The sequence below is a fragment of the Lemur catta genome, chromosome 7, assembly GCF_020740605.2.
Source record: "Lemur catta isolate mLemCat1 chromosome 7, mLemCat1.pri, whole genome shotgun sequence".
Taxonomy (NCBI): Eukaryota; Metazoa; Chordata; class Mammalia; order Primates; family Lemuridae; genus Lemur; species Lemur catta.
In genome coordinates, this window is record NC_059134.1 from 61,611,644 (window position 1) to 61,678,103 (window position 66,460).

Genomic DNA, 66,460 nt, shown 5'->3' on the forward strand with positions numbered 1-66,460 from the left:
TATAAAAGAAATAAGATATTGTTGACTATTGTGATAATTGTGTTCCATTCATTGCCTCATTTGATCCTTACCTTGACCTTATGCAGTATAAAAATAATTTTCTTAATTTAACAGATAATAACAGTTATGATATACAAAGTTAAAAATAAAAATTTTAACTATTAGCTATTAGTGATGGAAACAGAATTTCAAATTGACTTTTCTGTCCTCAGAATCTTACCTCCTAAATATCTGATATTGTCACTCAAAATATACTCATTGAATAAATGGACAAAACGCATGATTACTGTACAAAAGAAAGAGCACAACTATTTTCTATATAATTACATACAAAAGTTAATAAAACATATTCAATAAATCAACAATAAGACTAAGGCTGTAGGAAACAAATATGAAAAGCTAAAGTTTTAAGGAGTTAATTCATTTCAGAACACAAAAATGTCCAATCCTTGATAGAGCTGGAGCCCATTCATTCTACTCAGTGGAGTATCACAAGAATGGAAAAATAAGCACCACATGTATGCACCATCAAATTGGTATTAATCGATCAATGCTTACGTGCACATATAGTAGTAACATTCATCAGGTGTCAGGCAGGTTGGTGGAGGGGGATGGATATATTCACATCTAACGGGTGTGGTGTGCACCGTCGGGGGGATGGACACACTTGAAGCTCTGACTTGGGTGCAGCAAAAGCAATATAGTAACCTAAACATTTGTACCCCAGTAATATGCTGAAATAAAAAAAAACCATAAAATAAATAAATAAAAAGTATTTGAAAATATATAACATTAAAAAAAATCAATAATTTCCAACTCAAAGACTCCTCACCCAATAAAAACGATCTAAAAGTTAAAGCATGCTTTAAACAGCATTTATGGATATACTCAAAGACAGTTTCTATGCTCCATGTAAAATAAAATTAAGGTTATTAATTAAGAAGTAAATTTTTTATATTTTAGCACTTAATAAACATGGTCAAAAATTATTATTTACTGAAGATAGAGAAAAGGAAAGTAAATGTGGATAAGTAGAATTTTGAGATTCTTCAAGTTTTATTCAGGTTTGAAAGCATAGTCTTAATGTTACCACACTGCAGTGATTGGACATTAGCAAAATAGGAGTACTAATCCTCGTTTGGGGTTCTGTCAAAATATTGTAATAGAATTTATTAAGTACAGGGAGTGAGGAGGACTCCAGAAATCTACCCCACTATCTAGAATAAAAAGAGCAGACATAGAAGAATAAGCTATAAAATTATCAAGAGGAATGAGCTTTCTCATTCATAAAATAACTAAAAAGCTCAAGACTTCTGTATGGGAAATAATAGTGAGTAGAGGTTAATAGCATGCATTTTGAACCCAGATTCCTTGGGTTCAAATTCTGCATTGCCACGCTGTAGATGAGTTACCTTGTACAACTTACATAACGTCTCTGTGCCTCAATATCCTAATTTGTACAACGAGAATGATAATAACACCAACTTCACAGTATATAATTTTGTGGACTAAAGAAGTGAATACATATAAGGGGCTTAGTAAACAACAAAACACACAGTGATCATTATTTCAGTGTTATGCCATTATTATTACCACTACAATCTATAAAAAACAGATTGAAAATAATGATTTTTAATTCAGACCTTTCCATCAGGATGTGCAGAGTTCAAATTGGGAAAAATATATATTATTAATTGCAGAGTCCAATATATTGAGAAGTTTTAAATTTTTACAGTAATTAGCCTGGTCATTTTACATTTTTGAATTTAACAAAATATTCTTGATAATATGGAACATAAAATAATAATAATTATAATAATTGCTAATATTTATTGAAAACATCCCACAAAAGGCATTCCATTATTTGTAAAAGAATGAAAGAATAAACATAAAAAATAAAAGAAATAGACAAGTAATGCACAACATCAAAAATCCCTGCTACAAAGCATAGTTAAATTGAGAAATAACTTTTTCCGAACAAGGTGGTAACATTACTAACACACCACGACTACATGAGCCAGATTCTGCCAAAATGAATTTGAATTTAAATGTTTTACTCTCTAGAAATTTTCTTATTCAAGAAAAAAAGACTCACCACTCGGTCACGAATCTGCTTGATCTTGACACCATACACCAGGGGATTGACCGTGGGGGGCACTAGAAGGTACAAACTTGCAAAAATTATGTGGATGCTTGGAGGTACCTTCTTGCCAATGCGGTGAGTTAGGAAGCTAAACAGTGCAGGGGTGTAGGAGACAAGGATAGTGCAGACATGGGCAGCACAGGTGCCCAGTGCTTTAGAGCGGGCATTCTGGGAAGAGAGGCGGAAGACAGCCTGGAGGATTTTGACATAGGATGTGGCTATAAGTCCAAGGTCCAATATCATCACTGAAAGGGCCACAGAGATTCCATATGCTCTGTTAATGAGGGTGTTGGCACTGGCCAACTTCACCACTGCCATATGCTCACAATAGGCATGATTGATGACATATTTAGTGTAATATGATAGCCTGTTAATGAGAAGAGGACAGGGCAAAACCATAAGGATGGCTCGCATTGCACCAACTAAAAACATTTGAATGACCATTTGTGTTGTCAGGATGGTTGTATAACGCAGGGGGATGCAAATAGCCACATAGCGGTCAAAAGCCATGGCAACTAGAAGGGCAGACTCAATAATGCAAAATGTGTGGATGAAATACAATTGTGCTAGGCAGACATTAAAGTCAATCCAATGTGCATCAAACCAGAAGATGCCAAGCATCTTGGGTGCTGTGGAAGAGACAAGAGCCATGTCATTCATTGCCAGCATGCAAAGGAAGAAATACATAGGCTGGTGGAGGCTTGGCTCTAGCTTGATAGTACCAATGATTACACTGTTCCCCAGCAAGGTCAGGGCAAACAGGAGGCAGACAAGGATGCCAATCCAGTGGTGAAAATCTCGCAAACCAGGAATACCAACCAGGAAGAAAGATGAGATGTGGTAATATGTTGCATTGTCTCCCATGTTAAAACTTGAGAGGTTGCATGTTTAGCACAAAGTAGCCAGGAAAAGCAGCATTACAAGGTAACTCTTCCATGATCCTGCCTGTGGCGGATCCAGACACAATGTATAGTAGCCTACGTGAAGAGCCGACTCTTTTCCTACACTTTTGTAAATTATCCAGTAAACCACTTCACCATTCCAAGCTCCAGCATCCTCGACTGCGAATGAGAAGTTTAAGTTCATTTTCTGAGTTTTGCTATTTTATTCAATTCCACTACATAGTTCTTATTTCTTATAAGAGGAGCAGTTAGTAATAAAATAACCTCATCTTTATGCCAAAGCCAGTGTCTGTGGTATAAACAGTCCTAGAAGAAATGATAATTTGCTTTTATCAAAATACAGCAGTAAAATATGGAGAAACAAACACATATCCCCAAAATAAGAGAGGTATTTAAACATGTAATAATTTTTTAAGAATACTGTTTTCCTTAGGCAGCAAACTTAATCAGGATTTCAGAATAAGATCCCTAAGTGCTAAACCATAAGTATAAAGCATATCAAAATAAAGACAATAAAATGCTTTATTATCAGTCATAGGTAAATTTATGCTGATTTTAGATTAGAAGATTTGAAGATGGACAGAGTAACACAGCCACATAAAAATAATGAAAATTTTATTTCTTTGTGCTGTCAAATAATTTAAAATACCTATTAAATACATACAATAACATTAGTTGTTAATAAATTCAATTTATTTTTTGTGAAGCCATGGTTCCATCTGTAGACTCAGCCCTGCCTGTGGCTCTCATATCCATCTGCATAATTAAGATAAAGAGGAAAGCAACTACAATTCAGTGTTTTGGATCTCAGCATAAGAGTAGCTGCTATGACCACATCCTTTAATTCTGACAAAAGCTCTCTATCCTTCTTCCCAGAATTCAGTTTCTCCCTCATACCAAATTTTTGACATATTCATTCCATTCTTCATAACATGATTTTTATTTATAATTACTCCCAGTTTATTAATTTCTGGTTCTGAATCCCACTGATGTGAAATAGCAATGCTTCCTTGTCTGGATGTCCAAACAGTGCCTTTGTGGAAAATACTATTTCTGGTTATGGTATCTACATTCTATTAATACATGTGCTAATCCGGGCCAATATAAGTGAGCATATGAGGTGTTTCCTAGTCATGAATTGAAAAAAGTCAATGGGTCATAACATATTTCAGAAAAATTCAGAACTTAAACTTTCACCAGAACATAGAAACTTAGAGTAGTGGAAGTTACTACTTAAGAGATGAAGCCTATCACTCAAAAGAGAGATAAGAACTTAACACAAAATCAACAAATATTGAACTTTCAAGGGAAGAATTTTTTAAAGTATTTATTAAGCTTTGTCTGTTTGTAAATCTTAAATGACTGCTTTTCATTTGGAAACTTGGTTTTCCAAGTTCCATCCGTATATTTGTTTCTGGGAGAATCAAACACATAAGAGGCTAATGGAAAATGACAGGTTGTAATTAAGCAAAGAGTTGTGATACAAGAAGCAACTTAACCCACCTAGAGATATATTAGCCAAGAATCATTGCCTAGGTTTACAAACAAGCATACTTGTTCTGATAAATTAATATGAATATTTTAAAATCATTCTCTTATAGTTTCCAATAAATTTGCTTATAAGATGGCAGCATGTCAAATCTATACCAAGACAAAAGAACTGAAGTGACTTCCACTTAAATAAGAGAAGCTTCCTGTCAGGGCCCTAGAAGCAAAACACAGAGAAATTCGCAGAGAACACCCTCACATGATAATCTGCATGTACAGTCACCCCTCCCTTCTAGGAAGTCTTCTCTAGCTTCTCTCAGCATGGTTTTGAATGAAACTTTGGAGACATCAATTTATTTCTATAAGCTCATGCTTAATATTATCTTCAGTAGACAGTCTGCCAGGACAGTTGTAATATCTGCCCAGACCACTCTATCACTCTGACTCTTCTGTTGACACTATTATTCCATCTGTTTCTGAACCAAATAAATACCTTATTCCTTCTGACAACCTGGGCTTTGATAATTTGCTTGTTTCTAGGTCAATCAACAAAGCCCCTTGCCTGAAATCTGCCACTTCAGAGGAGATGACTGTATCAGAATACAGAATACTGTATTTTCTATACAGCTTTTTTGAATGTACTACATATTTGATATTAATGTATTACAATAACAATGCAATACCCAAAACTAAATTAAGTTCTTCCATTCTTTTTCATCTGACAGTATTTTATTTGGTGGCAACAACATCCATCCAGCCATTAAAGTTAGAAATCTCCCACTACCCTTGCCCCCTCCCTCCATTCAATTCTAATACTTCAAGCAAGCACTCACTAAGCCACATATTTATGTTAGAGCTCTTACCATAGTCTTTGCGTTTGTTTATTGTCATGTCAGCCTCCTTCATAAGACAGAAATCACCAGAAGGAATGTACTGAATTCTAGTAAACTCACAATAAATTTCAGGGGATATCCAATGCTTCTGCATATCTTCTATAGTCTTTTGAGAATTTCAAAGATTTTTAATCTTGTTACTGAAGCTTCTGACCCTTCAGTGGTGGTCTGTCTATTCATAGTTATTGTCTACTCTCTGTTCATTTCCACTGCCTTTTTAGAATATGTACTTTCAAAATTGTTTTTAGCAAGAGTTGCATAACTAGAGATCAACCTTTAGCAGAGATTTACAAGCTTCTTCCATATAAAGTAATATATTGAATATATATATATACACACACACACAACTTGTATGTGTGTGTATCTATCCTCTAGAGTTGTCTCGTTCCTTTTTCCACTACTAAATCACATTATTCAAATGCTCATGTCTCTTATTAATGTATAGCATCATTTATAGGTTTGTAAATCTTCCTTTCCTATTTACTTCCACCAAATTTATCTTGAATACCATCTTACAGCCTACTATGTATTGCAGATGGTAATAAAAATAGCTGCTTGTTTTCAAATAATCATTTGAAAATGATTATTTTCAACTCCAGTATCTCCATCCATGACCATGTATAGGAATGGTTATAAAATATGATAGTGTTTGTAATTGAAGAAGTGAAGTATCTGTTTCAAATAGACAGTTATGTTGCTTTGTAATAGGCTATTCCAATGCTCAGGAGGCATCTCAGATCTGGAAGGCTGATGGCTCCCTTTGGACCCTTACAATATAAGGGAAAAGAGGACTGGGCCAGGACTAAAAACAAAGTAGTAGAAATGTCCCTCTGGAACAGCCATGCTAACACTGCAAACTCCCCAGAGTGTATATGTACTTAGTATTCATGTGTTTCTCCTCTGGAGACCATAGCCTTAGGAAGCTGTCCCATGGTGCCCAGTCAAAAAATGAGATGCCTGAGATGCCAATCAAATCTGTAGTTCACTGGAGAAATCTATAAGGAAACTTCAAAGAGCAAACCAATTTAGTGTGAGCAAGCTATCTGAAAATCAAGAGATGGACATTGCAAACTCTAATTCCAGAATGACTATCATTGAATTCTCACTTTTGCTTCAGGAGAAGATTCAGGTCTTCTGAAAGAGTAACAGAGCATAGAATATTTCACAATGTCCATTCTGTTTTGCTTTTTCTCTTATACAATTTTACTGAGACACAATTTTCATACATTCAGTCACTCTATGTTTCTTCTCCCCATATTAACATATGCTCACATGCACTTATAGGTTCATATGTCTTCTGTTTTTCAGAGGAAATAAGTCAATAGGTTTCTCTTTGCTGTGGCTAAATCTATTGTCCCTTCAGCTCTATATAACTGATCATATTTCTTTATTTCCTTATATTCCTAGAAATTTTTAGCTTTCTATTTTTTTCTGATGTAATATGGGGGCTTAAATTGTATTTCAGTGCTGTTCTAATTTGTACTCCCCTCATTACCATAGAGTTTGAACATCTATTCATGTGTTGGACAGTCCTTTGGCTACTTTTCTCTCCTGCAAATTGGTTGTTTTTACTCTTTTATTTTCTATTGAAAATTGTACATTTTTCTTGTTGATTTGCAAATGTTTTTTGGATATTCCTACTCAAATCTTGGTAGTCAAAGACATTGCAAACATTTTCTCCACTTTATCGGTTATCTTTATGATGTTCTTAGTTCTATAGAAATCCTCAAATTTGATTTAAAGTTATTAAAATTTTACAGTATATTTTTGTACTGTTGGAATTTTCTTGTAAATCTTTCCCCATATTTTATGTCTCAGTTATTTTCCTGAATTATCTTCTGCTAACTGAACATCTTTGTTTAAAAAAAAACTTACAAATTAAATTGTATTTAGTTGTAGGGTATATTATGAAGGCCATCTGGAAATTTCACCCCAAACTATGATTCCTTGCTACAAAGAGTAATTTAAGTTAATGGCCCCTAGAGATCAACAGGTATTGGAAGCAGCTTTCCCTCTTTCTTGATAAAAATCCAGACCCAGCAGAAAGAATAATCAACTTCCCTTTCCCTCCCTGGTATCTCAATATGTTATTGCAGGAAAGAGGAGCAAGGATACAACCAGACCTGGCCCGAATAATTTTAAATACAATACCTGTCTCTCAGGTTAATTTAAATTCCAAAGAGAGTCATTTACAATTCAATCTATTTTTCCCCATCCATTCATTCTCCCAAGTATCTATTCATCCTCCCTAGCAAGGGTTTATTGCTCCTAAACAGAATTACCTATATTCCTCATCTCCTCCTCCCCTCTAAAATGAGGGTATACAAATTTCTGGACTGCACTAGAATATTGAGTAATTGCTGTGTGACTCTCCCCATGTGCATGGTAAATAAACCTCTTTCTCTTATTAATCTGCTTTATTGTGAGTGGATCTTTCAGCAAATTTTGGGGGAAAGGGGAAGTTTCCCCTCACCCCTATGCAACAAACTTTGTAGAAAAAAGAAAATGACTTATCTTGTGAGAAATCCAAGCAAGACAGATGAACTCTGAATAGATTTACAGAAATTTCTAATTTGAATTATATCATTACCTGTGTATTTATGGCACAAAACAGGATTGGGGACACAGAGTGGAAATTGTACAGGTATATTTCACGCACTTCTTTTTCTTCTTTTCTCTGTGTTCTACTTTTATTTTATTTTAACCCTTTTTTGTGTATGCCCCCTTTTCTGATTTTTTTCACTTGCTCTTGAAAAATTCCCCTCTTAAACACATCCAAGCTGATATGGAGCAACAGTTTCCTTATGCTTAGAGTTAGCATTGCCCATTCCAAAAGTGCTGGTATTCACCACATGTGCTCTGTTGGTCTAAAGAGAAACTGGACTCATTGGGAAAGAACTTATAGGCCACAATTAAAAGTGAGAATGGAGATTTGGTTGGAGGAAAATTGATATCACTCTCATCTTCAAGATATAATAATAATAATTAATAGTGAAGAACAGGAATTGATAGTAGGAAAATGTGTGTGTGTGATGAATTGTTTAAAAAAAAATGTGTGCTGTCTTTGATTCTAACTGATGCTATTTGCTTCTGTGACTGTGTTTGCTTTCAGTTGTTTGATAAATATAGTTAATCAGAATGAAAAACAGGTATAAAAGCAAGGGTAACTCCATGATAGGCTAGGCTTCCTGGATGTGAGAAGCTAACAGCCTAGTTCTGCTTCTGTATATATTGTGTGTCTGCTTAAGCTTAGGTAAAGCCATGACAGGCTTGGGGAGATAAAGAAAGATAAGACCCCAGAGAGTAAAACTGCAAGTCACTTCCTGATGTATTGGGCCCCCCGACTGCACGAGGCATCATGGGTTAAAACAAAATGCAAGGAAAAAGTACTGAGGAAAAGCGCTGAGTCCAGGACCCGGAAAAAGGGGGAACCAATCAGGGGCAGGGTGAAATATAATGCCGGGGGCGGGGGCCGGGAACGGAACTGGGCGCGCTGCCAGAGTATAAAAAACATGCACCCCTGCTGCGCACGGGGTCCCTGCCCATGGAAAGAGACCACTGCATTGGTGCTTGGGGCTTGGACCCTAGCTTGAGCTAGTCAATAAAACTCCTTTGCCTTTTTGCAGCCTCAGTGACTCCGTCTCTCTGTTCCTGGGGCCAAGGGGAGCCAGCTCTAACAATAGTAGTAGTAATAAAATCATTCATTCAGTTGTTTACTCCAGAAACTATTCTAAACATTTTATATGCACTAACTCCTTTAATCCTTGCAATAGCCGTAAATAAAGTCCTATTGGTATCCAAGTTTGATAGATCAAAATAATGATGCACATTAGCAGCTATGAATACACCCAAAGACAGATGACCAGCAAGTAATGGTGCCTGATTTTAGATATGACATGTAGATAGAGACTATCTATACTTCTCTTCACCACTGTGTTATGCTCCTTCTGTCTGGGTGTACCTATCTCTCCTGGCAATAATGTGAATGTACTCTAAAATTAAATGCATGTGTCTCAAGGCCCTTCTATTATTTGATTGTAAATAACTATAATTACCTAATTTTATGCACATGACCCTAACATTATTTTGAATAAGTAATGTGGAAGTGTTAGTTTTTGACAGGAATTAAGATATTTTGTGGCAATTATCACATTAATTGAAAGAAATTATTTTTGATTATTATTAAATCCTGAGTTTGGTTTTACATAAGACAACATGTAATTATGTTGTGAGCCACAGAGAGCTTATATTTATGAAATTTAGACTAGAATCAGCTTACTACATTTAGCTTACATAGATATGTTTTAGCAAATGAAAGCAAGGATTAAAATTTGCATCAAGAGGAATACTAGTTAACCAGGTCCAAATATTCTGTGATTACCATAACAGGTAATATTATTTCAATTTTAAAAGCTATTCCTTTGTTCAGGGATCATTCTGCCACAAAGAAAATTTTGTATATCTTAGAGATCACATAAAAATATCGTGGCCTTCTTGCTACAAATTATTTCCTGAAAGTCAAGTTATGTTTATTTCCTTGAGAAATCCTGTTGAAAATGAATAAGTGAAAAGCAGAGTTTTAAATCTTAAATTAATTCAGCTTCGATTGAGAGATTTTTGGAAATGTTTCTGTAACTTACTAAGTCATGTACTGATTTATTTTTCTTGTTACATTCTTTATCAGGGAAATATAGAATATGTTTAAAACAAAATAAATAAATAATAAAGTATATTTAATTCAAACATCTGAAGATTTGGGGGAACAATTTTAAGCAAGCTACTGCTGAATGTCTCTTCAAATCACAGCTTTTAAAGTAAAATTTTCATCTTAAAAAGCTGGAGTCCTAAGTGGTAGTCTTTACTTTTTCCTCCACTGCTTTTATTTCTATTATAATTTATAACTACGTATGCATCAATACAATTAAACATCAGAGTTTAAAACAGCATAAAAGCAAAACAAAAAAATTTTAAATTAATCATTTATTTACTGATTTCTGATTTAACAAATGTTACCCAAATTTCGATCATGTTTCAAAAATTGCACTGGAAGCAAAATATATAATAGTCAGCAAAATGACACTGCCCTCTATGGGAAACATAGATGAATACAGAAACATAACAAGCAAGTCCTATATAACTTAATAGATACTATAATACGATCAACACTTACTTGCACATATGGAAGTAACATTCATCAGAAATTAGCAGGTGGGAAGGGGATTGAGGGGATGGGTAAATTCACATCTAACAAGTACAGTGCACACTATCTGGGGGATGGGCACACTTATAACTTTGACTTAAACAGTACAAAAGCAATTTATGTAACAAACGTTTGTACCCCTGTGAAATTCTGAAATTTTAAAATAAATAGATAAGTACTATAATGCTAGAATTATAGTTAAATGATAAGATAATGCAGATAGAGATTCTAACATAGACTTGGAATAAGGACAGGTTAAGAAAAGTTTCTGGGAAATACTAATACTTAGGATGAAAACTAAAATCTTTTTCTAGTTGTTAGAAGATTTCCTATCATTCGGAGGCTATGAGAAGCCATGAAACATTTTTATTACTGCAATGAAATAAGTAAATAATAACTAACAAACCCCAAAAGCATCATAATAGCATTTGTTTTAACAATTCCCCATCTAACCTAAATGAGGGATTTCAGAGTTAGTATGTGTGATGATTTAATATTTGGGTAGCATTGACATACTTACCTCCAAAAATCTTTTGCTAATTTACATTCATATTAAAAAGCATATAAGAGTCTCTGTAGAATCTTACATCCTCAGCAACACTGGATATTGATAATCATATTAACTGTGCCAATTGTGTACACAATATGAAATTTTATTTGCCTCATTTAAAAAAATTTTTGGTTATTTAATATTAAATGAGGTTGAGCCTCTTTTAATATTTATCAAACATTTGGATTTCTTATGCGAACAATTTAAATTCTATCTTGTTTCTATGGGTTTTTTTTTTTTGTCTTCTGCCATATTAATTTGTAAGAATGCTTTGTCTAGGTAAACTAATTGATGGCACGTATTGAATTGCAAGCATTTATAGTTATACACTCAATATTATTTGTGTATGTATGTAGTCAATGTACTGATCCTCAGTTTATGAACTCTCATTTCCTGCACTCACTTAAAAGGACAGTTTATGCAAAAACCATATTTTAAAGGAGAGTTTTTCCTTAATTTTATAGTTTAATTGTTATAAATATAATATTTTCCTAGCTACAAATTATTTCAGAATATTGGAATATTTGTATTCAATTTAAGAAATTAAGTGTAGATTTAGCTTTAAATTTTCCCATATGGCTATTAAATAATCCATATTTTCCCAAATGATATAAAATGTCACTAAATATTCATTAAATTAATTCACCATTTTTTTGTGTATCTATTGTTATTTCTGTACTTAATATTCTGTTATGCTGAAGTGTTTGGATAGTCTCTATACACATATCCTGCAGTATAAGATAATGTTGCTTTATGTTTTATTAATCTTAAAATCTAGTCGAAGGTATTAGTTGAAAAGACCTTTTAATTTTTTTAAAATTTTCCTGTTTGTCTGAATTTTAACCTCACCTAGGAAGCTATAACCATTTAACATTAAGTTAAAAATTTTGTCATTTGCTTAATTACAGTATAACTGTAGAATTATTTTATGAAGGCAAATAGAGTGAGGAATGTATTTCTGTGTGTTCCTCAAGTGTATGCACCTACAAGCCCATATCAGAGTGACAGTGATTTCTACATGTGTTCATGCACACTTATATATACACTTACTGTATTTTTGAACAAATTATGTCATTCTATTTTACTTTCTGATGGTATTTATGAATGTAAAATAAGACTTTTTTTACATGTAATACTTGCAGAATGCTTACAATTTTAACAAATTGTTAGAAAAAATTTTTCAATTTATATGTTTACATAGTAACTTCAAAATAAGTAATTTTACATTTATTTCTTCCATTACATTCTTCCATCACATATGGCTATCTTAATTTCTTAACTCATTTCATTGACTAATAAATAAGTACAATATTACATTATCATGATACAATGAGAATTTTTTGCTTTTTCCTACTTAAAGGGAATTATGACAGCAATCTATGAAAAACCCATTTTTATGTGAAAAACAATCATTACTGTTTTGAACTCCATCTCTTTGGTTATAAATTAGATGGGGCAAAAACTATTTACCTAATTAGATTCTGGTTGATGTTTACATATGATATCTTGTGACATCATGTTGCATACTTTAAATATACAGAATACAATTTATTTTAAAAAAGGATAATGATAAAAATTTCTCTAAGAAACAAAACCAAAGTTGTCTATTGACAGATTAGTGAGAAGAGAAAAGTGATGATGTTTTGGAATGGCTCATGAGTGAACTATTAACCAGTCTGATGACATCCATTTGAAGATGGTAACCAATTGTTGCTTCTGTCCTGATAAAGACAACCATATTAAATAGTGATTAAATTGTGTCTCCTTTCATAGATATACTTAAAGAGTGAGAGAGGACATGGGTTTAGATGACTTCCTTATGGAAATTTCTTGCAAGACAAACATTTATGGACAATTAAAATGTTATTTTTTTCTTGGACAGAAATGATAGGGACATATGATGAATAACTTTACTATCAAAACTTTCAACATTATACATGAATTAAAAAGCATGGGTATTAGAACTATTCTTGATACTTATAAATCATTCAACTAATGTTATGTTGTATAAAGTCTTAATGCTGAATTGCTTGATTTTTACCTTCCTTCAATAAACTTATTTGTTCTCCCTCCCTGCTATAGTTTTCTGCATCTAAGACACTTACCCCTATTTGATTTAAAGTGTTTTACTTTCTCTTCATGGAGAACCACTTCTGAATCCTGCCTCGGATCTGTTGGGTCTTCACAGTATAGATGATGGGGTTCATTAGAGGTGGGAAGATGATGTAGATGTTGCCCATGAGGACATGGACCACAGGAGAGAGGTGCTTTCCAAAGCGGTGCACCATGGTCAGACCAATGATTGGGATGTAGAAAACCAGGACTGCACAGATGTGGGAGACACAGGTCTGCAAGGACTTGATCCTCTCCTCCCGGGATGCAATGGCCAAAACAGAATGCAAGATCAGAATGTAGGATATAAGAATTAGCACAGAATCAAACAAAAGTGTACAAATCACCAGAGCCAAGGCATAGAAACTGTTGAAGCGGATGTCAGAGCAGGCTAGTCTCAGCAGGTCTTGGTGTAGGCAGAAAGAGTGAGAGAGGATGTGGGAATGGCAGTAATGAAAAAACTTTAGGCAGACTATGGGAGGAATGATGAGTATAAAACTTCTAACTAAAATCCCCAGCCCGATTTTGATGATCCTGGCACTGGTGAGTATAGACATATATCTCAGAGGATTGCAGATTGCTGTGAAACGATCAAAAGCCATGGCGAGGAGGACTCCAGACTCCATGCCTGATAAACCATGAACAAAGAAGGTTTGACCAATGCAGGCATCCAGACTGATCTCCTGGCTGAGACCCCATAGGATCCCCAACACCGTGTGTACTGTGGACAGCCCCATGCACAGGTCGGTGAGAGCCAGCATAGCCAGGAAGTAGAACATGGGTTCATGCAGGCTTGGCTCCATGTGGATCACATGCAGCACCAGGCAGTTCCCTGAGAGTACCGTCACATAGATACAGGAGAAAGGGATGGAGAGCCAGGGATATTCCTGTTCCAGGCCAGGGAAGCCTGTTAGGAGAAAGGCTGAGGAATTGCTGTGAGGAGCAAGAAAAGCAGGCATTTATAATGTCAGATGTTTTGTCTGTGAGTCAGAAGTTATTTCCGTTTGGTAGATAACTTTCATATAACTGTTATTCTTCATATGGACAGATTTGAGCTAAGGTGTGGAATCATGTATTATGAAGTTCTTTTGGTTAGATTGGAAAGTCACACATACTGTTGTGTGACTATCTAAGTACCTCTCGCCACTGAGAATCTTATTCTATTTCTACCTGGTAAAACATTGAAGGCAAGGAAAGAGAAAAGTGATTTAAATAGTTTTGTCTTTTCTTAAGTAATTCAAATAGTGTAATAGGATTTTATTTCTAAAATATATATTAATCTTTTAGTGTCATTGTGAAAAATAGTCACCCATCAGCTTTTCATATATGCTGAAATTCAGGCTGTCTCTTCTATCCAGCAACCCCTGCTCAAATCTCAACTGTAGAAACTCAAGGATATGTTTGCTTCTCAGTTTCTACAAAAGTAGGTTATATATTTTTAAGTCCTTGCATCACAAGAGAGCTGTAGGGCTGTGAGTTACATCATCAGAGAGAAGACTGCTGGGAATAAGTTGAGATTAATGAGTATAAGTTGACTTCATGTCCTCAGGGACAATCTGCTCTTATTTTAAAGAGAATTACAAAAATAACTATTGCCTTGCAGCAATCAAAAATTATCCACAGACAGTGCATTTGTATTATTTAACAAACACCTACTCCATTAGATGTGCCATGTACTAGCCCAGGTATTTAAAAAATCTTAGATAATTTAATCCTCACACCAACACTAAGCAATAACTGCTATTATGAGTTGTGTTTTACAGAGAGTGAATTGAGCTAAGACGGTTATTAGCTTGCCAGCATTATGCAGCTAGTAAATGGTCAATATTTGAACCCAGGAAGTCTGACTTCAGTGTCCATGTTCTCACCCACTCTGCTCTGTCTTAAGTTTTTGTCTTCACTGACACTCCTTTGGCTCACATTTATTCTCACATATTGAGCTGCAAACTTTTCCAATATTCATTTGAAAGTATTTTCCTTCCCTGTGCCTCCAACACATTCTATCACTTGTGTGGTAGGCATAACAGTTGTGGGTAAGGGAACATGGGTAAACAATTATTATAGACTAAAGAATGCTATAAACAAGTTAAGTATTCACCTTCTACAGAGAATTATTACTAGATCTGTCTTACACCAGTTACCAAAACTAGTATGTTTCCAACATGCAAGAGATTGGGATAATTGTTTTTCTGCTTGATTTGTCTATAGTTATATCACCATCAAAAGATGCCTACGTCATCAAAAGGATTGAATATAATCTTATTTGCAAAAAAAAATGAAATACGTAGCCCAAATCCAATTATAACCTGCCACCTCCTTTATTCCATACTCATAAAAACACTAAATAAACATTAACAATTACAATTGCATAATAGTACCACTTTTATTATCATTAAAGAGTAATACAATTTTAGCAACATATCATATTTCAAATTCTGCTCTCAAAAAAGTTTCATAATTTTGTCACACAATATTCTTTTCAGAATATAATAAGAAGGACAAGAATAGTAATAATCAGAAGAAAATAACATTTATACTTTATTAAATCATAAGTTCAATACTCTCCTAAGTTTGCATTATGTAAAATTGAATGAGATATTACCTCAATGTTTAATAACCAACAAATTCGTAAATAGCATCAGTAAATCTGAGTATGAATTTGTTTTATGTACGAGTGAGTAACAGAGATAGCAATTGGTTTGTGCCAATTACTACTATTTATAATAACAAAAGTAGATATTTTGATTTAATTTTATTTGCCAGGAATAATTTTAAGCACTTAAAATTTATAAACGACAGTATAAAAATAATTTAAAACTCTCCTATACAACAGCTTCAGATTCAGATACAGTTTATCTGGAGTAAGCAGTCCCCTTTTATCTGAGGTGCGTACCTTCTAAGATGCCCAGTGGATACCTGAAACTGGTAATAGTACCTAGCCCTGTGTATAATACATTTTTTCCTATGCATAGATACCTATGTTAAAATTTCATTTATACTTTGGCACAGAAAGATATTAGTTACAATAGCTAATAATAAAATAAAACACAATAACATAATGTAATAAAAGTTACACTAAAATAGAATCTGATGTCTCTCTCTCTCTCTCAGAATATTTATTGTACTCTACTCACCTATTTTTCCACCATAGTTGACCATGGTTAACTGAAATCACAAAAAGTAAAACATTGGATAGAAGGAAACTACCATGTATGCTCACCTTTTGCTACCCTGCAAATGACCTATTATATAATTACATTTTCTCCCTATTGATTCATTCTCAGTGGAAAAAAAAAGTTCAAAGTAATAAAATCAGAAAATAATCCAAAATGTGCATCATTGTATTAACACTTTATTTTTATTTTAGTTAGGACTGTACTTTACAAATCAACGTCTTAGAAAAAACAAGCATGTAACTAAACAAGCAAACATCTATGGATTTATTTAATGAATGACATAAGACATCTACACTGAAAACTACAACATATTAAGAGAAATTAAAGACCTAAATAAATGATAGAATATATCGCACTCATGATTGAATTTGAAGACTCAATATTGTAAATAATATAATTCTCCTTATAAAGATGTTTAGATTCAATGCAGACTCAACCAAAATATCTGAAAGTCATTTTTGGCAGAGCTCAGGTGGTGATGCCACAGATGGAGACGGGCTATAAATGCAGGTGACGCTTCCCTCACTCACCAGCCGCTCACCTCCTGCGGTGTCCCCTACCCATCCCGCCACTTCCTAAATATCACTGAAGACAATTTTCCCACAGACCCGGCGTGGGGGGCCTGGGGGATGCCTGAGCTCTGGCCTGGTCCCTAACAGGTCATGTATCGGTACTGGTGGCGGCCCGCGTGTTGGGGACCGCAGTACTAAAGGCAAACATATGGATATCGTATAATCTGGCAGTTTTAATCCTATACATACACTCTTCCAATTACAAGAATATATTACGAATACTATGTAAAATAATGCCCATAATAGCACTATTATAAATAGCAAAACATTTGGTATATCTCGCTCTCCACAAAACGAGCATAGAATAATTTGTGGCATATTCTCGTAATTAAATATTATAACACAATAGGAAAGAACAGGCTATTTTTGTGGGCAAAAATATAGATGAATTTCACAAGCATAAAGTTGCACCAGACATAAATGAGTATTTTCTGTAATATTTCACTCATGTACATTTCAGAACAAGCCAAACTTATCTTTGGTATGAGAAATCAGGATAGCAGTTACCCACGGTGGGTAGAGACAAGGAGGAAAGTGAAGGGAATTTTTGGTTTACTGGCCATGTTATCTTGCATGACCTGGATGCCTTTTTGCTCATTAAATGAAAATTCATCAAGGTATAAAAGTGTACTTTTAATATTGTTACATTTTTCTAATTGTATGGTATACTTCAATGAAAAGTTTAAACATAATAATTTGAAATAAGTTAAAGAAAAGAAGAGATAAAAGATGTGGAGAAATAAAAAGCCAACAATAGATGGAGGATTTATCTAAGATGTAATGTATTCAATTCTCTAATTAAAAGCCAAAAAATTCAGAGTAGGTCAAGCCCAGTGCCTCATGTCTATAATCCTAGCACTTTGGAAGGCTAAGGTGGGAGGATTGGCTGAGGCCGGCAGTTTGAGACCAGCCTGAGCAACATAACTCTTAAAAAAATAATTGCACAGGAGTGGAGGCACATGCCTGTAGTTCCAGCTACTCCAGAGGCTGAGGTGGGAGAATCACTTGAGTCCAAGAGTTCGAGGCTGCAGTGAGCTATGATGACACCACTGCACTGTAGTCTGGGAGTTAGAGCAAAATCCTGTATCTTTAAATAAAATAAATAAATTCAGAGTGGATAACCAACAACTCACACATATATACTGCTTCAAAGAGAAGCACAAAAATGGAACTGTTAAAGTAAAATAGAAATTTAAATGTTAAAAAATAGAAATAAAATAGAAAGTTTGGTTAAAAAAAAGAGAAAAAAGGAAGAAAAGAAGGAAGGATATGGAAACATAAAACAGAACAGCCTATCCTATATTAGCTATGTGTAATACATTAATATACTAGTATAGCTATATAATGACATAGCTATATTAACTTAAGAAGAAGATTTGAAAGTAAAAATTAAATATCTAGTAATTAAAAGGATATTTTCTAAGGTAAACATTTCAGCTTAATTAGGGAAAATATCAACTCCAAGATGTCATACTTAATACCATAGACTTAAAATATGGACAACTAGAATTGAAAGTGATCAAATGCAATATTATATGAATCTACAATTACCATTGGAAATATTTACTTACTTCTTCATAGTCTTGATTCAATAATGTGCTGTTTCTCTTTCTGGACCTTCACAGTAACTGTTAATTTGAAGAAGTAATTCAGCTGTTTAAACATTATCTTTCTCTCTGTGTGTCTAATTGGTTGATCATTTTTAACATAAAGTGTGCCATGGTAAAAATTTTAGAAGCCTCCAAATTCTGTTTTGGATAATTACTTTATTTATAATATCAGTTTTCCTTTTAATCATCTAATCTTACTGTTTATTACAGCACAAATCTGTACTGCTTTTTCATTTACTTCTTAATCTCAAAACAACATACAAGGTTGTAAAAGTAAATGACTTTTGCATATGGGGTAAAATTCCCTAGAAACTTACTATAGAGGTTTAATGTAGAATCTAGGGAAACAGAAACAAGAAACTGATTCTAATGTTAAAAGGAAAATATGAAGAATTTATTATTCTTAAAAATGCACTATGAAAACTAATTAAGCAGAAGCCCAGGGCTGTGGCCTAAGTATATCAAACAACTGAATTTGGCATGAAAAACTTATTTGTTTTATTATTCTGGACACTGAGCACGGCAAATGAAAGATGGCTAGTTGAATAATGGGTTTAGATAGGAGAAATCTCTGAATCACAGCTTGCAGGTTACAAAGTGCTTTCACTTATCTACCTCTTCTGGTAGCATCTATTTGCACTGGTCAAGTGGTGGGTATTTGTGGAAAGCAAACAGAAAGGAAAGGTATAATTTCTATTTTAAGAAAAGAAATGACTCAGGGAAGTGAATTATCCAAATTCTGATAAGCAAATGATGATTTTATTCCAAGTCAGTCATTCTTGTGTGATGTGGAGAAAAATAGGGTCGAATTATGATGGTGGAGGGACATGATTATAGAAAATGTGTAAAAGGGAGGATAGGTTTTTCTTAAGAGAAGTTTATTGGAGCAAATTTTATTAAAGTGGTCTAATATGATTTAAATTTAGTAGTTTATTAGTCCCTGAAAATGCCTATAAACATTAACAAGAGCTAACGACACATCCTAGGGTGTACCAGTTTATATTAATCTGTCTTATTTAATTTTTTAATTTTTCTTCAGGAGAAATTTTGGAAAAATAAGCTATTGATAAATAAACAATTTTGTTTGGCCCCAGAATAATTATCTATAATTTAAAAATGTCAAAAATGATGGCATACTTGCTGTTTATTACTTCAAAATAGTCTATGAACTTTTAATAATTAAACAAGTAAAGCACAGTGACCAGAGCAGTCAGAAAATAAAAACAAGAATAAACATACAAAGCTCTGGTAACACATTAAGTGATAAAACTAGCATAACATGGAAAAATAATACATTGTTTAATATGTTTTATTTAGCAAAAAATAAGCTGCATAATTCACTTTTTGCACAAAAACAAAATTGAATATGAATTAGAAATAACTCAAAATAAAACCATGTGATTTTAAATGATGAAATTATTGACTCATAATTTTTAATTTTTCCTTTTAAAATTTGATAATATAACATGGAAAAACAGGTACTTGAATTTTTTTTGTCTATGGAAGTTTGAACTAGTGAAATTATCTTAGATGAAGTGACAATATCTACCAAAAATTAACAGGAACAACCCTTTTATACTACAATTTTATCTCTATTAATATAGCCAGCAAGAAATGCTCAGACAGCTATGAATATATATGTGTGTGTGTTTGTATATGTATGTGTGTATGTGTATATATTCCTTAATTTATTGATCAATCATGATGATACCCAAAAAGCATTCTGAATTTACAGATTACATAGGTCTGACAGATGAACCATTCCATTTATAGAAAGAACTATTTCAATCAAATGTCAAGCCTGGTGTTTGGAACAGAACATTTTTACTACCTTATCTTGAATGTGCTTGGTCTTTACGCCATAGACAAAGGGGTTGAGGAATGGTGGGACCAGTAGGTAAAGGTTGGACAAGATGATGTGAATATATGATGGGATATAAGATCCAGATCTGTGAGTAAAAAATGAGAAAAAAGCCAGGACATAGAATTGGAAGAAGACACAAATATGGGGAATACATGTATTAAATGCCTTAAGTCGTGCCTCTTTCTGGGGCAGGTGGAAGACGGTGATAAATATTTGTGTATAGGAGAGAGTGATGAAAATGAAGTCAAGTCCACCAACAATAAAAGCTCCAAGGAGACCATAGAACTTATTGATGTAAACATCTCCAGCCGCAAGCTTCACAAGGGCCATGTGTTCGCAGTAAGTGTGGGATATTAACTTGGTTCGGTAAAGTTTCAGGCGACACTTTATGAGCAATAGGCATGGAATTACCACAATAGCAGGCCGCAATGTCACTCCAACTCCAATGCGGGTGACTAGCTGTCGCGTGAATATGGTGGCATGCCTGAGAGGATAACAGATAGCTACGTAGCGGTCCAGAGCCATGGCCAGCAGGACTCCTGATTCAATACCCTGAAATGTGTGGATGAGCCACATCTGAAAGAGGCAAGCATCAAAATAGATCTCTGGCAAGTGGAACCAAAAAATTCCAAGCATCTTAGGCACAATGATGGTGCTAAGTGTAATGTCTGTGGCTCCCAACATGGCCAGGAAGATATACATGGGCTCATGGAGGCTGGGCTCATATTTGATAATGATCAAAAGTAGAGAATTTCCAATCAAAGCTATGATGTACATAACACAGAACGGAATCCCAATCCAACACTGTACAGGTTCCAGACCAGGGATCCCAGTAAGTGTCAGCACAGAGGGCATGAACACGGTGTCATTTGTAATAGGCATAGCAGTTCAGGGATCTTTTTGGAAAGGGACTAGAGCTTTCCCAACTGTGATTCTCTGTACTTTTATATATCCTATGCCTACCCAGCCACAAAGTTAACAGAACTAGGAGAATCAACTTTATCAGCTTATTTACCACAGTTTTAAATGAAGGAAAAATGCCAATAGAGAGAGTCTTAGAAAGATTCACCAGTATGCACTTTAGCAAAATCATCCACCCACACACAGCGATATCCACGGTGTGAAAATTGAGTATTTGGACATCATTCCTGTGACGGGGCCAAGATGACCAGCCTGCTTAGTGCTGTTCTCCTTCCTCCCCAACTCCATCTTCTCTTTCGTCTTCTAATCTGTTCATGGAAAGCAGAAAATAATACACACACACATTTGGAGGGATAATTTAGACAGAAAAACACCAAAATTTATCTTTATTCCCAAGTTTTCAAACATGATATTGCTGCAAGACCCAGACTCCACCCAGTAGACAATGGCAGAAACATAATTTTGGTACATTATCATAGCAATTCTGACTCAGGAGACAAGTCTTTCACAAAAATTATTCAGTTAAGTACCCCAAGCCCCATGTACCATGCTCTTTTCCGCACATTGGAGGCTAAGGACCTTAAAATTATTATTTAATAAAATTAAGGGGATTTAAGAATCCCTGTATAGGAGAAGAGTTATATTGGGTGGTGGTATCACCAGGACATCCATGAAGATGATGTTGAAGTGGTTAGAGGTAAGAAGTGAATGAGCTTGGAAGCCTACCTTGGAAGCTAGGTTTCCATATGAATGCAATGTTGGTAGACATAACGCTTTTATAGAAATCAGGCTACTTACTGCTGAAGGGAAGTAGAAAATTCTATTTTTTTTTATTTTCTGAGAAAGTTCAAACAAGAAAAATATGAGGGGGTAGGCATCTCTGAGGATTGTCAAAGACATTCCATAGAGAATAATTGACAAAGAGATAGGTACATTCAGGTGGAACTGCTTTGGGAGCAGCAGAGATAGAAAAGAAGCCTCCAAAACAAAATTCCCATTGCAGTGTAGAGGCTGTGGCTGGGGACAGGTCACACTTTCCATTAACTATATACCAGCAAAGAACTACAGTTCAATTGTAGAGCTGATAACAGAATGCATTCATGATTTTTTTTAAGTGAGAGCGAAGAGATTCCCGAATTGATTAGTTGTCTAAATCAAAGTGATCTATAAATGTTGTGTTATTGTCCTAAGCATTTCTAAATATTTCTCCATAATTCAAGTCATCACATCCAAATATTCTAGTTCTTCCTTGCCCCCTCCCATTATGACCATAATAATCACAGATGTTAAACCTGGAGTGTTTTGGAGATTATTCTATTGTTGGGGCTCAGAAAAATGATGCCCCTAAATATCGTGCCTTGACTTGTTGAACTAAAGAAGCAGGCTCAAAGTCTCTCTGACGTCCCCTTACCCCTTCCTGTCTTTCAGTTCTCTGTGTTTCCCAAAACACAGGATGAGGCTATTCTCTGAATTTCTCTTATCTACCTAGAAACTGGACACACAAAGAACACAATTGACTCCAATTCCCTTCCCTGAAATTTAATTAACCAGAGAAAATTAAAACTCATATCACAGAGGAAGAGACTGAGAATTAAACACCACACCCAGAATCCAGATGAACTTGACACTATTGTTTGTTCTCAGGTCACATTCAATCTCCCCTCCCCGCTATGATGAAGGTACGTAGGAATATTCACCTCATCTGGTCATTGTTTAATCATACTCTTCTGATTTCCCATGCTTATGCATGTTAATAAAGTTGCATGCCTTTTTTCCTGTTAATTTGCCTATTGTCAATTCATCTAAACAGACTTAGACTCCAATCTTCACAGGGAAAGTTTGAACTTCCCTACACTCATTGTCCTCCTTTCTTTTAGGAAAACATTCGCAAGTTTTAAAATCCTTCTCCAATGACATGATGCTAACTATCCTTAACATCTCATTCTCATTCTTCCAAAGAAGATTCTCCAATGTATCATTATTGTTCTTGAATTGTAGTTCATAGAACTTCAAATTCAAACTCTATGAAAAATATATTTATACTCTTCACTTTTATGATTTGGATTTTTTCTGGAGTCTACATTAATTGGCTGTACTTGTGTTTGTACTTCAAGATATATCATTTAACTGCCGCCTGACCTTGTACACATCCCTAACTGCAACTTACTCAGTATCCAGAAGCAGCAGTAGGAAGTTACTGGCGCAGGGGGAAGGTTGCTCTTTGATGGTCCCAGCTGCGGAAAATTTTTGTTTTGTAGCATAATTTTCCCTGATGACCAAACTTTTATCAGCCTGTGTCAAGTCCTGAGAGACACTGTTTACTCCCTAAGGATAAGGTGGAGGTTCAGGGCCAGAGGAACAGGTGCTATTTCTCAGGGCTATCTTCTTGCTGAATTCTCAGGGGAGCGGGCATATCTAGTGTGGCCAGGAGATGGCAGTGTTAAAACATCTTCCTTTTGTCAAACAGTAGGGTAGTGTTTCTCACAGCATGAGAGATTGGGATTTATCTTGTTCTTTGTGTGACAGAGAAAAGGGACAACAAAATGGGGGAGTACTTGGATTGAGACTCCATTTCTTGCCTGAGAAAAATTGGAAAACTTGATCCTATGCTTTGTTAAGGAAAGGGAATTGAAACCAAAACTAATACTGCCTCTTATATTTACTCTTGACTATGCCATGGAGATTACCAGGACTTCCAGAAGGCACTTCAGTAATCTAAGGGAGCGGCAGTATGTTTGGGAGTGGTAGGCAGGACAGGGCTTATAGTACTGTAAGCCCTGTAAGGAGTAAGGCTTGCTAAGAAAAAGGGAAGAAAATCAGCTATGCCCTGATGATTTATTTCCTATTTAGAAAGAGGATGAGAAGGATAGTCCTTCCTAGAGAAGATCATAGGCTCCTTCAGTAATTTCCTGATCCTAAGAAGTTACCTATTCTTAAAATATTTTTAATACAGAGCTTAATTTAAAATACATCTATTTTGATTTTTACTTTCCTATTATATAAATTTAATTAATGCAAAAAAAGAGGGAAAAATACCTATAATCCTACCACCCGAAGTTAAACATTACCTTTTGGTCTACCACTTTTCAGTAATTTCCTTTCTAAAAATATAGTTACATTAGATATATAAATTTTACTTCATATTATAATTATTTTCACAGTTTATAAAAAATATTTAAAATACATTAATGTCACAATATTTTGTCAAGAAGAAATGATATAATTAACATTACACATATAAATATTGGGCATGCTATTACATTAAATTAAGTTTAAAAATTCTACAAAGATCATATTTACACACAGATTATATACTTGAATGTAATAAACAGGGATGCATCTTTATGGTCATTGCCTTTATGATCATTCCTTTATCCTGAATTCTAATCATAGCTCTCAAAGCGTAGAATAATCTGAAGAAATACTTGTCAAAGAAATCAAAACTCATTAAGAGATATTTTTACTAAGAATATCAAAATACCGTGCATCCTAACTTGTTAAACTAACTTGTCTGCCAAGTACTAATCAGGAATATGTTCAGTTATCATTTTTTGCCAAATATATTCCACAACAAAATATATACACAAAAGAAATAAAGCATAATAACTAAAAATTCATGTGTCCTATCATTCTGTTTCCTGAGGGAAGCATCAACGCAATTGAGCCACACTTTTCCACCTAAACAGTGTTTCCTACTCTCTTTCCAGAGATGATCAATATCCTATACCTGATGAGCATTGTTTCCAACGTGTTTATTTATATTTTTACTAGCTCGTTTCTTCTCATTCTTATTTCAACAACACTTTGATGCAATGAGATAGATTTAATCTGTTGATCTCACCTCATTTCCACTATCCTTTATCTCTTTCATAATTCATAGACCATCTTATTTTAATGACGAGCCTTATACTCAACTCTTTTACCTCATCTGTTCTCATCGTACCTCAGCTGATCTTTGACTGAATCTCAGCAGACATTTTGTCTATTCTTTATACACAAGTGCTGATAATGGGAGTTATTTTAAATGTATGACAAATGATATTACGTTAAGTCCTTTAATGATGCTTTTGTAATGAAAGCCGATGATGTCCAAAAAGTGTAAGCATTCTAAATGTCTATCAATTGAATAGATAAATAAAATGTGGTACATCCATATAATAAAATATTATTCAGCCTTAAAAGGAAATAAATTACCAATATATATTAATAGTACATGTTGAACCTTTAATATATTACATTAATAGAAGAATCAATTGAAAAGAATTAAAGGAAGCCAAAACAAGTCACACATTGCATGCTTTATTTATATAAAACATCCAGAAAATAAGACTCACAAAGACAGAAAATAGATCAGTGGTTGCTAAGACTGAGGGTGGGAAGGGGAGCAATGAAAATGGGGAGTAACTAGTATTTTGCTCTTTTTACATTTCTCACATTCATTACTCAGAGAGGTCCACAACCCCATTGATTGATAGATTCATGCACTATGATGATCTGAAACCAGGTGTCACACTGGCAAATTTCAAACAACCAATTACATGGACAATTTGAGCACTTCAAATAATGTGTATTTTTGTTGTATTATATTTTGAGAGATTCCAAAAGTGGAAAGCATAAAGGTGTTAATTCACGTAGATTTTATGAACAGAAAATTTTTACCATGTGAATACGAATCTGCTTAGTCTTCACACCATAGACCAGTGGATTGAGAAATGGAGGGAGCAGTAAGTACATGCTAGAGACGAGAATGTGGATATAAGGGGGGATATGAGAACCAAACCTATGTGTAAAGAAGGAGAAGAAGGCCAGGAGGTAAAACTGAAGGAAGACACAGATGTGAGCGATGCAGGTATTGAATGCTTTAAGCCTAGCATCCTTCTGGGGCAAACGAAAAATGGTGATAAATACCTGGATGTAGGACAATGTGATGAATATGAGGTCAAAGCCTGCAACAGTGAAGGCCACAAACAAACCATAGATTTTGCTGACTCGGACATCGGCTGCAGCTAGTTTCACAATGGCCATATGCTCACAGTAGGAGTGGGAGATGACTGTTGTGTGATAAAACTGAAACCGGCACTTTATCAGTAGTAGGCATGGGGCTACAAGAACAGCAGCTCTGAGTACAACCATAACCCCTATTTGGGTGACCAGCTGGTGGGTGAAGATGGTGGCATGTCTCAGCGGATAACAGATGGCCACATAACGGTCCAGGGCCATGGCCAGCAGGATGCCTGACTCTATACCCTGAAATGTGTGGATGAACCACATCTGAAGCAAGCAGGAATCAAAGTAGATTTCAGGCACATGAAACCAGAAGATTCCAAGCATCTTAGGCATAATGCTGCTAGCAAGTACAATATCCGTGGCTCCTAGCATGCCTAAGAAAACATACATGGGCTCATGGAGACTGCGCTCTGATTTGATAATGATCAGAAGCAAGGAGTTTCCAAACATGGCAATGAGATACATGGCACAGAATGGAATCCCAATCCAGCACTGTACAGATTCTAGGCCTGGGATCCCTATTAGTGTCAAAACAGAAGGCATGTAGACCGTTATGTTGGAAACAGACATAGTGTCCTTGGGCCTCCTGATGCAAAGAAAAAAAATTCTCAGTCTATGCTATTGTTCCTCTGCTTTTTTCTTATTTTATCCAAAGTCATCATATTAAGTCTTTTCAATATTGGCTGAACTCTAAGATGTCACTTTTATTACTGATGGGAAAAGACAGATTCATGGAGACACATCACTGTTTTCAGGGAGGGCATCCATAAGCTCTGTGCCACAATAAGGTGTTATGTACACGACAGGCCGACTGCACTGGAACCAGCAAAATCCTTTGGGTAAATGATTAAACTACTGACCTGTCTGGTATTCTCTTTCTAGACCTGTGGGGAAAAAATTAGATGTTTATTTTGCTAGGAAATTACATTTAATCAGAATTTGGTGAATATTTCTATATCCCACATTTCAGTTACTCTTCTAGTACTTAATTATTCCCAATTTTCTTTATGTCAGGAACAGTTAAGACCAGCAAATTCTTGGACTTTGACCAGTATATTAGTGTAAAAGATTCCCCATGAAAGACAATAGAAATAAAAATACTGGACACCAAAGAATATAACATAGTTTTATTTGTAATCAGAAGAATGTGGAGGAGGTGCTTTAGAGAAGATAATGCAAATCTATGTATTTTTGATGAGTCTGGGCCAAAGATCCTTGTCACTTTTAAAATTTATTGAAATTTAAAGAAAATGGTATTTTCTTTTGCCCACATTTCTAACATCTGAAATCCTTGAAATTAGTGGTGTGCTTCAAAATACTATGATACACTTTATAGAATACCTAGAAAGGAGGAACCATCGAGAGGCAAGAGAATAGGCAGCAGCAAAGTATGAGGCAAGAGGACTCGTTCCTAATAACACACAAATATGGGGTAATGGGAGAATGGGTCACTTAGCCAGAATAGAGGTGGGTTTCCTGGTTTTACATTGCTCAGAGCTATCATTAGCATGAAATTAGGTCAATATAGGCTTATTACCTCTTAATGAAATATCCAAAAGGCTTTTATAATTTTGTGAGATCAGACACAAGAGATGGAGGGAAAATAAAGGGGTGAAAAGGACAGATTCCTTAAAAGGGAAGAAGACAGGGAAGACAGAGGGCAAACCTGGGGATCCCAAAAATAATTCAGAGAAGGACTATAGAATAACTGAAGAAAATGTAATCATTTAATTTCTCTGATGAGTGCATTTTCTGAAAACTTGGGCTCTTATCCCTTATATGAAAATTCTTTGATCAAAATCATCAGTTTCTAAAAATGATATATTTTTAATCAAGGCATTCTCCAGCTACATTTTAGAGAAATGATTGGGATCCAGTGAAAAATGGCATTAGGTTATTCTTTCCTAGGCTTTTCAATAAATGTGCTTTATTATATTGCAAGTGCATGAATCAGGTAACCATATACTCAATGTCACCAATATGATAGAAATCCAAAAAGCAGCTATTCTTAATGCTGCTAAACCTCAAATAAAAGAATCAGATCAGCAGGGAGCATTTTATGGGAGGAAGGCTGTATCAGATAATATACATTTAGGGTAAACTAGTCAGTCAACTAAATACTGCAATTCCTACAGTTTTGCTCCTCAATGTTTAATTCTATGATACCACCATCCATAGGAAACTGACTGATTGACTCTTTCTAACAAGGGCAAAATTTTCTCTTCCAAGGATAATCACAATTATGGTAGGAATCCATTGAGTCAAACACAGCTGCTGAGTGATTCAAGAGTAAAGAGCTGACAGGTGAGCATGACCTGGCAGGCACAGACAGTGGGGTGGAAAGTGGGGAGCATGTCAGTTCCTGATTAGCTGGATGGAGTGATTGTTACTGGAGAAACTGGTAATGACAAATTATTAGGACGAATTTGGGAATCATGAAACTTACTCCCCATTTGTTGTTGGGAGCTTGTCCTGCTCTTACCAGATACCTGAAGAATATTGTCTATTCCTCATTTCACTTTCACCCATCAGTTTTTCTCCTCCATGGATTCCAGTCTCATTCCCTGGAGTTTTGTGTCTTCAGTGGTTCTACTTTCCATCTGCACTCTGCGCGACAGCACCCAGTCGATGCCATAATCTCGAATCTGTTTGGTGATGGGATGTCTGCCAATATGACATTGTGGACATCTTTGAGTTAACTTTTCACACTTTTCTTTTGTCTCTATAATAAAGACACTCTTCTTCTGTAAGTCTGTCTGAGATGACGCTTGTTTGCTCATCCTCCAACAAAACTCATAGGAAGCAGGTCCATAGCCTTCTGGAACACAGGATGAATTTCTTGTGCTCACACTGGAGAAGAAAGCATCTAGTCACCAATTTTAATGGTCCTTTATTAATGTGTGGATGAGGAGAAGTTATTAGTATGAAATGAGGGATTTCCTAGTCACAAGATGAAACCATAAGGGACGCGGCAGATTTTAAGTCAGCCCTCTTGGGTTCATAATCACTTAATATCCCTGTCATTGTTTCTATACTTGCAGAAATCTCACTCTCCTTTTTTTCTCTTTTCCTGCTGGTTACATTCAGAGATATTGATATAAACAAGTTTTATTTTTATAAACTAAATTTTCTGCTGTTCCTATTTGCAGAAATCTAAAAGTCTACTTAAATGCAAACATGTTTCTATGCCAATTATATTCTGTTAATATTCAAATAAATATTTTTGTGCCATTTTCTTTCACTGAGGCAAAGTTTTTATCTTTCTTTTAGAAAGAAAAATCTGTATCCATAACTACTTTTTATTGCACATTACCTCTTAGTCTCTGCAGCCTCTCATTATTTTCATTTTTATTCAACTGAAGTCTTTTTTGGTAATATCAATAACATTTTCAGAGTGACAAATTATAAAGGGCATGCCTAAGTCCTACAACCTAAAGTTCCAAGCAAGTTGTTGAACATGTTTGTAAATTTATATCCATACCTCCCTTCCTCTCTTCTCCCTTAGTACTTTCTTTCCTTTTTCTCTCTTCTTTCAAAAAGCAGTCATTATATGCCTCCTACATGTGAGGTAATCTTGTCATGTGCTCTGAATAGAAGGAAAAAAATAGAAATGATACATTCCTTTAAATGATTAGTACTATGGCAGTATGAGCTAGTCTTTCATTTACCATGTATCATCTGATAAAAGTCTAAGAAACACTTATGAACATGATGTCTTTTTCCTTGACCTTTTCCACCTAGTTTCCAGACTTATATGAAGTTAACTAAGAGGTACTCAATGTAATGTTGACACATTGGAAAATTTAGGAATAATACTAATGGTGGAGGGCATCTACAGTGGATTTCATGGAGAATAGGGATAAGGATGAGAAGGCAAAGAATCCTAAATGTTCTTTCCAGAATTTTCTCTATCATGGAGAGTGAAACAATGGTACTGGTTGTCGTTGAATTGTGAATTGTGCTGCTATGAAAATTTGAGTGTAGATGCCTTTTTTATAGAATATCTTTTTTTCCCTTGGGTAAATGCCTAGTAGTGAGATTGCTGGATCAAATGAAAGATCTACTTTTAGTTCTTTAAGGTATCTCCATATTCCTTTCCACAGAGGTTACACTAATTTTCAGTTCCACCAGCAGCATATGAGTGTTCTTATTTCCCCACATCCACACTAACATTTGTTTTTTGGGGACTTTTTCAAAAAAGTCATTCTCATTGGAGTTAAGTGATACCTCATTGTGGCTTTGATTTGTATTTCCCTGATGATTAGAAATGTTGAGCAATTTTTCATATATTTCTTAGCCATTAATCTATCTTTTTTGAAATGTTTTTCTTCATGTCCTTGGTCTACTTTTTAATGGGATTGTTTGAGTTTTTCTTGTTAACTTTCCTGAGTTCTATACAGATTCTAGTTATCAGCCCTTTATGGATTTGTAGCATTACTGGCACAAGAACAGAGACATAGACCAATGGAACAGGACTGAGAATTCAGATATAACACCATCCCCATAATGACATCTGCTCTTTGACAAAACAGAAAAAAACATACAGTGGGGAAAAGAAGCCCTATTCAATAGATGGTGCTAGGAAAATCGGATAGCCGCATGTAGAAGACAAACAATATCCGTACCTCTGATCTCTCACAAAAAATAAACTGATGATGGATAACAGACTTAAACCTAAGGCATGAAACCATAAGAATTTTAGAAGAAAATGTTGTAACAACTCTTGTAGACATCAGGCTAAGCAAAGCATATATGAAGAAGACCACAAAAACAAGCAGATCAAATGGGACTTGATCAAATTTAAAACATGCACAGCAAAGGAAACAATCATTAGGGTGGATGGACAGCCTACACAATGGGAGAAAATATTTGCATATTTTATTTTTTTCAAATTTTTAATTTTTTTTTAGTTGACACATAGAACCAATGGAACAGAACTGAGAACCCAGTTATAAAACCATCCCCATGGAACCAACTGATCTTTGACAAATTAGACAACAATATACATGGGGAAAAAGAAGCCCTATTCAATAATTGGTGCTTGGAGAATAGGATACCCACATGCAGAAGAATGAAACAGGATCCATATCTCTCACCACTTACAAAAATGAATTCAAGATGGATAAAGATTTAAATGTAAGAGATCAAACCATAAGAATGCTAGAAGAAAATGTTCATAAAACTTTTCTAGATATTGAACTAGGCAAACAATTTTAAAAAAGACTCCAATGGTAACCAGAGGAACAAGTGGGATAAGTGGGACTTGATTAAGACTTAATTAATCAACAGAGCAATTGACAACCTACAGAATGGGAGAAAATATTTGCAAGGTATGCATCCAATAAAGAGCTAATAACCAGAATCTACAAAGAAATAAAGCAAATCAGCAAGAAAAAAAATCCCATTAAAAAGTGGGCAAAAGACATGAACAGAAGCTTTTCAAAATAAAATAAACAAATGGCCAATAAACATATGAGAAAATGCCCAAAGTCACTAATCATCAATGATATGCAAATTAAAATCACACTGAGATGTCACCTTATCCCAGTTAGAATAGCTTTTATTAAAAAAGCCAAAAGCAATAGATGCTGGTGTGGCTACAGAGAGAAAGGAACTCTTATACACTGTTAGTGGCACTATAAATTAGTACAACCTGTATGGAAAACAGTATGGAGATTCCTCAAAGACTAAAAATAAACCTATCATTTGATCCAGCAATCCCACTACTGGGTACTTACCCAAAGGAAAAGAAGTCATTTTATCAAAAAGACACCTGCACTCGAATGTTTACTGCAGAACAATTCACAATTGCAAAGATGTGGAATCAACCCAAATGTCCCTCAATTCATGAGTGAATTAACAAAATGTGGTATATGTATACCATATAGTATTGCTCAGCCATACAAAAGGATGAATAAATGACTTTTGCAATAATCTGGGTGGAGCTGGAGACCATTATCCTAAACAAAGTATCTACAGAATGGAAAAACAAACACAACACGTACTTGCTATTAAATTGGAACTAACCAATGAGCATATATGTGAACAGAGGGAAGTAAAACTTAGTAGAAATCAAACAGAGTAGGGGTGCAGGATGAGATGGGCAAAAACCTATCTAATGGGTACAAAGAACACTATCTGGGTGATGGGCACACTTATAACCCTGCCTCAAGCATAACAAAAGTGATCCATGTAGCCAAAAACATTTGTAACCCCATAATATTAATATTTTGAAATAATAAAAATGACACATTGTAATTCTACAAATTTAATATTACTATTTGATATTTCCAGACATATCTATGTTGTATAATGATCCATTCAGTATACATTGCCTGTTGCATTTATCATTTCTTTGTGGTGAGAACATTCAAAGTCTCCCTTCTAGCTTTTTTGTAACATACAATATTTTCTGTTAAGCACAATCACCCTTTTGTGTAATAGAACACTAGAATCTATTCCTCTCAGCTAATCGTAACTTTGTACCCATTGACCAACCTCTCCCCATCTTCTATCTCCTCTCCCTTCCCAAGCCCCTGGTAACTACTACTGTTCTACTCCCTGCTTATAGGATATCAACTTCAACAACTTCTCTTCCTCCTCCTCCTCCTCTTCCTTATCTCCCTCTTATCTTCCTCCTCCTCCTTCTTCTCCTTCTTCTTATTTCTTCTCTTCTCTTTTCTTTTCAATTCCACATATGAGTGAGATCATGTGGTATTTACCTTTCTGTCTCTGGCTTATTTCACATAAGATGATGTCCTCCAAGTTCACCTATGTTGTCGCAAATGACAGGATTTCTTTTTTTTATGATTAAATAGTGTTCCATTGTATAGGGACTGTCTAGAAAGTATCCAGCCATACAATATGAAAAATTATATTAACAATGGCTGGATACATTCCAGACTGCCCTTGTATATACCACATTTTCTTTCTTTATTCATCTGTTGATGGACATTATATATATATAAAAATTATATATTTGCACATATATATACTTATATGCACACACATATTCAAATAGAGTTTTGGCAAAAATGCGAAGGCAATTCAATAGGGAAAGGAATATTTTATCAACAAACAATGCTGTATCAACTGTGTGTCTGTATGTAAAAAGAAAATGATTCTCAAGCCTACATTACATAAACAATATTCTGAAAAATGTTTCATTGACCTAAAAGTAAAGTGTAAAGCTATAAAACTTCTAGAAAGAATCATATAGGAAAATTTTTGTGACCTGAGGGTAGGTGAAAATATCTTCAATATAACACAAGAAAACACTAAGTTGTAGAAGAAAAATTGATAAAATCAGACTTCATTTAAAAATGTGATTAAACGTTACATCATTGTATTTATATAAAATTCTAGAAAAACGTAAATTAGTTTTAGTGATAGGAAGCTGATAAATGGGTTTCCTGGAGATAATAGTGGACAGAGAACAGAGACATGGATTAAAAATGCACAAGAGAAAAATTTGGGGAGTGTTGGATTGTGTTAATGATTACACAGACACATGCATCTGTCAAAATTGATAATGTTGTATACTTTAAACATCTACCATTAACTGTATGACATTCTTTGAATAATAAAGTTGTAAAAAGTGTGCATTATACCCTACTTCACCTATAACCAAAAAGGATGGATGAAAGTGTCATTGGCAGGTCAAATAGCTACTCAGAAGACTGCGGGAAAATGATGTGAAATGCTTGACATGGAGCGGGAGGCAGAATGTTAAGCACTTATTCACTGAGCAGATCATCACTCCATTAAATAAATCGATTAAATAGTATAGAACATTTGGGAGCTAACAGAATAGTGATGATTTCCCAACATGGGTTTTTTAAATTTATTACATAACATAGAAAAATGGGAATTTATGTAAAAAATGGTGAAAATATCACAAATGTTTTGAAATTTATATTGTAATAAATGAAAGATTTATGCATATTTGTAGAAAAAAGAATACATCAAAGTGATAACCTCTTACAATTTCCCCCCAATAAGTAAAATTAAAAACAATTCTAAATGGATTTCATGTCTAAATATGAAAGAAAAACAGTAAATAAGATAAACACATTCATAAACACAAAATAGGAATAGATTTCACAAATAAGGGATGGGAGGGACTAGTCCTTATTTAAATGTTTGATAATTTGGATTATATTAAAATGAGACATTTGTCGTTCAAAGATATATCAAGAGTATACTTCAAAGAAGTTGACTTTTTAATTTTTTTTAATTTTATTTATTTTTAATTATTATGGGTACATAATAGTTGTATATCTTAATAGGGTACATGTGATATTTTAACACAGGCATACAATGTGAATTAATCAAATCAGGATAATTGGGGTATCCATCACCTCAGGATTTTATCATTTCTTTGTGTTGGAAACATTCCAATTCCACTGTTTTAATTATTTTAAAGAATATCCTAACTTATTGTTGATTATAGTCACCTTGTTGTGCTATCAAATATTGTTCATTCTATCTAACTATCTTAACTGTATTTGTGCACCCATTTTTTAGTTGTATAGAAGAAAAAGATTACACTCAAAATATAAAGCCCTCTGAAATATTAATAAAAAATATAGATAATCCAGTAGAAAATGACAGGAATCTTTAATTTGTATAAAAGAATATTCAAATAGACCATAAATACATAAAAATTTGACTTAATCTCATTAATTATCAGGAAAATACCAATTAAGATTGCAAAGTACTACTACTATGTAAGCATCACATGGCTACAAGTACAAAGCACAGTATTAAGCATTAGAAACAATGTCAATTAAGAAAGATTCTTATATTTTGCCCGTGGTTTTAGTTGGTGTAATCATTTCAGAGACATTAGTCAACATCTACTAATCTTGTAAGAGGTTATGAATTCCTTATGAATTAGAAATTTGACTTTTAGGTACAGGAATCAGCATTCTAAGTGCATGAAGATACAATTATAAGAGTGTTCACAGATTTATTATTTGTAAGTGACCTTTCTCATTGCCCATCACCTTAGGATGGATGGTTAAACAAATTGTAATACATTTAGTCATGGTACATTAGTCAGGAAGAGAAATGAGCAAAAGAGAGTTACAAACAATAACCTCTATAAAATTCAAAAGAGCACACATAAAATATATATTGTGTGATTTCATTTATATAAAATCCCAAAACAAAACTAAAATATAAGACTTAGGAATGAATGCTTAGGTTCTCAAGTATACAGAAAAAAACAAAGAAAGCAGTAACTACTTCCGTCAGATGTTATAATAGAGATCACCTTTAGGAATATGGAGAGAGTGAGATAATGAAGAAACACATACAGGGCTTTTGGGGAGAAAGCACTGATTGATTTCTTTATCTAGATTGCAGTTTCATGGTTGTTTTCTTTAAAAATTGTTTTTTCACTCTCTGCATGTGCATTATATTTTGAAAAGCAAAGAAAAAATACACCAGCATCAGTGGCTACATTACTTATTTGTTTCCTAATTACCTACGTCAAAGATTAAATTGTAATTACTTATTCATAGGTAAGATAAATATACTACCTCACTTGTATTTTTTATTGAACTGTCCACTCTCACTAATTTACCTGGGTCTAATCTTCTATTTTAGATACAGAAAATAATCCCTGTATTATTACACACTGGAATTTTTTTCTTTAGTTAATTATAGGCTTAAATAACTTGAATGCCAACCTACAATCTAATTATAACATAAATTCTTCATTTAAAAACTTTTTTCCCATTTTATAATGTGTACTTTTAAGGCTTTTACTGTTTGCCTTCCCTTATACTCCAGAGAATAAATGAAACCATGTACTTCTAAGGCTATATAATGTGTTTCTTTTTTTTTAAGAGACCTAGGTTGAATTTTTCTCTTTTCAGTTGATTTTTCTCAATATAAGTGTTTTGTCTCCTTTCATTTATGTAATTTGATACATTTCTATAAGTGATACTATAAAATATGATCTTTAATTTACTCCTGATTAATCTGTGATTATCATCATATTCTATTTGTTTTGGTTTCTTATTTGGGATTATCATATATGTATTATTTCCATTCATAGATGAAATATGTATGATAACCTCTCTTAAAGAATTCATATATTGACCATTTTTTTCTTTTGGGCAGATGAAACCACATCAGTTATTCATCCTGCACTATTGATGCCACAATTACTGAAATATTTAATGCTCTAATGCAGAGTTAAAATGTTTCTTCTATTATTAAATTTTTCTTATGAATTCAGCATCTTTTTTATATATGTTCTTATCAACTAACATGTTTTATCCTTTGTCATTGTATTTTTCGGACAAGGTTTTTTTTCCAAAATTATATGTATCTATGTCTTTCTCTTGAATTATATTATTTTTTAATAGCAGAATGCTTTCTTGTATTATTTCTTTCTTTGACAACCTTTCTGTCCAAAAGTAATGATCCAGATGACTCTCCCTGTCTACCTGGTTCTTTTTTTAAAAAATCATTCTATTGGTTCCAATTCTTTAAGTTGAGTTGAAGAAATTTTAACATGATCTTTATTGCTGCAGCATCCTGAAAGAGGTTGAAGATGCAGGGGCAGAGAAACAACAAAGTGTCAAAAGAGATCTGAAGTCCCTGCTTTAGAAGGCAGGTTCTCATATGCTACTTATATGTTTGGCTCAAATATTATTTCAAGATTGCACATGATTCTTTTGTGTCCTCATCTTTCCTTTGTCCTAATAGTATCAGACTGAAGTCTCCAGTATGCAGATTGCCTACATGAAGAGGTTGCATATTACCTTAGGGCCTCTAAATGTATTGCTTTTGAATATCTTGCTTAACAGCAAGAACATATTTAATGAATTCATCGTTCAATGTCATTTTTACTGAAAGTCTAAGAAATCTCAGGCACTGTCCACTCTATTGCTGATACAAGGGTAAATAAGACAGTGTATTCAAAATGCTTGCAGTGGGTAATAACTAACAGCAGTAGAGGTTGTCTATATGTTCAATGCTAGAACTTAAACCTGAAAATTTGAGTGAAACCCAAATTAGGAAAAAAAGCAGTAAGTAAAATGTGTGGTTCTAGAGGTATATTTAATACATAAATCCAGATCACTGTTTTTATTTTCCTAAAAAAGTGTTCCTGTGATTATGCCCAATTATTCAAACTTTTTTTGCATTCTTTCCTGTGTGGATTTCTCAGTGTTTACAGTCTTTGTTTGCATTTCGTAAGTTCTGTGTTACAGATATTGATATTAATGATTTTGTGTTATTTTTATATTGATAAGTATTTCAGAGAAAGTAAATATAATACAGATATATGATTCATAATTTGTAAAAAGATGAATTCAAAAGAAAATATTAAAAAGCGGGATGTAGCCAGAATTGCAGGTATGGGATGGCTTAGCAGTTTGAAAATATTGATGTGTGATGTAGTCCTTTGACGGTACCTGCAATCAAATGCTATTTTCTGAAATTCTGTTTTCTACATGGGAATAAGTGGTGTGGAAAGCAAACTCTAGGTTTAAATGGATAGGTCAAAAAAGAAGAACACTAACTTCATATAAAATCTCAGTATAAGAGAATTGTTTTAAAAATATGAGTAGCCAACTAAGGTTATTGAGTGTTGAAGATGGTAGAGTATCTCTTTTGATTATGAACATTTGAGATTTAAAGATTATTTTACACTTACATATTCCAGGACAGTATCTTTCCATACATTCTAGTTGTTACTTAGAACCAATACAAAATCATTATAGAAAGAGTCACTAATGATCAAGTTACTTTTTTGGAGAAAAACACTTTCACCACCTGGTCACGAATTTGTTTGGTCTTCACTCCATAGACAATAGGGTTGAGGAAAGGTGGTACTAACAGGTAAAGGTTTGACAAGAGGATATGAACATATGGTGGTATGTGAGAACCAAACCTGTGTGTGAAGAAAGAAAAGAAGGCAAGGAGGTAGAACTGTAGGAAAACACAAATGTGGGCAATGCAGGTATTGAGGGCCTTGGATCGTGCCTCCTTCTGGGGCAGCTGAAAGACAGTGATGAAGATTTGAACATAGGACAAGGTGATAAAGATTATGTCAAACCCTAGGATTGCAAAGGCAACGAATAGACCAAGTATCTTGTTGACTCGGATATCTTCCACAGCCAGCTTCACAATTGGCCATGTGCTCACAGTAAGAGTGAAAGACGACTGTAGTTCGGAAGAGTTTAAGACGACATTTGATAAGTACCAAGCAAGGTACTATAAGGATGGCAGCCCTGCATATTATCCCAACTCCAATATGAGTTAAGAGTTGTTGGGAAAAGATGGTGGCATGTCTCAAGGGGTCACAGATGGCCACATAGCGATCCAGGGCCATTGCCAGCAGGATCCCTGATTCAATTGCCTGGAGGGAATGAATAAGCCACATTTGCAGCAAGCAAGCATCAAAAGAAATCTCTTGCAAATGAAACCAGAAGATACCTAACATTTTGGGAAGAATAGAGGTGCTAAGTGCAATGTCTGTGCCTGCCAACATTGCCAAAAAAATGTACATGGGTATATGGAGGCTGTTTTCATATTTGATTATAACCAAAATCAGGGAATTTCCAATCACAGCAATAAGGTACATGACACAGAAGGGAATTCCAATCCAACACTGCATGGCCTCCAGGCCAGGGATCCCAATTAGTGTAAAGACAGAGGGCATGAAGACTGAGCCATTGAATGTGAGCATGGTGATTCGTTCAGTAGAATCCAGTAGTAGCATTGCTGTTTCATCTTCTATTCCCTGTCAAGATTAGATGAATTAAAAATAAGAAGACATTATTTTTGTTAGATAAAGAGTATACCACTTTATCTTTTCTGTTCTACCTACTCCTCTCTAATTTTTTAATTCCTTTTCCAAATTCACTGAGAGACCAACCAGCAGGTTCCATGTTCCTCCATGCCTTAATCATTTTCAGTGAGCAACATTAAATAAGATAGATGGCTTTTTTTCTGATTCATGTCTACTGGACCCAACAGATTCCCTTAATCTTATGTTTGCTACTCATCATGTGTGCTTTTCTTGTGACCTGACAAGTAGAATTCGGAAAAAATAATTTGATGCAGAGTAAAGATTTTCAAAAATTGGATTCCATCTACATTAGCATAAAGGATTCACAGTATTGGCAGACCATTCTGCCTTATCATAATCAGAAGATAATTTGACTGGAATATGTTGTAGCCTTGTAGCTCACTAGTTGGTTTAATTTCTCAGGTTAGGTTCTTCATAGTCTGATCCTTCTGACATAGACTCTGTCAATATTCTTACAACTTAATTTTCTGAAAGTTTCAGTGTCTTTCCCAAACCCAGACACATATTTTTCACCTTGTTCTTCTTATTGTCTGAGAAAATAAATGCAAATTACTAAATTCATGGGTCTTTCCCTCAGAAGTTCCTATTAGGGCTTCCATGTCCTGCTGTTTGCACATCTCTTGTACTTAACATCAAGTACCAACCTATGACCTCTATTTTTTGTTTCCCCAGAAATAGACTTTGTTGCCCTCCTAAGGCTGAACAGTCATTTTTTTAACTGTTTGGAATTACATGTAACTCTTTATGAAATGTAATTATTTTCTTTACATATGGTGTTATACATCTTCTATCTATTCAAAGTACAATGGCTTCTGCAGAGGTAAAGATGTTCTTTTGCACATTGTTTTGCATAGGACAATTTCCATCCTAGTCTCTTTCTCTGCCCTTCACCAGTCACTCCAACAAATGACACTAAGGGCTTCGAGAGCCTCCTATCTCAGTTATAAGGGACATGTTTCAGTGTAGAGTGGCTTTGCCTTTTCATCGTCCCAAGCACAAGGAGCTCTTACTTGCTGCTGATTGCTTGCAATCTGAGCTCATCTCTGCTCCAGGAAAATATTTCCACCATAGAATATATAAAATATTGATTAATTGAAAAATTACCCTTATTTTCTTTTGGCAATTGCCAAACTCATTTTCTGAAACTATTTAAACAGTATGAAGTAGGAACAGGGATAAAGACAGTAGTGGGCTAAATCCACAGATTTGTAGCTGGAAAAATCTCACCATCATGCCTGCCCATCACTCTTTAATTGTTTGTTTTATTTTCCTCTGATACACTTAAATTGTCTCTGGGACATAAAAGGACACCTATGACCCATCTCAGGTCAATTGCAGGAACATTTATTTCCTCCTTTCCTTAATACTTCTCCAAGTCTGAGGAAGGCTTTCCATTCTAAAACTCCTTGTTCACAAACTCTTCCTTTTCGAAAATATACAACATGCTAAATTAGATTATCTTCCTCATATCAGAGGGCTGCATTAGTATAAACAAATTACACGTTTATTTATTAATGATTTTATTTAACAAAGATTTATTAAACATCCACTATGTTCCATGTACTATTTAAGCAATTGAGGAACAAAGATAAATTTATTTATTTTATATTTATGAAGTATAAATTAATATATCAGCATTATTATCCAATTACATTAATGAAAAAACTAAGACTTGTTGTTATAGGTAAATCTACTTGGAACTAAACTCCATGCTATCTTGACCCAAAAGAACCAAATAAAAAATTCGTGTCGTCTGAGATTTTATAAGTACAATTCAGTAAATAAGAATAGGAGATATATATCAGAATGCAAGTAAATCAGTATACATTTAGTATAACTCTATACTAAATATTTTAATCAGAGTGTGCCTATTTATATCCTGGTAGAATTATTCCCAGATTACCTTAATTTACCAAATAGATGCAGTACTTAGAGTATGGAACATGTTTATTATATGATAACTATCTGACATATGTCTATATTTTTAACAGCATATTATCTTTATTACTGGCCAACAATCTCTATGATTTGGCTTAAAAATATGTCATTGCTTTTCTCAGGAATATTAGTTTGGGAAATTTAACATGGCCCCATGAGTAATAGTTGACCTGGAAATTCCTTGAAAGGTAACATACAAGCTGAAACTCTGACAAAGCATATATTATGAGTAGTCAGAGGAAAGAGAGCAAAAAGAGAAGAATTAAACAAGTAAACAAAATGGCAAGTATATAAAGTAAAGCATGCCTTCAGTCTAAAAGACCATAGATTATTTTGAGAAAGCAGTTACCTTTCTTCCTGATAGTTTTCCATTTCCAACTCTCATGAGGCTTAACTGGTATTTTTCTAGGGCAGGTTTTCTCAATCTCAGCACAGCTGAGTTTTAAGCCAAATAAATTCTTTGTTATGGGAGATATCATCTATATTGTAAAAGGTTTAGCAGAATCTCTGGCTCTTATCTATTAGATGCCAGTAGCACTTCCCTGTAGCAACAATAAAAAATGCCTTTAGGCATTGCCAAATGTCCCCTCGATGTGTGGGGAGGGACATGTCATTCCTGGTTAATAACCATTGTTTTAGGATCTCACATTGGAGGGGAAAATAAGCCCTTAATTCAATAAGGATTGAAGAGATTAAGTACCCTTAATCTAATTGGACAGAATAAGACTGGCTATCCAGCAGAATAATTCTTCAGTAGATATTAGCCAGTTAAAGGAAATGGAAAAGAGAATTTCACTAAGAGGTCATGGTGTTTATAAAATCACAGATGTATGGAAAATATGCTGGAATTAGGAATCAATGCATATTTTAGCATATAAATGAGTTCATTAGCAGAAATGATATTTGAACTAATGAAAAGGGAAGAAAAGTAAGTGTAAAGTTACTATTTTAAGCTAAATAATGTAAAGTTTGTAGGTGGGAGGGCAGACCTTTTTCGTTTTAGAAATCCCACGTGCTAGCAGCTTGGTAATGCCTTGAAAGACATGAAAGCTAGGGGTAGGAAGATCTTGTTAGAAAGCTATTTGCAGTAGTCCAGATGGGATATTATTAAGTGATGTGACAATAGCGAAGGGATAACAAGGAAGCAAAATCTGTGGGACTCATTGATGTGACGTAGGGCAAATTGAGAGAAGGGACTAAGGTGTTCTTGGATTGAGAATTACTGCACTGGATGGCAAAATGCATCGTGGGGAACAACTTGGTTTGCACAAATATGCAGGTGTTTAAAAGAGAAAGAAAGCTTTGTTAAGCCCTTGAAACCCCTGATCCAAGGTAAACAATCTGAAAATGTGTGTCTTCTCCTGTTTGAATAAACCCTGAATCATTAGTGATACCTACAACTGCAGTTCTCACACAGGTTGATACCCAGGACCTAAACGTTTTAAAGGATTTAGAGGTCTGAATCTACACTCCTTATTAGGTTAATCCACACTCCCTGCAATATCAGGAATCTCATCCCTCTATACCATCTCTGAAGTTCACCATTTGATCTCTACCTCAAACCATCCAGTAATAGAAAATTCTCATTTTTTTTTCCTGAGGTAGTCTGCCACCTTGCAGGATACCTCCAAAGTTCAAGTAAGTTTTCTTTATATTGAGTCCCAAACTGGCCCTTTCCTAATTTATCAGAAAGGTCCTAAATCTCCATTCCAATAATAGACATTGGCCATGGATCACAGCCGTTAAGTGCACAGAATGTGAAGCCAGTCAAGAGAGTTCAAATCCTGGATCTGCCATTGCTTGGCTTTGCATGCTCTTGAGCCAGTCGTACAACTTCTAAGTACGTTGATACATCAATTTCCCCACTGGTAAAATAAGGCTACTGGAAAAGGATACATTACAGAGTGAGTGTGAAAATTAAATGACACAATCCATTTCAAGTATTTAGAAACAAAGATCAAATGTATTGATCTTCCAGCTAGTAATCCATAGAAACTTACCCTTTCCTTCCCAGGAAACAACTTCAGATATTTGATGGCACAATGAGAATTTCCCCTAAATCTTCCCCAGCCTAAGCATGTATAATTTCTTGCCTTTTAGCAAATAAACTTTCCATTTATTAATATTTATCAGTGCAGACAATCATTCTCTAGACTTCCTTCTACAAGGCAGTCTCAGTTTAAAATTTATCATCCAGTATTTCATTAACTGTTCCAGAAATATTCTGGAAACATGAGCTACCATGAGACATAATCTTTCCAAACATTCAGCTATTTTAAGAGTCTGTTGCTTTTTTATATTCCTGGCATCCTATTGGATCACATGAGATATGTGTTCTCTTTAAAACAATTCCTCCATTTTCCCACATACAATGGAGACTCTCAGACCCAAAGACTTACCAGGTATCCTCCATGGGCATCTAAGTAGCAGCCATAGAGTGAGAATCTTTTTGATGTTTCAGGCAGTAAAGGATTAGTGTTTTGTACTATAGAATGCCCCCTTGGGACTGGGTTTCACCAGTCTCTGACCAGCCTTGAGTCCCGCTTGGGGCAAGGGCGAAAAACGAGGCATAATATGGTTCAGAACTTAAAAGATTAACTGTCTAATAGGAGTTCTGTATCCAAAAAAACAAACACAAAAACAAAATCCTCAATCTCTTTGGGACTTAGAATCAAAATGAACCCCCTTTTACAAATTAATAACAGACGACAGAGTCTCATGATGAAAATAAGTCATCATGGCACTTATTTACAAAAATAATAAAACAATAAAGGGAAATAGAAGCATCTTGAGATAGTCAGACTAATCAGCATATAGACACATGGTGACAGAGAAATAAAAGGAATATATTTATAGCTAATTCCATTATGATAAACAATAATTTCTTATTAGGTCTCTGAAAGGGGCTGACTTTGGAAAGTATACCTCAGAGCCCCAATCACCTGTCACTCTCTGAGCTTCTTCCACATGAACTTTGGTGATTCAAACTTTTCCTGTGTCCCAATCAGCCCTGCCCAAGTTGTCTCAGTCATATTTAGAATTCTGACATGATGATATATACTTTTTAAAAGTTTTAGTGGCAGTCATAATATCTACATCAACTTTGCAGCTGGGACTTACCATTGGTGGCCTGTATTTACTTAGCTGAAAAAAGGGTTTGCTCCTTAAAAAGGGATTTAAAGAGTCAAACTCAGAAACAAATAGTAAATTGATGCTTAGCAGAGGCTTAGGCGGTGGAGATATCGAGGAAATGTCGGTTAAATGACACAAAATTTCAGTGAGAAGAGATAAGTTCAAGGGATCTATTGTACATCATGGTGAATATAATTAATAACAATATATTATGTACTTGAAATTGCTAAAAGAGTAGATTTTAAGTGTTCTCACCATAAAAAGTTGATAAATATGTGAGGTGCATATGCTAAATAGCTTACTTTAGCCATTCCACAATGTAAGCATATATCAAAACACAATATTATACACGATAGATTTACACAATTTTTATTCATCAATTAAAAAAAGAAAAAAAAATGATGTATAGCTTTGGCCTCAAGTAGAGAGAGGAACAAGGTTCTCATGCCCTGTACAGTCCAAGAAAAAGACTGCCAAGACTGGATTTTCTCTATCTGCCTGAAAGACATGGCAATCTCACCTGGAGTTACACTGTTTTTGTCCTTTGTCATTGGGTCTGGGCTTATTAAGTAGAACTGTTATTTTTGCATTTAAGGAGCCATTGACCCTATCTTGTCATTAACCTCCCATAAATTATATTCACCCTTGCAAAACCAATGCTATAGAACTGCAGGCAGTTGTGTTTTAGAAGAAGCTCTTACTGGCCTATGGGAGCTAGTTTTAAGAATCTCTTCCTGGCTTTGTGTTCAGTGACTTCAAGTTGCTAGCTTCAAATCAGCTACAGCTGGAGTATTTACAATAGAAAAATGAGCACATAGTGCAAATAAGGATGCCAACTGCCTACTCCTCAAGTAATGACATATGGACCAAAAATAAAATGAAGTATTTTCAGGGAAAAAAAGATGAATATCAATCAGATAGAAAATGAAGTTGGCTCAGGTGAAATTTTCACACTTCTGAAATCTATACATTTTATTTGTAGAGTAATTAAAAAACATAAAACTATTCAATGACTCAAGATTCTTTTGGAAACATGTAAAAAATATTTAAACCTCATGGAATCATATTGCTATTGAATGCTAGAGATGAAAATATCCTCAGATATTATATAGTTAAAAGCTATTGAAGCAATGGGGAAATAATCTGTTTTACAAATGATGTGACTTACAATTTTGGTGACTGATATAGATCCTTTGTACTCCTAATATTAAATAAAAATAATTGGTATGATTAAAATGTTCTGGATTTAGATAATGATGATAGTTACATTGTTTTTGAAATATACTAAAACTTATTGACTTGTACACCTTTAGCGGGTAAATGCTCTGGTATGTGAATTATATCTCAATCTAACAAAAAGACAAATTCAGCATGGTGTATGCAGATCATCCTGGAAAAACTAGTAGCTATGTTTTGAAATAAGAAACCATAGCTTGAATGTAAATGTGAAAATCTGTATTCTGAGTAGAAGGGATATATGACAGCCCTCTGTACTTTCCACTCAATTTGTCTGTAAACCTAAAACTGACCTAAAAAATAGAATCTATTAATTAAAAAATAATAAAAACATAGAGAAAAATCTTTATTTTAGGCCTATAAAATACTATATAACTAGCTCATTTTAGTTTGGAGCACCTCTTTCTCCATGTGTCCTTCTGATTGAGAGAAATTTGTAAATAACTTCATTGCAAGAATTAGTTATTATGCAAACTTTGGCAGATTTTTAATATGTGTTTCTTATCTCACTTTTTCATTCAATATGTATTTATTCATCCCTAAAATGGTTGAGGATTGAATTAAACTGACCCTGAACTACCTTTGGACTTTCAGTTTATCTTCTTTTCTGAGATTTTTGTTGTTCTTGTTGTTGTTATTTGCAAAATAACAAAAGAAGGAACTTCTTCATATGGACCAGGAACAAATTCAAGAGAAACTGGGAAAAATATTTGCAATGCAAATGATAGTTAAAATTCCTAATATACAGAGAACTATAAATCAATATGAAAAAGAAAACAACCTAATATTTTTAAAAAGGCAGACTGTGTGGATAGCTAGTTCATACAAGAGGAAATACAAATCACCAAAAACAATATAAATAGATATTGATGCTCACTCACTATAAGTTAAAGAAATGTAAATTAGAACAAAGCGAAATTGGTTTTCACTTATAAAATTGGCAAGAATAAAAAATACTGATATTACTTAGACATGAGCATATACAGAGAAGCAGACTCATATAGTATTAGAGAGAGTGTAAATTGTGATTTTCAAGAGTAATTACATCATTTCTATTAATATTTATAATATTTATAGCTTTTAACCAATCAATTCACCTCCAGAAATTTTGTTATAAAAATATCTAAGTAATTAGGCAAAAATGTATACAAATATCTTGTAATATTATTTATAATAGTAAAATATTTAAAAAGTCCAAATATTTGTCAATTCATAATTGGTTAAGTGGACTCATGGTACATTTATGAAATGGAAACAACTTATGGGCTTCTTAAAGGATTATGAAATTCTACATGTTGCCAATGAAAGACGATTAAAGTACATTAAGTGAAAAAAACTAATCTAATTCGTTATGGTTATAATTTTTTGTGGAAAAGTCAGCCTGTACATATTAAAATCATCTGAAAGGATGCCATTATACTGATAACAGTAATTATATGTGGGAAACGGGATTAGGGTTCAGGTGGGAAAGCCCCAATTCTGTCAGACACTCACATATATGCACATATACATACACATACATGTATACATACACATATACACATACATTCCTTACCACCACCAAGACTGCATCCTGCCCATCAGGTATTAAACTACTACTTTGGTTTCTTACATGACTCTTAACCTGTTTTCATCCTGTTCCCTGCTCCACAGCTGAAAAAGAGTGGGATGGTACGTGTTGTAGAAGATTCTTAAAACTGTAATAAAACTGACTAAAAGTTTGTTTTGCTTTGTTTTGTTTTTAATGTGCCACAAACTGTGTGTAGGTCATGGGCATACAAATAAATTAGACATATGCTCTTGGTGGAAAGAATAGTTACACAATGAAAAAAAACATAGGAGGGCAATGTGATAGCTGCTATGAAATCTTGGAGGAGAGGGACAGAAACCAACCAGGGAAATAGCCAAAATTCTGTCATTAAAGAACACATCTAACTAAATTCTAAAAGCTGGCCAGCAATCAGGCAAAAATGTATGAGCTTTAGCATATATAGTATAATGAACAGCATACAGATGGATATACCAGCTTATTTTCTGTAGAAAATGAAAGAAAAGGCTCTCTGAAGAATAAATAAAACATGATACATGAAGATGACAGACTAGATTTCAATTCTGCAATGCTAACTTTAGTAACTTGCTGAAACATGGCTTATATAAAAATACCAATAAATTAAAGATGAAAAATATAACATTTCATTATTTCACATAAGATCTTTTTTTTTTTTATTTCAGCTCATCATGGGGGTACATAAGTTCAGGTTATATACAATGTCCATGTCCTGCCCATCCCCCCGAGTCAGAGCCCCAAGTGCATCCATTCACCAGATAGTTCGCCTGGCACTCACCATGTAGTCATACCTCCATCCCCTCCCCCCACCCCCACCTCCGTGAGTCAGCACCCTCAAGCATGACCATTCCCCAGACGGTGCGCAATGCACTCATCATGTAGGCATACACCCAACCCCTCCCCCCACCCCCATCTCAATCTGATATCTAATTGGTACCCTTCCCCAATGTGCATTTAGGTGATGATCAGGGAAACCAATTTTCTGGTGAGTACATGTGATGCTTGTTTATCCATTCTTTGGATACATCACTTAATATAATGGGGTCTGATAACAAGAATCTATTTAGAACTCAGGAAAATCAGCAAGAAAAAATCAAACAATCTTATCAAAAAATGGGCAAAGGACATGAATAGAAATGTTTCAAAAGAAGATATAAGAATGGCCAACAAACATACGAAAAAGTGCTCAACGTCCCTAATCATCAGGGTAATACAAATCAAAACCACAATGAGATATCACTTAACTCCAGTGAGAATGGCCTTTATCAAAAAGTCCCAAAATAACACATGTTGGCGTGGATGCGGAGACATAGGAACACTCATACACTGCTAGTGGGACTGCAAACTAGTGCAACCCCCGTGGAAAGCATTATGGAGATACCTTAAACAAATTCAGATAGATCTACCATTCGATCCAGCAATCCCATTATTGGGCATCTACCCAGAAGAACAAAAGTCATTCTACAACAAAGACACCTGTACCTGAATGCTTATAGCAATTCACAATTGCAAAGATGTGGAAACAACCCAAATGCCCATCAATCCACGAATGGATTAGTAAAGTGTGGTATATGTATACCATGGAGTATTACTCAGCTATAAGAAATAACGGTGATACGACATCTCTCTGATTCACATAAGATCTTATGAAAGATTGATACAGGAAAGAAGTTATAACTGATGGAGAGGAGGCAACATATTAAAGACCTGTTTAAGGAATCACCAGGACTTGGTGATTAAGTGGGTAGGTATATTATATGGAATTTAAGTCAATTTCAAAGAAAATGACTAGATTTCTGGATTGGTCAAGTGAGGGAATAGTGATACTCTTTCCTGAATTAGGGAAATTTTAAGGAACAGTGCCTTTTCTAAAACTTTTAAAGTATTTTTTTTTTTTAGCATATAGTGGATATTTGTTTTTTTTTCTTTTTTTTATTTCAGCTTATTACGGGGGTACAAAAGTTCAGGTTATAGTATATTGCCCATGACCCCCCATCCCCCTGAGTCTGAGCTTCAAGTGTGTCCATTCCCTAGATAGAAATGTACAGACATAAAGTAAAGAAGTGAATGAAGGGAACAATGAAGTACATCACATAGAGAATATACAAATGGAAAAAAAAACAACAGCACAAATATCTCACTCTGTTAAATGATAATTATAAGGAGAATCGTATTTCACCTATCAGCAATCAAAGGTTAAAAATGTCAATAATAAGCAGCTCCATTGAGAATTCAGGCAAACCAGTTATTTTAGTCGTTGTTGAAGTTGATGCAATCTCTTTGTAAATTAATTTTTGGATTTCTAGAAACCTGAAAAGTATTCTTTACAAAATATATTTTTCTCTTCGAAGCAATTTTATTAAAGCTAATTGTACTGGATTACCAATAGGGGCCGTCTCTTAGATAACATAGTTTCCTTAACAATAAAACTAAAATAGCATTAGAAGTTATTTCTTAATATTCTAGCCAGGATTCAGCAAACTTTTATATAAAGGGCCAAATAATAATTAGCTTAGGCTTTGTGGGCAAAGAGGCAAATTCAAGAGTATTATAGAGGAAATTAATTTAGCTGTTAAATGTACAGACACAAAGTACAAAAGTGAACAAAGGGAACAATGCAGTATTTCACATAAAGAATATACAAATGGAAAAAAAAGACAATAGCACAAATATTTCACTCTGTTAAATATAATTATAAGGAGATTCCAATAATTTTCCAACAATTGTCCTGGTCCAAGTTTGTAAGAGGGTAGAAAGCCCTGATTATCCTCTTGTCTTTGCAATGACCTGTATTTTTTCTTTTTCCCATTTGTAGGTTTCAGTTTGGAGCTGATCCCGAAATTTGAAGACTGTTAACAATTGAGTAATCTGGACCCTGGGCTAGATATTTTATGAGATATTAATAATCAAAGTTGGTGCAAATACATTGTGTCCCTATACTGGTCCTATATTCCCACATATTGTCATGATGATGGCCAGAATAAGCAATTAGTAGACATATTTTCAAAACTTCTTCAAATAACCTTAAAATTACAGTGGGCAACCAAAAGTGACCTGCTGCCTGTTTTAGGATAGCTTACTAAGCATGGTTTTTACAGAAGAACATTTGCAATCAATATGATTATAAGGAAATTCCAACTTTCAGCTGCACATAAGCAAATTTTTACCCTTTAGAAAAAATGAATGCCATTCTTCCAATTAGTAGACTTTTATTACATAAAACATGCACAATTGTTATTATATTATTATCATTAATATATTTTTAATTTTATCAACAATATTTCTGTGGACACATGTTTTCTCTCTTATTACATAAATACCTATGTAATACTTTTGAATTTGCCTCTTTGTCCACAAAGCCTAAGCTAATTATTATTTGGCCCTTTATATAAGAGTTTGCTGAAATCTGGCTAGAATATTAAGAAATAACTTTTGATGCTATTTTAGTTTAATTATTAAGGAAACTGTGTCATCTGAGAAAAAAAAAAACCTATTGGTAATCTAGTACAGTTAGCTCTAATAAATAATGATACTTGAAACAATCTCAAAAGATTGCCTAAGATAGCCTCTGTATCTACAACATAATCATTCTCAACAGCCATAGATATCTGGTAAGGCCTAGTCAACAAAACCACTCAGAGTATAATTCAGCTATGTGACAAGTAGTCCACTATTTCTTATATATGCAGTGATTTTAATCTGGTAAATCAAAGTACAGACATCTGTACACATGTGAATGTTTTCTATAATCTTTGAAAAATTATCTAGAACCTGAGGTTTTCAGGAACAGTCAATTAGCCATAAATTTCAGGTCATTAATCTCAGATAAAAGCACTCCACCTCTTCATTAATATAATAGCTTTGACTCATTTAAAAGCAGAATGTTTTCCATCCACTGAGAGGGTGTGCTGCCACAAGCCCAAGCAGACACACATACATGTGTCTTTCTTATAGAGAAAAACCCTCCAGTGGCATAGTAATGCTTTCAGACTAAAGTCACCCAACTTTGCTCAGCAGTAATGATCATTTTTGATATTTATATCTTCCTTGTATTGCCAAATTGTACCTCACATTCAAACCATATTGAAAAAACTATGTAGTTATCCTAAACCATGCTCTCCAGTTTAAATCTCCTCTATCATCTACCTGCCATTGTGTATTCTTCTTTCCCTGGCCACTCCTTCATCCTTCCTCAAGAATCAGACTACATAATTGAAAAACAAAACAAAACAGAAAACAACAAACCAAATAGAACTCTCCTGCTTTCAAACAGATTTCAATGATTCATTCTTTTTCTTAACCCCACATTTCATGCAAACCCCTACCATCTCTCTCCTTCCCCTTATGCTTTCTCTCTCCTTTTCTTTTTCTAGCTCCCAGAAATATACAGCTACAACCTCATGAGATTTAAGCACTATGTGAAATTTATTACTATGTCACTATTCTCTAGAATAATATTAAATATTCATAATATTGTAGTTTTTGTATTACACTTGATAAATTAATAAATAAGCATTGGAGGTAGCAGAAAAATTATTAGTTGTATAAAATGCAACACCTGGTTGTCATAAATTTTGTGCCTGTAATTCTTGGAATGACCGTGGAAATATATTTAAATTGTTAAATTTATTTTCTCATGAGATCCAAAAAGGATTTTTTTGAGTAAGAACACAGATAATATGCACTTTCTCTTATTTTTTTAAATCGCTAGAAGGATCAAGGAAATGAGAGTCAACAACTTGTTTTCATTGAGTACCTAGACAATCCAGAATAATGAGCCTTAGGTACATTTAAATTCAGACAGATACATAATTCATACATTCTCCTAGACAAGGATTCTTAGAGGAAGAACTCAACCAGGGACCAAAACATAAAATAGAAAAATAAACTGTATACACTCCCCCCACACATATACCAATGTTAACTATTTTGCTCCTTGTACATTTCTCACTTTCATTACTTAGGTAGGGTCCACAACCCCATTGATTGATAGTTTTCATGGGCTATGATGATCTGAAACCAAGCATCATACTGGCAAATTTCACCAACCAATTAAATGGACAATTTGAGCACCTCAAATAATGTGTATTTTTCCTTTATTATAATTTGAGAGACTGCAAAAGAGAAAGGCATAAAGGTGTTAATTGAGGTGGATGTTATGAAAAGAAAATTTTTACCACGTGAATGCGAATCTGCTTAGTCTTGGCACCATACACAAGGGGATTGAGAAATGGAGGGAGCAGTAAGTACATGCTAGAGACGAGAATGTGGATATAAGGGGGGATATGAGAACCAAACCTATGTGTAAAGAAGGAGAAGAAGGCCAGGAGGTAAAGCTGAAGGAAGACACAGATGTGAGCGATGCAGGTATTGAATGCCTTAAGCCTAGCCTCCTTCTGGGGCAAACGAAAAACGGTGATAAATACCTGGATGTAGGACAATGTGATGAATATGAGGTCAAAGCCTGCAACAGTGAAGGCCACAAACAAACCATAGATTTTGTTGACTCGGACATCGGCTGCAGCTAGTTTCACAATGGCCATATGCTCACAGTAGGAGTGGGAGATGACTGTTGTGTGATAAAACTGAAACCGGCACTTTATCAGTAGTAGGCTTGGGGCTACAAGAACAGCAGCTCTGAGTACAACCATAACCCCTATTTGGGTGACCAGCTGGTGGGTGAAGATGGTGGCATGTCTCAGCGGATAACAGATGGCCACATAACGGTCCAGGGCCATGGCCAGCAGGATGCCTGACTCTACACCCTGAAATGTGTGGATGAACCACATCTGAAACAAGCAGGAATCAAAGTAGATTTCAGGCACATGAAACCAGAAGATTCCAAGCATCTTAGGCATAATGCTGCTAGCAAGTACAATATCCGTGGCTCCTAACATACCTAAGAAAACATACATGGGCTCATGGAGAGTGCGCTCTGATTTGATAATGATCAGAAGCAAGGAATTTCCAAATATGGCAATGAGATACATGGCACAGAATGGAATCCCAATCCAGCACTGTACAGATTCCAGGCCTGGGATCCCTATTAGTGTCAAAACAGAAGGCATGTAGACCGTTATGTTGGAAACGGACATAGTGTCCTTGGGCCTCCTGATGCAAAGAAAAAAAGTTCTCAGTCAATGCTATTGTTCCTCTGCTTTTTTCTTATTTTATCCAAAGTCATCATATTAAGTCTTTTCAATTTTGGCAGAACTCTAAGAACTCACTCGTATTTACTGAAAGAAAAAGACAGATTCATGGAGACACATCATGTTTTCAGGGAGGGCATCCATAAGCTCTGTGCCACAGTAAGGTGTTATGTGCACGACAGGCCGACTGCACTGGAACCAGCAAAATCCTTTGGGCTAACAATTAAAGTACTGACCTGTCTGGTGTTCTCTTTCTAAACCTGTGGGAAAAACATTAGATGTTTATTTTGCTAGTAAATTACATTTTAATCAGAGTTTGGTGAATATTTCTATATCCCACATTTCAGTTACTCTTCTAGTACTTAATTATTCCCAATTTTCTTTATGTCGGGAACAGTTAGGACCTGCAAATTCTCAGACTCTGACCAGTATATTAGTGTAAAAGATTCCCTATGAAAGACAATAGAGATAGAAATACTGGACACCAAAGAATATAACATAGTTTTATTTGTAATCAGAAGAATGTGGGGAGGTGCTTTAGAAAAGATAATTCAAATCTATGTATTTTTGATGAGTCTGGGCCAAAGTTCCTTGTCACTTTTAAAATTCATTGAAATTTAAAGAAAATGGTATTTTCTTTTGCCCACATTTCTAACATCTGAAATCTTTGAAATTAGTGGCGTGCTTCCAAATTCTGTAATACACTTTATAGAATATCTAGAAAGGAGGAACCATCGGGAGGCAAGAGAATAGGCAGCAGCAAAGTATGAGGCAAGAGGACTTGTTCCTAATAACAGATTGGGATAGTGGGAGAAAGGGTCACTTAGCCAGAAAAGAGGTGGGTTTCCTGGTTTTACATTGCTCAGAGCTATCATTAGCATGATATTAGGCCAAAATAGGCTTATTACTTCTTAATGAAATATCCAAAAGTTTTTAATAATTCTGTGAGCTCAGACACAAGATATCAATGGAAAATAAAGGGGTGAAAGTACAGATTCTTTAAAAGGAAACAAAAAAGGGAAGATAGAGGGCAAATGTGGGGATCCTATAAATGATTATGAGAAGGACTATAGAATACCTGAAGAAAATGTAATCATTTAATTTCACTGATGAGTGGATTTTCTGAAAACGTGGGCTCTCATGCCTTATATGAAAGTTCTTTGATCAAAATCATCACTTTCTAAAAATGACATATTCTTAATCAAGAAATTCTCCAGCTACACATTAGAGAAATGGCTGGGATCCAGTGAAAACTACGGTTAATTTATTTTATTCTTTCCTAGACTTTTCAATATATTTGCTTTATTAAGTTGCAAGCAGATGAATCAGGTAACCATATACTCAATGTCACCAATATGATAGAAATTCAAAAAGCAGCCGTTCTTAATGCTGCTAAACCTCTAATGAAAGAATCAAATCAGCAGGGAGCATTTTATGGGAGGAAGGCTGTATCAGATGACATACATTTAGGGTAAACTAGTCAGTCAACTAAATACTGCAATTCTTACAGGTTTGATTCTCAAAGTTTAATTCTATGATACCTCATCCATAGGAAACTGACTGATTGATTCTTTCTAACAGGGGCAATATTTTCTCTTCCAAGGATGATCACAATTATGATTGGAATCCTTTGAGAGCAAAAACTGTCTGACTGATTCAAGAGCAAAGAACTGACAGGTGAGCAAAACCTGGCAGGCACAGATAGTGGGATGGAAGGTGGGGAGCATGTCAGTTCCTGGTTAGTCGGATGGAGTGATTATTATTGGAGAAGCTGGTATTGACAAATTATGAGGGCAAATTCAGGAATCATGAGACTTACTCTCCAGTTGCTGCTGGGAGCTTGTCCTGCTCTTACCAGATACCTGAAGAATATTGTCCATTCTTCATATCACTTTCACTCATCAGTTTTTCTCCTTGGATTCGAGTCTCATTCCCTGGAGTTTTGTGTTCTTCAGTGGTTCTACTTTCTATCTGTACTCTGTGCAACAGCACCCAGTTGATGCCATAAGCTAGAATCTGTTTGGTGCTGGGATGTCTGTCAATATGACATTGTGAACATCTTTGGATTAATTTTTCACACTTTTCTTTTGTCTCTGTAATGAAGACACTCTTCTTCTGTAAGTCTGTCTGAGACCATGCTTGTGTGCTCATCCTCCAACAAAACTCATAGCAAGGTCTATAGCATTCTGGAACACAGGATGAATTTCCTGTGCTCAGATTGGAGAAGAAAGCTACTAGTCACCAATTTTAATGGTCCTTAATTAATGTGTGGATGAGGAGGAGTTATTAACATGGAATGAGGGATTAACTAGTCACAAGCCAAAGCCATGGGGGACACAGTAGATTTTTAGTCAGACCTCTTGGGGTCATCAGCACTTAATATCACTGTAATTGTTTCTATATTTGCAGAAATCTCCTCACTCTCTTTTTTTCAATTTCCCACAGGCTACATTCAGAGATACTAATATGAACAAGTTTTATTTTTGTAAGGTAATCTTTTTCTGCTTTCCCTATTTGCAGGAATCTAAAAGGCAACTTAAATGCAGACATGTTTCTATGCCAATTATATTCTATTAATATTTAAATAAATATTTTTTGTGCCACTTTCTTTCACTGAGGCAAAGTTTTTGTCTTTCTTTTAGAAAGAAAAATCTGTATGCATAACTACTTTTTATCACACATTACCTCTTAGTCTCTGCAGCATCTCATTATATTCATTTTTATTCAATTGAAGTCTTTTTTTGTAATATCAATAACATTTTCAGAGTGACAAATTATAAAGGGCATGCCTAATTCCTACAATCTAAAGTTCCAAGGAAGTTGTTGAACATGTTTGTAAACTTATATCCATACCTCCCTTCCTCCCTTTCTCCCTTGCTACTTTCTTTCCTTTTTTTCTCTTCTTTCGAAAATCAGTCATTATATGCCATCTATATTTGAGATAATCTTGTCATGTGCTCTGAGTGGAAGGAAAAAAATAAAAATGGTACATTTCTTTAAATTATTAGTAATATGGCAATATGAGTTAGTCCTTCATTTATCATGTACCATCTGATAAAGTCTAAGAAAGACTTTTGAACATGATATCTTTCTCCTTGACATTTTTCACCTAGTTTCTAGACTTGTATGTAGTTAAGTAAGAGGTACTCAATGTAATGTCGAGACATTGGCAAATTTAGGAAGAATACTAATGGTGGACGGCATCTACAGTGGATTTCATGGAGAATAGGGATAAGATTGAGAAGGCAAAGAACCCTAAATGTTCTTTCCAGAATTTCCTCTATGATGGAAAGTGAAACAATGATACTGGTTCATGTTGAATGGAGTTGATTCATAGAGCAGATTGGCATCTGCACTAACATTCACCTTATTTTTAAGTCACCAATATACAATTTAGCCTAGTATATCATTTAGTTCTTTCCTCTTCTTCTCTTCTACTAATTTTATTTAAATTTGGGGCTCTCCAAAATTCTATCCTGGTCCTTTTCACTTTCAAACTGTTCAAATTTGCTAGTAATTCCATTTACTCAAAATAATTTCGTTGTTATCTTCATATGCCACCACCAATAACAATATTTGTAGCTCAGATTTTCTCTCTGTTTCCGGCCAGGTTGTTAAGTTAGAGCCTATGCTGTAGGGTCCATTCACGGCCTCCATTTTTGCCATCATGATTATAACCATTCATGAGAATATTGTTCAATCACTAATGTGTTTAATAACAGACATTAGCTGGCATCAAATTTTCATGTTATTTTGTGTATAATTCTTTAACACCTCTTCTATGTGTTCTTTTATTTCAGAGAATATCCTATAGTTAGCAATAATACGTAATAAGAAAGTATTCACACTCCTTTCTCACTCCCAATTGCCCAAAACATGCATCTAACCCATAATTTATTGTTATTAATTCTCCAATCTTTCCCTTTCCAACTCCCTGACAAGGGGGTAAAATATTTTCCAGTGTCCACAAGCCAATGTATACTCTAACTAGCAGTCACTTAATTTCATACAAAGTTGATGGCTAGATACACTGCTCACAGTTCTGCTCATTAGGAAGATTTTCCATATCCACTATTTTCCCATATCATTCCCAGTCGCATACTATACATTTTAGGCTTTTACCCTCAAATCAAACTAACTACCGTAGGAACAAATTTGGGGATTTTTTTCCTTTCTGGTCATAACAGCTCTTCTGTATGGGATAATGTTTGTTGACAGAGAGGTGCTGGTGCAACAGTGAGAAATGACATGAGAGTCAAGACTACTCCACATGCAGATCAACTACACCTAGCAGTCCTGCTTGTGGTCTATTTTTGATATGCCATTTTTTATCTTTTGCAAGAGTTTACAACTTAGGGGTTGTGCCAAATGCCAAATAAAGATAGGTAATTTTTCCTGTATGGTTAATTTGTGTCCCATGACGAGAGGCTCTTTATCTGTACCAGAAACATGTAGCATGTCAGGAGCTGATTTTCAAAATGTGTATAATTTTTCACTGCAGGTACATGGCCATGCTTGAGAACCCTTAATTGCTGTGTTATGATTCACCAGTTGGGGCTTGCCATTACTGTCTAATGGGATCTTTTCCAATCAGTGAGATGGTTCAGCAGGAAGGCTGCTTTCACCATAGCCTAGGCCTGCTTAAACACCTTCTACTGTACAAGATCAGAATCTGACCTAGAAGCTTTTTGTGTCACTTATTATATGAGTCAAAGAAGTATTCTCACGTGTGAAGTATGGTTCCTCCATAACTCAAAAACCAAGAGTTTTGCTTCCTTTTTCATGAGGGAAGATGAGATATGAATTCATTTTTTTCTCTAATTAATAGAGAATGTCTCAGAATTCTCCAGGATAATTTTTTTATTTTCTTATTTTCTTATTTTTTATTTCAAAATATTAAGGAGTTACAAATACAAATGTTTTTGGTTACATGGATTACTTTTGTAAAGCTTGAGTCATGGCAATAGGTGTGCCCATTATTCAAACAGTGTTCATTATACCTGTTAGGTAGGTTTTCACCTCTCTCTTCCCTGCCCCTGCTTGATTTCTGCTGAGTTTTACTTCCCTCTGTGTACATGTGTGCTCATTGGTTAGTTCTAGTTTAATAATGAGTACATGTGGTGTTTATTTTTCCATTCTTGAGGTACTTCACTTAGGAGAATGGTCTCTAGTTCCATCCAAATAATTGCAAAAGGCATTAATTCATCCTTTTTATGCTGAGTAGTACTCCATGGCATACATATACCACATTTTGTTACTACTGAGTGATTCTTGTCAAGCAAGGGTATTATTACAAAAGTAGGACTTACTCTTTTTTTTTCTTCTTCTTCTTTTTTTTTTTTAGTTATTTCCTTCTGAAATGGGATTTTTTTGTTTCATTTTGTTTTTTGCAAACTATTAACCCATTAAAAATAAAATGGTTTTCTAAAGTCAAGCAGTTTTCTGATCAAATCCTTCTGACCAGTTGAAAGTTATCTCTGTTTCATGGTAAATGTTCACTGAAGATTTAATATTAGCACACTGAGTATAATTTAAAAAAACTTTTGTATTACAGAAATTTTAAACCATACTGCCAATAGTTAGCTACTCTTCCAGAAAAACAGGCCCCAAGGCAGGATTGTCGCAAGGGATTTGGAAATAATAGGAAATAAAAAAATAATATAGATGGAGAAATGATTGAGATGGAGACAAAGTGCAGTTTAAATGATGGGTGAGTTGGGGGTCTCCAGCATTCCTGTGAGCTGTGAGGCCACGAGTGAAGTCCTGCATCAGTATTTATTGTTACAGCAAATAGTTGTTTTTTGTTAGAGAATTACATGTACAGTTCATTTTTTGAGGTTTCCAGGGGAACCTTACCTAATTCTGTCTACAAGAATAGATGGTCACAAAATTTTTCTAAGATAAGCATGTTAAGCCCTAAGTTAGAAACAGACCTAGCTGAGAATACAAATTAAAGATAAAACGTATAAAATGAGAACACTGAGTCTACGTACTACTCTAATCTACTTCTTCTAAACACAGAGACATGTAGTCAGGAGTGAAGCAGGAATAGCCTTGAAGTCTAGGATAGTTCCAGCTGCAGGTTATCTGCTGGGCAGACATTTTAATCAGCTTCTCCACCAAGGACCCAAACCGAGCTTCTGCCTTGCAAAAAAGCTCAAGGCGATGGCCAGCAGCAAACAAGAAATGTTGCGTTGCAAACGTCCTCTGACAATGCCTCCCTTGTTGGAAGTACCTTCTATTCTGTGAACTAACATGTCCACAGATTCCTTCAAGGCAAAGTCCTGCAAAGCCCCTGAAACTTTTCACCTCTCTCAGCCTATTTCCCAACACTGTACAAAGTAAACAGAATATTATAATGAATCTCCATGTATTCATCACACAGCTAAAATAATTATCAACATTAAGCTTTTCTTACATATTCTCTACTTTCACCCACTATGTGATCCAATCACCGGTACTTCTATTTTTATTATTATTATCCTCATTATTCAGAAGTTTTGAAGTAAAATTGATATGATTTGAAATGTTCAAATTTTAGCTGTATCATTTTGACAAGTGGATACAACCATGTTACGTACATCCCTAACATAAGATAAAGTATTTCCATCTCCTCAGAAATTGCCTCATGTCTCTCCCTTCATTCTCCCATCTTTATGTACATCAAAGATAAGCACTGTTCTGATTTGTTGACATTACATTGGTTGAACTTATTCTAAAACTGTATATAAATGGAATAATACAATATACACTATTTTGTATTCTGATCATTTTCATGCATAATTAAGTATCACTAAGTTGAATGTACCCAGAAACATAAACCTGCCCAGGACCCTATCTACCCATTCCCAAAAGGAAATCCCACTGAATTAATTAAGCATTCACGCATTTAGGTGGGAGGAGAGAGGAGAGGATTGGGTAAATTCACATCTAATAGGTACAATTGCCACTATCTGGGGCATGGGCACATTTATAACTTTGACTCAAATGGTACAAATAAATTTATTTAACCAAAATGTTTGCACCCCTGTAATATTCTGAAATAAAAAAAAATTGGCAAAAAAAAGTGTATTCAAGCATTCAATAGACAAAAGCTGTTCTTACCCAGGTCCCACTCCTTCTATAATTTTATTTCAAAGTAATGACATTCTCTATTCTCAGAGGAATGTGTGAAACTGTTTTCTTTTCTTCATCTCCTAAATCGAAAAGCTTATTAACAAGCAATAGTAAACTATGGAATTTTTCACATTTGTAAAGCTAATATCCAGGTAATAAAGTCTGATCCAAGTTCTGGGTTCTTGGGGTATCAACTGCCTCTGTTAGACCTCACTCCTCTTTCTGGATAATATACGGACAATGCTATTGCGAATTTCCTTGGTTTTGATGCTATAGACAATGGGGTTGACCACAGGTGGGAAGAAGAGGTAAACATCGGCCATGGCAGTCTGGAGGAGAGGAGGTAAATGCCATCCAAAGCGGTGCATCAAGGAAAGGCTTATCATGGGCACATAGTACATAAGCACAGCACATATGTGTGACACACACGTGTTTAGTGCCCGCCACCACCCTCCAGAAGCTATTCCCAGTACTGTGTGAAGAATCAGTATGTAGGAAACCACAATGAACAATGAGTCCAGCCCAAATGTGGAGGTTATGACAAATAGGCCCATGATGCTATTGGGGCGTGTATCTCCATAGGGCAATTTGATCAGATCTGAGTGGAGACAATAAGAGTGTGTGAGGGTGTTGTGCCCACAGAAAGGCAAATGCTTCAGGAGAAACAACAGTGGAAGCATGAGCATCACGCTTCGTAGGGCAATGGCGACACGCATCCCAGTGATGCGGGGAATTGTCAGGATGGTTGTGTAGCGCAGTGGGCTGTAGATGGCCACAAAGCGGTCCACAGACATTGCCAGAAGGACATCTGACTCCATGAGGGTAAAAGAGTGCATAAAAAACATCTGTAGCAGACAGCCTCCAAAACTGATATCAGTAATGCCAAAGAGAAAGATGCTTAGCACGGTGGGCATAGTGGAAGCAGAGACACCAAGCTCAACAAAGGCCAGCATGGCCAGGAAGTAGTACATGGGTTGGTGCAAGGCCCGGTCAATCCGGATGACGTGAAGAATGATGCCATTTCCCAGGAAGATGATGGTGTACATCAGGCAGAACGGGATGGATATCCATATGTGTTCTGCCTCCAGCCCTGAGATGCCGACAAAAGTGAATGTTGCAGGTGTAAACTCTATGGACTCATTGAAAATGTCACGGAGAGACTTCATCTGAAGATATTGGTAAGTACATGGAGATTGAAATATATATATTTCTAGTCAGTTATTGTACACCAAATTCTGAGATCCTAACAGTCATATTTAAGACATTTCCTCGAAAAAAAGGATAAACATTTCTGAAACAAAGGCACATGTAAGCCACAGTGTATGGAAGAGAAACCTAATTAGACATGAAGAAGAGTATTCCAATATGAGCTACATGCCAAACATAGAAGGTATTAATAGAAATCTCAAGTTGAGTCATTTATGGCAGTGAAGGACAGTGATAATAAGCAAAGAGATGACACAGCCACGTGCAAATTAGAACTGAAGGAGCTGATAACTTGTATGTAAAGGGAGTGAATGAGTAGCAAAAGTAATATAACACTAGTAAAGAGCATTTGTGATTCTAAAATTTAATAGACTTACGATCTTGAGGGGGAACTTAAGTTACCTGAGATCCAGATATTTGATACAAATGCAATAATAATTATACAAGATAATATATTCATATTGTTTATCATTATATTTGGAACATGAAATGTTCAACGTATGAAATAAAAAGAACAATTTAATATATTAGAACACAAGGATAGTTTCTCCTAGCATGAAAAAACTATTAAATTGCCAGTTCACTCTTTCTTCACCTATTCATGGAAGACTGGGAAATCTCCTCTGTATTTTACAAGAGAGTCAGAGTCTTCTGCTGGAACCTGGGGTCAAGGCTGAAAGCAACACCAGAGCAGTCGGTATCTCACAAGCCATGTGTGATGGTGGAGCTGGGGTGCAGGGATAGTGATATTTGTCTGGGAACAAGTTTATTAACACTAAAATTTCCACTCGTCTGTAGCAGAGCTTTAGGTGTTAGGGTTAGGGGTCAGAGAAAACATTCAGGATCGGGCTCAGGGATGGAAATCATGACTAAGAGTGAAGGCTTCCTCCCATGTTGGGCCAGGGCTCTTGGTTAGGTATAATCAGTGGAGTGCTAATAAATGTTTAACAATCAGCTCTTCAAATAAAAAATGTCTTGATTTGTACTAGTAGCCAATTTCTGAGGTTTAAATACTGCTACCATGGTCAATTTCAAGTTACCGACATGATGCCACTGAATGAAGAACTGAAATGTGCATAATCAGCTTTTCCAAGTTGGTGCAAACCAGCAGCAGTATACCATTAGGCATGACTGTAGCAGACCCTAGATCTCAGATACTTACTTACCTAGGTGGAACTGAGAGCGAGCACATCAGTCCATGTATCCCATTTATTACTGTTTACTTCCAAGAGGGCTACAGGCATAGTTGCTACCTCCCTTTTTATGTGCTTAGCTGACTGGAGGGGGGCAAGGGCAGAATGAGTCAAGATCCCTCAAGGAGCAATTAACTAAGAATAATTATTTTCAGAAGCTGTAGATGTATTATAGAGAAGGGGAGGGAATGATTCCCACTGACAAGTAAGCAAGGGAATATACATAAGAACATGCCAATGCAAAACTAAAAGAAACATACAAATTATTAATTATACAAAATCATGAATTATAATTTTAATATAACACATTGGTTTATATTTGAAATATATTTTCCCTACCTCTTGCCTTTGAACTTTGTTAATTTTGTCATATAAAATTATGTTCTATGTAACTGTATGTAGTCCACTTAACATTTTTTTATAACTTACACTTTTTATTATGAAAAAGCTATTCCATGCACAAAGTGAAAAACACAGAGATACCATGTTTTATAGATATAGTTAGAGCTAGAAATATAACTACTGATAGAGATGAGTGATGTGGATAGTAATAAAGAGAGATAGAGACAGTAATAGTGATTTAAAAAAGATAGTAATAAGAGAGAAAGAGAGAGAGCAAGTACGTGAGAGCCAGTTTGCCTTGATTCCACCTGACATTTGTTTTGGGCACTTGGGTAATTACAGATTTTATTCAATTATTCTCAAATGTATAAACTATTTTTTTCAGTACCATGTATTAAATGGTGGTCTGGTATTTCCTCAACTATTTTGATGGAATATATATTTTATTTTAAATGATCACATAAATATGGATCTACTTCTTGTCTCTGTAGTCTGTTTTTTGATCTAAGTATCTACTTAGTCACATCCACACACCGATATGATTACTATATTTTTAATATATGCTATGTCTAATTGGTCAAGTAATATTTTTAAGTTGTCATGCTATTTTTTGTGTGTTTATTCTTTCAAATAAGTATTAAAAGTCAGCATACAAAAAAAATGGAAGATTGACCTAAATATAGGAGCTAAAACCATAAAGCTCTTAGAAGAAAATATATAGGTAAATCTTTATGAACTTCGATTTGACAGCAGATTCTTAGATATGACACCAAAAATATGAGTAACAAAGAATAAGTAAATTGGATTTCATTAAAATTGAACATTTTCATGCACCAAAGGATTTTATTAAGAAGGTGAAAAGACAACATACAGAATGAAAGAAAATATTTGCAAATCATACATTTGATAAGAGTTCAATATCCAGAATATATGAAGAATTCCTACAACTCAAAAACAAAAAGGCATACAACCCAATTTATAAATGAGCAAATAAATAACTTGAATGGTCATTCCCTCAAAGAAGGTAGACAATGACCACATATATATATGTATATATATATATGCAAAAAAAAGCTGTAAACAGGGATTTGAACAGATGCTTGTACTGAAATGTTTCTTATAGCATTATTCACAATAGCTGAATAGTGGAAACAACAAAAATGTACATCAAAAGAAAAATGGATAAGCAAAAATGGTATATACACACAATGGGACATATGTAGAAATAAAAAAGAAGGAAATACAGATGCACTAAGTCCTCACTTGACTAGTGAGGTTTTTAGAAACTGAGACTTTAAGTGAAATTTTGTACTGCATGTCCTCAAATAAGATAACATCATTCAACATTGTTTTGTTATGTTGATGACAAAAAAACTGGTTTCATTTACATTGTTTTGCTTTAAGTCACAGTTTCTAAGAACCTATCAAGGACATTAAATGAGGACTTACTGTACATACCATAGATGGATTTTGAAATATTATCTCGAGTGAAATAAGCAAAACACAATACAACATATTATATGAATCTATTTATATGAATTTTCTAAAATATTCAACTTCATAGAAACGTAAACTAGATTAGAGGTTATCAGGGGATTGGCGAGTTATTGGTTAATAGGTACAGAGTTTCTGTTTAGGTGATGAAAAAGTTGGAACTTAGATAGTGGTGATCATGGAAGAACATTGTGAATATAATGCCACAAAATTATACCTAAAATGTCTAATATGGCAGATTCCATTATATAATATCTAATATATTCTATTTGCATATTTTATCACAGCAACAGTTGAAAAACAAAATATAATACAATACAAATTATTATTTTGATTGTGATTACCTTGAATTTATAGATTGTTTTGGAGAGAATTATTATCATTACAATAAACAATGAACAATTTCTATGTTTATTTTAGGTACATATACATTTTTATCATCCTTTTGAATGTGACTTTTTTTCTATTTTATTTTACCATTGGTTATTGTTGCTGTATAAAATATTAATAATTTTCATGTTGTCCTGTGGAACTCCATTTACTTTCGTGTGCTTTATAATTAAATAATTATATCATCCACAAAAAAGTAAAAATAAACATATAAACACATATATAAACACACTCCATATTCCAGATTTGTCTTTTTTCCCTCAATACCTACACTTTTTTGTTTGACTTACGTAAGCTAAGACCTCAATTATAACACAATTTTTTGTAGTAGTATTGATCTTGAATATCTTAGCCTTGATATCCTTCTTCATACTTTTGTATTCCTTATCTTAATACTCTCTACTTCATGTCACAGTTTTGTCAAGTCTAAGACCACTTAAACCAGAGCAAAACCCACAAGGAGGAAGCTTTATTCTTCTATGTGGTCTTTCTGAATCTGCCTCTAGGGATAAGCTGCTACTCGCCCACCTAGGTGATATAAATAATCTTTGAATCTCCGAATGTTAGACTCTGATAGCAATTACCCAGCCTCTTGCTCTTAGGAAGTATTATTCTCACTTTACCAATTGCTTAGCACCCACAATTATTGTTTTTTGTTTTTGTTAATTCTATCTAGAAGAGCATGTCAATTGTCCCTAAGTCCCTCTCTAGAACACTCAGTTTCCAAATTTTGTGGTGTTGTCTTTTTTGGGTCATTTTCAAATAGCTGAAGGAGTAGAGTTCAAGGAAACAGCAGGACAACAAAAATCCTCTTCATATGTTCCAGGGCAATGGTTCAGTGATGTGTTTTCAGCAGCTGAGCAACAATGGCCATCTCCTAGATCTTTTCAGAATTGAAAAATTTCTGAACCTTCAACTGAAAGTTTTGTTAAATTTGAGGCTATGAATTCAATCATTTTTATTCCTATTATTTTAATTGCCAAAAATAGCATATATATATAAAACTGCATAACCATATATGTATATATCACTATACATAATATACTTAAGGTAAGATATTCCATACATTTTAGATGTGAAATTGGCATTTTCTTAGTTCTCCACTGCCAACAATTTGTGTGACTTCAGTATCTATGATAATGACCAATTCAAATTCTTTTTCTAAGGAGTATTAGCAACAGGGATAGTTTCAGTTTGGTGGATTGGGTTCTTTGAGATCAACAATGTCTCTGTTCATCAAAATTAATCATTATCATAAAAACCAGAAAAATAATTGATATTTATTAAATGAGTATTTCATATGACATATTTAATTTAGTTATCAAAACAATGAGTAAGAAACTAATATTTTACCATTTTACCAATTGAAAACCAATAGTTAAGTAGCATGTTAATATCATGCAGTTAGTGTGTGACAGGCAAACTAG

At 34.7% G+C, this 66,460-nt stretch overlaps 7 protein-coding genes across 7 annotated transcripts; all 7 read right to left on the reverse strand.

Annotated features, from left to right (window-relative positions):
• Positions 1-2,053: 2,053 nt before the first annotated feature.
• LOC123641757 (putative olfactory receptor 52P1) lies at positions 2,054-3,007 on the reverse strand. The gene has a single exon (XM_045556688.1). It carries the CDS (start codon positions 3,005-3,007, stop codon positions 2,054-2,056), a length of 954 nt encoding a protein of 317 aa, XP_045412644.1.
• A 10,295-nt stretch (positions 3,008-13,302) lies between these two features.
• On the reverse strand, positions 13,303-14,247 carry LOC123642040 (olfactory receptor 51V1-like). The gene has a single exon (XM_045556967.1). It carries the CDS (start codon positions 14,245-14,247, stop codon positions 13,303-13,305), a length of 945 nt encoding a protein of 314 aa, XP_045412923.1.
• Positions 14,248-20,441: 6,194 nt separating this feature from the next.
• LOC123641589 (olfactory receptor 52A1-like) lies at positions 20,442-21,392 on the reverse strand. Its single transcript, XM_045556470.1, has one exon. The coding sequence runs from the start codon at positions 21,390-21,392 to the stop codon at positions 20,442-20,444; it is 951 nt and encodes a 316-aa protein (XP_045412426.1).
• Positions 21,393-26,069: 4,677 nt separating this feature from the next.
• Positions 26,070-27,008, reverse strand: LOC123641590 (olfactory receptor 52A1). Its single transcript, XM_045556471.1, has one exon. The coding sequence runs from the start codon at positions 27,006-27,008 to the stop codon at positions 26,070-26,072; it is 939 nt and encodes a 312-aa protein (XP_045412427.1).
• Positions 27,009-38,195: 11,187 nt separating this feature from the next.
• On the reverse strand, positions 38,196-39,147 carry LOC123641592 (olfactory receptor 52A5-like). Its single transcript, XM_045556472.1, is given in 2 exon segments — positions 38,196-38,588; positions 38,590-39,147. Coding segments are annotated over 2 exon segments (951 nt in total).
• Positions 39,148-52,299: 13,152 nt separating this feature from the next.
• Positions 52,300-53,238, reverse strand: LOC123641593 (olfactory receptor 52A1-like). Its single transcript, XM_045556473.1, has one exon. It carries the CDS (start codon positions 53,236-53,238, stop codon positions 52,300-52,302), a length of 939 nt encoding a protein of 312 aa, XP_045412429.1.
• A 7,373-nt stretch (positions 53,239-60,611) lies between these two features.
• Positions 60,612-61,574, reverse strand: LOC123642041 (olfactory receptor 51I2-like). Its single transcript, XM_045556969.1, has one exon. The coding sequence runs from the start codon at positions 61,572-61,574 to the stop codon at positions 60,612-60,614; it is 963 nt and encodes a 320-aa protein (XP_045412925.1).
• Between the last annotated feature and the right edge of the window lie 4,886 nt (positions 61,575-66,460).

Coding starts and splice junctions, on each gene's coding strand:
- LOC123641757 (XM_045556688.1), bottom strand. CDS start 3,007: ATGGGAGACAATGCAACATATTACCACATCTCATCTTTCTTCCTGGTT.
- LOC123642040 (XM_045556967.1), bottom strand. CDS start 14,247: ATGCCTGCTTTTCTTGCTCCTCACAGCAATTCCTCAGCCTTTCTCCTA.
- LOC123641589 (XM_045556470.1), bottom strand. CDS start 21,392: ATGCCTATTACAAATGACACCGTGTTCATGCCCTCTGTGCTGACACTT.
- LOC123641590 (XM_045556471.1), bottom strand. CDS start 27,008: ATGTCTGTTTCCAACATAACGGTCTACATGCCTTCTGTTTTGACACTA.
- LOC123641593 (XM_045556473.1), bottom strand. CDS start 53,238: ATGTCCGTTTCCAACATAACGGTCTACATGCCTTCTGTTTTGACACTA.
- LOC123642041 (XM_045556969.1), bottom strand. CDS start 61,574: ATGAAGTCTCTCCGTGACATTTTCAATGAGTCCATAGAGTTTACACCT.